Raw genomic sequence first — 70,755 nt, 5'->3', positions numbered from 1 at the left:
GGACACAGTACTCCAAGTGCGGTCGCACCACTGCTTTATATAAGGGCATGACAATCTTTGCAGTTTTATTCTCAATTCCTTTTCTAATGATCCCCAGCATAGAGTTTGCCTTTTTTCACAGCTGCCATGCATTGAGTTGACATTCCCATGGAACTATCAACTAAGACGCCTAAATCCCTTTCCTGGTCTGTGACTGATAGCACTGACCCCTGTAGCGTGTATGTGAAGTTTGGATTTTTTGCCCCTATGTGCATCACTTTACATTTTGCTACATTGAACTGCATTTGCCATTTCTGAGCCCACTCACCTAATTTATCAAGGTCCGCTTGGAGCTCTTCGCAATCCTTTGTGGTTCTCACCACCCTACATAATTTGGTATCATCTGCAAACTTGGCCACCACGTTACCCACCCCTACTTCCAGGTCATTTATGAATAGGTTAAAGAGCACTGGTCCCAAAACAGATCCTTGGGACACCACTCCCGACATCTCTCCATTGTGAGAACTTCCCATTTACACCCACTCTTTGTTTCCTGTTTCTCAACCAGTTTTTAATCCATAGGAGGACTTCCCCTCTTATTCCTTCATTGCTGAGTTTTCTCAACAGTCTCTGGTGAGGAACTTTGTCAAAAGCCTTTTGGAAATCCAAGTAGACAATGTCCACCGGTTCACCCCTGTCCACATGCCTGTTTACACCCTCAAAGAACTCTAGTAAGTTTGTAAGACAGGATTTGCCTCTGCAAAAGCCATGCTGACTCTTTCTCAGCAGGTCTTGCTTTTCTACATGTTTTATAATTTTATCTTTAATGATAGATTCTACTAATTTACCAGGAACAGATGTCAAACTGACTGGCCTGTAATTTCCCGGGTCCCCCCTAGATCCTTTCTTAAAGATTGGTGTGACATTGGCCATCTTCCAGTCTTCAGGGATGGAGCCTGATTTCAGGGATAAGTTGCATATTAAAGTGAGAAGATCAGCAACTTCATGCTTGAGCTCTTTAAGAACTCCTGGGTGAATGCAATCTGGGCCAGGGGATTTGGCAACATTCAGTTTATCAATGGCTGCCAGAACTTCTTCCTTGTCTACCACTATCTTCGCTAGTTCCTCGGATTCGCCTCCTAAGAAGCTTGGTTCAGGTGCAGGAATGTTCCTCACCTCCTCTTGGGTGAAGACAGATGCAAAGAATTCATTCAGCTTCTCTGCAATCTCCCTGCCATCTTTTAGCACACCCTTTGTTCCTTTGTCATCTAACGGGCCTACCGCTTCCCTTGCTGGCTTCCTGCTTTTGATGTACTTGAAGAACTGTTTGTTGCTGGTCTTGATGTTCGCAGCCATGCGTTCCTCATAATCCTTTTTTGCCTCCCTTACAGCTAACTTGCTTCTCTTTTGCCACTATTTGTGTTCCCTCTCATATTCTTCATCAGCCAAACTGGACTTCCATTTTCTAAAAGACATTTTCTTTTTTCTGATAATTTCCTCAACCTCTCTTGTTAACCATGGTGGCTTTCTTTTGGACTGGGTGCTGCCTTTTCTAACCTGTGGAACACATTCCAGCTGAGCTTTTATTACTGTGTTTTTAAATAACCTCCAAGCATCCTGGACAGTTTTGACTCTCTTGATTTTCCCTTTCAGCTTCCTGTGCACTATCCCCCTCATCTTTGAGAAATTTCCCTTTCTGAAGGCGAATGTAACTACATTAGTAGTTGCCACTTGTTCGCATGCTGAGATACTGAATCTGACAGCATTGTGGTCGCTGTTCCCTATCGGCTCAACAACACTGACTTCCTGCACCAGGTCCTGGGTCCCACATTGCTACCTTATATGATGTTATACCATATACAATTTTATATAACTTTGATTTCCTTTCTAAAAGGTAACATGAACGTTTGTGAAAATACTTGAATAAGATCCTATCCTTTCACATATTAAAACAAACAATAATGTACTTTCTAAATTAAAACAGATTTGAAATTAGTCTAGTAGGGGGGGGAGGGGAAATGTTTTACTTATCTTGGTCACTGTCCAAGGAGCCTCTACGATGATCACACCTAAACGCTCACGCACCTTTTGTAGCAGAGCAAGTGTTCTTCTGAGGGCTCCTTTTGGAACTGACCCAAGAGTGGAATGAATCTCGCAGGAATCAAAAACTGCCAGATGGCTGCAAGATTGTAAATGAGCCTCCTTTCTGGCCATCAATAAGGTCAGAAATGTTTTTCTTTAAAATGTGTTAACATCACAAGCAAGAGGACGGCTGGAAAGGGCTTCAGGTGAGAAAGGTCAGATTACTCATTAAGTTAGAAGAGACCAGTTTAAAACTAAGGGAGGCTGCATTGGGTCAAACAGACAAAATGTGTGGAAATGCATTTTCAAAACAGTAACAAAAGCCCATGTGGGACCTGATTCAGATGGGGGCCACAGATATAGTTGTTTCCCCCTTGCACTGTTATTAGACCTCAAAGGAAAAAGATCAGCAAAAGACAAAATGCCAGTCTATTTTCTTTTCTTTGGTTCATTCCACACATGCAGAATAATGCACTTTCAAACTGCTTTCAGTGCTCTTAGAAGCTGTGCGGAATGGCAAGATCCACTTGCAAACAGTTGTGAAAGTGGTTTGAAAATGCATTATTTTGAGTGTGCGGAAGGGGCCTTTGAGAGCTAATAACAGTATGGAGGAGCCAGTCCCCACTGACAAAACCACACAGGCAGTGACGTAGGTATAAATGTTTTTTATGGGTGTTAGGTGACTGAGGGCTTTCCGGCTGTTCCATTCCATGCATTGTTTCAAGTAAGCTGGACATGTAATGGGAGGGGTTTGAACTCGAGAAACCCCCCTCCTTACCTACGTCCCTGCATACAGGGAGAAGACAATCTGATTATCCTTTCCTTCCCCCGTGCTGCAAAACACAGCAACCAATATCATTGGCAAGATCTCCCATCTTCTCATCTACTGTGACCCATAATTAATTTTCCCTAGTTTAAGTGGTATGTGTGAATGTGACAAAGTGTTAAGAAAACACTACTTGACTGGAGACCATAGTAGGCCGCAGCAAGGGAATATCAATGAAGGCTCAACTGTGCTCCAAAACTGTGCTGCAAAATTCTACCTGGTCAAAGTTGCCCCAGCCCAAACTGGAAGAGCCACTGTTAAAAACAATCATTTAAACAAAGTAGAGGGAACAAATACGTGTTCAGATTTCTGCCAGGCTTGGAGAGCTCCCTGCCTGCCCTGTGGATTAAGGATGATGGAGGAAAAGAATTAATTCCTTTAGTGTAATTAACAACTGGACCAGTTCTGGAGGATCTTGGGCTGGTAATGAACCATGGCACCACTTTAATTTCTTCCTTGCCCCACCGTCTTGTTATTAAAACCAAGAATAGTTTCCATCAAATATCCCTTAAAGGGGAAAAGGATAGAGAGAGAGGAAGGGCGCCGGATTTGTCTCAATGGAACATGATAAATTAGACTTTGCAGGATAAAGAGAGAAGGGGCGAAGAGGAGGGCACGGACTGTGAATTTTTATATACAATCTATGTAGAGTGTGTGTGTATATATACCCACATATATTCTCTTTTGGAATGACCTCCTTATGCCCCATCCATCAGCCTGGGGTTGGCTTATTCTAACTAGAAGATTCTTTTCTTCTGTCTAACAGGCCCATCAGACACAATCTGCATGCCAATTACTGGAACAGACCCCCTGATACTGAAAAATGGAAATTAGCTGTCAAGGCAAGGCATCAGCTGAGCAGTTCCGATTGCTGGCTCTCGGTCTGTGGCTCATATCCATATGCACTCTGTTCCGTGGGCTGCTCCAACAAGGGAGCCCCCACTGCAAAAAGTAATCTAAATTTTTTTCCCCTCTCAAACACCTACCATACTTTATTGTTATTCGTATTAGTTGCCAACATTGGGGCACAATGTGAAATTCACCAGAGGGCAAGAGCCGTTTGGAGGGGAGAGAAAGGAACTCTGATAATTGCATTTTTGGTGCTAGGCAGATCAAGCAATCCAATAAAAGGGCACTCAAAGGAAATGCTAAAGTGGGAGAAGAGAACAAAATGACTCCCACCCTCTAATCATACTCGGCTTTCCCACATGACATTTACACCTCTCTGGACACATATGTAATATAGTGCATGTGCATGTAAACATGGGTCTGGGTTGTTCTGACAGAAGCACTCAACAGAGAATGATTGGACTGCTCTGGTTCAAAGAGGAGATAAGCAGATGTACCAGTATATTTGCATGTGTTCCTATCCTTGATTTTCTGATTTTGATATTGTACTTTACTATCCTACTGTCCTTAGCTCTTCCTGTTCGATAGTGGAATTCACTGCCTCAGAGGGTGGTGGAGTGTAGTCGACCCACGCGGTCAGCGTAAGAACGAGACGAGACGCGGAGATAACATCTGGTGGAGATCGCCAGCAGCGGGAGACCGGAGGTCCGTGTTCCTAGCGAGTCTCCCGTCTGCCGGTTCCTGGCACCTTTTATTGTTACTCTATCGGGGGCGTGTAGGAGGGAGGACTGGGGGGAGTTCCGGGAGAGCGGGAGGTCGGGAGATCATCAGGTGATGCATGATCTCATCTGGCTACGTGCGGAGAAGAGCGTACGTGTCTGAGCCTAATCCTCACCTGGGGGCAAGACCATTGTCCCTGCGCCCGGTGATTGAGCCAGACAGTTCACGACCTGCTTGACTCATGGGGGATGAGGAGTAGAGTGCGATGCGACCCGGCAAGGCGCCCAGGTCGTTGGCGTCCCAACGTTCTACTACGGCACTGCTGGGTCGGCAGTGCACTACTACATCTCCTCCTTTTTTACATTTTAGAAAACGGGGGGCCGAAACGCTAAGGGGCGATTTAAAGGGACGCTTGTCTCCTCCGCCGTTTGGTCAAGTTAGCTGCTGCTTGTGCAACATTAGAACTTGGTTGCGGGGTAAAGGAAATGCGAGGGTTTCTTACACACGTTACAGGCAATATTAGACACGCATTGAGCGAAACAAGATCCGATAACAAGGCACACAATTAAACCAATGCAGAGCTGTACAATAGCACTCAACCATCCTCCCGGCAGCCAGCTCCAGAGGGCTGACCACCAATGGGCAAAACATCATACTTCAGATTAGATACAACTTCTTGCAGCTCCGCGCTTTCATGTGGATCAACTGGGAATTATCAGAAAGATTAAAACAACACATATTATTTACATTCGCACAGCGTTGGTAGTGCAAGAACAACAAATAATCAATAGCGGCTTACGATTGTCTAGGGTAAGCAGCCCAGTTCCTGCTGCTTTCGGAGGCCAGGGCATCCAGAGCGGTGGAGGTAGAGTTGATGGACCATGCCCAGGGCACAGGCCAGCCCGGCCAATAGTCTTAGCATTGTAGGGAAGGCGAGTCGGGGGACTCCCACTAGGGAAGTTCGCGAGGGAGGCGAACTCGGCCCGGAGGCGACAGCGTCGCTCCGACAGGAGGGAGTCGAAGAGCAGGAAGCTGGGCGGCGTCCGGAGCTCCGGGGGTGGAAGCCTGGGGTAGAGACAATGGTGAGGCGGCTGAGGCAGCAAAGAGTTCCGGCAGGGAGTCGAGGCGGGGATGTAGTTAGCGTCCTCTCCCCGCGGAGTCCAGAACCAGCCCTGGGGAGCAGGATGTTTCGAACACGGGGAATGTCCTCCATGTGTGTGCAGTTCCAACTGGCGAGCACTTAACGGGCCGGGTGCGGTCCCCGTTAAAGCTGCGCCCGGTGATCTCGGGCGCAGGTGTTGGACTTCGTGGTTAGCGACCGTCTTGGTGACAAGGGAAAGAGCGCCAGCGAGAGGGTTTTGGGCAGCGGGTCCCCAGTCGGCGCTCATAGAATATCTGATGGATGAGGCATTCATGAGGGCTCAGCCCAGACTCCGCTAGGAAGTCTCCGGGTGCTTTGCAGACGGGGAGCAGGCAGGAGCTCAGCAGGCTCCCGACTCCTAGAGTACTGGCCCAGGCAGAAGGATGAAGGCGTTGGCAGCGGCAGCAAACTGCTCCCAGATGTTGGTCTGGTGAAAGCTTGCCAGGGGTGGCCGATCATGCCATCGGCAGGAGGCAACAGAGCAGGCAAAGGATGGTGAGTCGCTGAGTTGGTGGTGATGATCTTAAAGAGAGCTGCACTGCAGAGGTTCTCGGGCGTCTCGGGGTGGTCTTGCTGGCGCAGCAGCGCTAGGAGCCTGGCTGGTGGTCGCCTTGACGTCTCAGGTCATTCGGTCTTTGGGCGTTGGCGGCTGGCGTTCCTGCTGGGATCGCTAGGCGCGGGATCCTCTAGGGAGATGCGTTCCATCTCGGGGTGGGAGTTGGTTTCCTCCTGGCGCCAGTCCATGGGGGGGCCTGTGATGGCGCATCGGAGGCCAGGGGAACCTGTAGGAAGAGGGACTGAAACACACACCCTTTCCCAGGTTACTGGGGGGCGAGGTCCCGCCAGGCTCAGTTCTAAGCGGATGGCGGGAGATTGGGATCGAAGTTAGTGTTTAGATTTAATATGGGAAGGAAGAAGGCTTGTTTTGCAGCCTGTGAAGGTTGCTTTTAATGCAACCCTCCTGGGGGCCGCCTACACTCCTCTTTCTTTAGTTGTTTGACAGGGAGGGCAGGAGGTGGCGACCCTGGTGGGAATTGGCTTCAGAAGCGTCATCAGAGATGCGTCAAAGCTGAGGTCCGAGCCTTGAGGGAGGAACAGGCGGGTCCTGGGGGGATTGTGGGTATGCATGCTTAATCAGCAACACAAAGGGGCTTTGGAAGCACCTTTTGGGGGATGGAGTGCATCCGAGGAGCGAAGCAATCAGGCAATTAGAGGCAAATTCTCGCACACACAAAGGAGAAAGAAAGGGGGGTTTCTTTGCAAGGGAGTTGCACTTACCATGACCTTGGTGGCTAATGCAGGAAGCTGGATGGTGCTAAATTTTGGTGATCGAATTATCTTGGGGAATTGCCGCCGGGAACCGCCTCCCTTAAGGGCCGGTTTACGACTGGCCTGGCCTTTAATGTGGTACTGATAAAGTTGCCAGGCGCTGGAGCAGCCATAACCCAAATGGGTTTTGGGTATTAGGCGCATAATGGCGGCCAGCCTTTTTTAAACTGGGGCCTGTCCTGACAGTGCTGCGGTATCAGGGCAGGCCCAGATTTTTAATCCAGGGAGGGCCAGTCAGCCAATTGGCCCTCCCGCCTTTACTGGTCGAAAAACAGAAGGAAAAGAGGAGGGAGAGGGAAACAGATCTAAACTTGCGTCCGCGCCAATGTGGCAGTGTAGGCTCCAGGCGGACGAAGGAAAAGGTTCTCAAGGAGAGGTTTGAAGAAAAGTTTGAAGGTTTAAACTAAGATGGAAGCTGGCTTGAAGCAGGTCCCATCGGTATCCCGGGAGCACGCAGACGAGCTGTGTCCCGTTTAAGGCCCGGATGCTGTAATGGGTGAAGCCTTTCAAGGCATTGGCACACATAATCAGAAGGAAAGAAACTTTAATTGAAGCGCAAGAGCATAGCTTAGAGGCAATGGAAAAATCCCCTATGAGGGGAAAACTTTAGGAGCCTCTTGAAAGGGGGCAAGACATACAGAACATACATAGGCATACAGAGCACATATAAAGTAGCGAGGGGAGGATTACAACTCTGATTACAACTCTGATTTGGAGATCTCTTGCTCTCTCTGAGGTATTGGCGATTTTGCTGCCACTGGGAGCTTTGATCTTAGGGCCCTGCACAGGCGCAGAGGCTATGAGATTTGGTTTGAACCTTACAGCTGGAGAGGGCCAAGGGGCTTCCTCTTCACGAAGGACCTTTGGCTTAAGGCCATTGTGTGAGCATCTTCCCTTTTCCATGCCTCATTGTCCTGTGGATTGGCTATGGGGCATTCTGAGGAGGGTTCAAAACGGCAGTCCTCTTCCGTCAGCATTTCTTTCTGTTGCAATTCAGTGACTGTGGACTCTGCAGAGATTTTGAAATGCGTGCCATTCTGGGGCACTGGCGGAGAGGCATGGTGACTTTGGAAGCAGAAGGGGCTAGCAGAGCAGGAAGTATAGACGTGGGGGGGGGGGCGAGCAACGAGGTTTAGATTAGCTGAACTTAGATTAGACTCAAGTGAGAACATAGAGGCGGGGTGTTCAGGTGAACTTGGCAGTTTCTGCGGGATGTTTGTCCATACTGGGATGTGGATGGCTTCCTGGTGCATGGGGTCGATGACCCCTGGGGCCGATGAACAACCCTGTTCAGCGGCGGAAGCTTTTTGGCAAGACCAGCTGCTAGTGAGATGCTCTGTGGGGATGGGATCACTATACTGGAGCTGGAGCAGCGAAGATCTCATGGGGAGCTCTGGGGGAAGAGGTTTGAGGTGCGGATCTTGGTTCGGGCTGGGAGATACCCGGCCTTGAGGTCTCCCAGCGGGCATTGGGAGGCCGGCCCTGGGCTTTTCTGGGGGTCTTCGCCCTCTGGGAGAGAGACCCTCCTCCGTCAGGGTTGTAGAGCCCCCGCCGGGCAGCCTACAATTCCTCGAGAAATGTCCTGGCTTGCCGCAATTGAAACACTTCGTCTGGGAGGTTGCCCCATGGCAGCGTGAGAGAGGCGGCTGACTAGAAGGCTGGCTTGATGGGCGAAAGACCCGATATCCCTGGCAAGCTTTGAGCATGTCGGCCAGCTCGGGGAGTTCGCTTCCTGGAAGGCCTGTGATCGCTTTTGCGGCACTCAGCGAGGCGTTCTCCTTGGCAAAGCGCTTAAGGAGGTTAGCCCTGGGCCTCCTCGTTGTCCAACCTGCCTCTTTGAGGGCCTCCTGGAGCCTGTTCACAAAGCTTCGGCATAGGGCTCTTGGGGTTTTGCCGGATGGTGGGAAACTCTGGGTTGGCTGGCGGCATTAGGGACTTTGATAAATGCCTTATAGGCGCACTCAGAGGCGACCGTAAGGGTGGCCTCAGGCAGGACAATCTGATCGTTGGGGTTGGCGAAAGCATGAAACCGTAAAGCTGAGCGGCTGTGTAGCCGCCGCCGGAGGCGGCAACCCTGCTAAGGCATTGCTGGCCGGAACTTCAAGCTCTCCCAGATCGCATAAATTAATGCGGGGCTCAGGAGCATCGCGGAAGGCGGTCTTCCAGTCGTCCGGGACCATTAGGTGGCTCCCACCAGCGACCGCCTCGAGCATGCTTCTCACATAGGGGTGGTGACTCCCGCGTCCCGCGCACCGCTTTCGCGAATTTCGGTGAGGATATTATAGCTCAGGGGGGCGGTATTTGACAACCCACCGAACTATGCCATCCTCCCCACCGGTATCTGTGGAGTGGGCGGGGGCACAATGCAAGAATCACCGGCGTCGTCTTCCGTCAGGGTTTCTTTCTTCTGCAGATGTCGTGGCCTAATGCGTTCTCGCGAGAGTTTTGAAACCAGCGCCATTACGATGGCGCTGGCGGAGGTGCTGTGGCCCGGAGAAAATGGAAGCGGAGCAAGGGGAGGAGGGCAGTCGAGGCAGCGGAGAGTTTGAACTGGAAGCGGAAGGAGCGAGGGGCAGAAGGAGGACAGGCGTCCAATTTAGTGGATAGAGAAAATTCCGGGGTTGAAATTGAAGGTGAAAGATCGAAAGGAGGGCTGCCTACAGCAAGGGAGCCGTAGATGGTCTGCAGGCTGATGGCGACAAAACATTGTCTCCCACGTCAGTAGCAGCGACATCGGCGAGGCTCTGTCGCGAAGAATGTCGCCCGATGTTTTCCCCAGTCCTTAAGATTCAATGTCCCCCCTCTCTGGGTACCATGGACACTGAGCTTCAATTTCCTCAACCAATTTGGCGCAGCTCCCTTCTCTTCACGGGGACCCTGCGCATTTAGTTAACGCCTTCAGCTTCGTCAGCGTGCTTGTCATAAGCCCTGCTTTTGCAAGCTCCCCATACTCACCGGTGTTCCGTCCGGACGAGAGTGTCCTAGGGCAGCGTGTCTGGATCTTGCCGATCCAGAGGACGAAGCGATACCAACGGTGGTCCCTGGATGCGCCCGATCCAGCGGACTTGTATCGCCGGCCCTTCCCCAGGCGGCGGTGAGCAGGGTGGAGGTTCGAGGATTCCCGGGTTTTGGCACCAGCTTGTAGTCGACCCACGCGGTCAGCGTAAGAACGAGCGAAGGCAGCGGAGATAACATCTGGTGGAGATCGCCAGCAGCGGGAGACCGGAGGTCCGTGTTCCTAGCGAGTCTCCCGTCTGCCGGTTCCTGGCACCTTTTATTGTTACTCTGCTCGAGTGTAGGAGGAGGGAGGACTGGGGAGTTCCGGGAGAGCCGGGGAGTGGCGGGAGATCATCAGGTGATGCATGATCTCATCTGGCTACGTCTTGAGGAGAAGCGTCACAGCGTCTGAGCCTAATCCTCACCTGGGGGCAAGACCATTGTCCCTGCGCCCGGTGATTGAGCCAGACAGTTCACGCGACCCGTGACTCATGGGGGATGAGGGTGGGGAGTGCGTCGGCAAGGCAGGTCCGTTAGCGTCTGGCCCTAACGTTCTACCTCACGGCACTGCTGGGTCGGCAGTGCACTACTACATCGGAGTCTCCTTCATTGGAGGTTTTTCAACAGAGGCTGGATGAACATATGTTGGGAGTGCTTTGATTGTGTGTTCCTGCATGGCAGGGTGTTGGACTTGATGGCCCTTGTGGTCTCTTCCAACTCTATGATTCTATGATTTTATGTTTCTATGATTCCTGAACATTAACTGGTTTATTGTGATGGTAATGGTGGTTATTAAGGGTTGGTGTAAGGTATCAACATGGCAAAAGTGCCATGGTTTTCATTCCATTCATAGATATAACAGATGGTCTAGAATAAGAGATATGTTTAAGCATGAGTTCTCATGGAGTTACTTAGTTTGTATACCAAGATTCTGGCTACACTTCCTAGAAGAGAAGAATACTTATGTAACTTTGACATGTGATTGTGAGTAAATATAAGCAAATGGGCAGTGGCCAGATCTTCTGCTTGAAAATACATGACAGTTCCAAATTAGCTCCTCGTAGGGCAGAATATAGCACCTTCTCTGCCAGTGAACTGTTCTTTCGCAACCTATCCAAGTGGAAAGGACCATAGGATCTGGACAGTCACACATTTTTGGAGTTGATTATTGATATCCTTTTGCCCAATGATGAAAGTGGAAAAACTCTTTTTTCAGACTTCCTGCAGACAGAAAACCAGCATTCCCCACTCTAGCACCATTGATCCAGTAAACAATAAGGAGCAGAGATGCATTTCGATGCATTTCACTGATGTTCTTTCTAGCCCATGGACCTGGTCAGGAAGTACAGGGCCTAATTCAAAGCACTCCACTACTACCCCCAAACCCAATAAGTGATCCTCCAACTTGTACCAGTCATAGTCCAGACCAGGTAGTGTGGAGTGTTATAGAGAAGGAGTTAATAATAGATGGTGTGGTTGCTAGAGGGTTCCAGGGCACTGAAAGACTCTTCAATACCTGTCTGAGTCAGATCAGACACATTTGATACCTTTATTGCAATAAAAATGAAAAGAAAGGCCGGGCATGCTAAGCAGTCTTCCAGTACTCACTGGTTTTGAATATTTCTCTAAAGGCTAGAAGTTTGCAGTTGGTGTCTGCATACACCATATAGTTGTCTCCCAATATTTTTTAACTATAGCTCTGTTAAAAGTTAGGTTTAACAAAGGATTTTCAGTACTTTTGTAAAACTACAAACACCATCAATATTATAAAAGAAAGGTCACAGGCATGGGATAACCCTGATTCCGCCCACCCTCCCAAACTGAATTGTTGTGGTTAATACTAGAAAATGTACACGTGTCCATCTGCCTCGCTCCCTTTCTTCAGGTGACTGTTGTTCTTTTTAGAAATAAAAATCACTGTATGTACCTTTTATACAGTAAGGGGATTGTGGGAAGATGGCTGTCAGTTGTGTAAGATCCAGGCTGAGCAAAGAACTCTTGGTTCGCAGCCTGTGACCTAGAGGGACCCCCTTGGTGGATACCAAGCTGGTGGATACCAAGCACTAACAATGTGTCAGTGCCATCCTAAAAACACTTTCCTGTGTAAGCCCTGTTGAGTAGACCTGAGTAGGATTCTGAGTAGAACTATTCAGGATTGCTATCTTAGTGTACCTTTGTTGTTTTTTCTAGCTATTCATGCTGGGAAGATTTTGTTTTGTTTGTTTTGTTTTGTAAGTTGCTTTGAGAAGAAATGTAAGAAACAGTGTGAATTGGGTCAATCATTACTTTTTAAACTTTTAGAAGAGGAGGAGCAGGAGGAGGAGAATAACTGCTCTGGGGATTTGGGGGAAGGAGTAATGGGTAATGTCACGGTTGCCAGCCATTCAGCATTGCACCAGCCACTGCAAACATGTAAAACCAACTAGACTGGACATGAATGGGGAATGAAAGCTGGTGCTTCAGGTTCAGTTCCACCTCTCTGTGCATGCTCCATCTGTCTTCTCTGTATGATCGTGGGGGCCTCTAACATTCCCCTCTCAGGCCCTTTCCCAACCCCCACTGCTTCACCCGTTAAAACCACTCGAACCATCATGCTGTATGTCCATTGATCCCTGCCTCTCAAACAAAGCCAAAGCAGAGCTCCTCTTTCTCTCTGACACACATATATCAGGGGCAGGGAGTCTTTCCTGCTGGGCCAGTACCTAATTAATACTGTATTCACAGGGGCTGTATTATTGTAGCTGCTGACAAGCATCGCATACCTTGCATCACTGCTACATAATAACCTCATATATCATACTGGAAGAGATTGTGGGGTCCTTGCTGTGAAAGTACACACTCTATACACCCAGTATCATTATCCTAAGTCCCTCATTCCCTTGCTTGATATGCAAAATATTCTGGGTTCCCTAGAGTACCCAGCAGAGAAAATGCCCAATAAAATGGACATTTGTTATTTCCTAAGACTTGAGGCATAACATAATAGAATGGGGGCGGGGGGAGGGGGGAGTTTACCCAGAGAGTTCTTGAGATTGTGGTAGGCGAGTAGAAAGAAGAGAAATGCTGACACCTGGTGGCCAAGAGAAGAAGTGTGTCTCTTCTAGGCAAAGAATAATCAAAAAATCAGAAAGCAGGAAGGAATAAGGAGTTTTGTTATCCTGCAGGGAATCCACAGAAATTAATCAAGATTAAATGTTACTGATTGCAATAGCAATGGTCAACTTTTTGAAAATTGTACCTGTTTAATTGCAGGCAGGACAAAAAGTGTAGATTTACAAAATTTTAAAAGTGTGTATGTGTGTTGCAGCCAATTTATGATGACCCTGTCGCATTTTCAATACAAGAGACATTCCGAGGTGGTTTGCCATTACCTGCCTCCATGTGGGCTAAGAGAACTCTGAGAGAACTATTATTAGCCCAGGGTCATCCAGCAAGCTTCATGTGGAAGAGTGGGGAACCGAACACAGTCCTCCAGATTTCGGAGTCCAGTGCTCCTAACTATACATCATCTTGATTCTATTAAAAAGAATATTGGACCTCTTTTCCCTGATCCAGAGGGAGTCTGCATTCAACATTTAAATTGATTTTGCATTATTTTAGATGTTATAGCTCCTCCAAAGGAATCTTGAACGGTGTAGATTTGAAGAAAAAACTGCATACCTTTAAAGCTGCTTGCTTTGGAAACTGTTTTGCTTAAGTCTGCAGAAAATCTCTAGAGGAGATAGCTTGAGATTATAGTCAATACTGCAGCAATTGAAAATACAGTGTTATTCCTCTTATTTCCTTGGTCATCCTACAGCAATACACACTGTCCAATAGTTTAAAGCAAAGGCACGAAAGAATTTCCAGACGGCCCTAAGAATTAATTCAAATTCATATGAAGGAAGAGGGCTGATGGGCATCTGTGTGACAAAAAAACCCCAGAGTTTGGAGTGAAGCAGAAGAGGGGGGGAAAGCAGATACACTGCTATGATTTTGCTGAAATACTGATAAACTGTAAGGTCTCCCCCTCTCTCTCTTGGATCTGGGGTGGGGCAGCAGATCTCCTGCTCTGCAGGACTGACCCTTCTGTGCTCTACTAGTACATTTCCATGTAAAGTGAATACTATAGGAACACCATATGTTTCCAGTGTTTTCCTTCGAAGAGGGTCATCTCAGGTAAGCATTGTTCCTGTGCCTTATCATTGTTCAAAGACGTGGGCTCGGGGTACACATATCACACCACCTCAAAATGTACAGGAGGAATCTCTTGTGTGAAACAATTCCTCTCTCTCTTACACACACACACTTTCTTGCATATGGAAAACTAACCAAAGCCCAGAGCATACATGGAAGCACATGAAAACTGCAGATCTGGATCTGGTCAGGGCTTGAGTACAGAGCCAGTGAGAATTACCTCAGCCTCTACCACCCAACAAGGTTCCCTCTGTGACCCCTCTCTCGCCACCAAAACCCACCTTCAATGTAACGAAAACCAATCCCAGGAATTGACTGTTTGTGGGCCCCCAAGATGACCAGAATCCCCCCGCCCCTTTATATCCCCTGTCTTAGCAGTCAGAGCTGGGTGAGAATATGACATATACCTTGGAATCCTACGTACATCACCGTGAGTTGTATAACAAGAGGCACCAAGATTTTGGGGAAAGGAGCTGATGTCTCAGATGACACCTATATCTAGCCCAGTGATGGCACACCTATGGCACGAGTGCCAGAGGTGGCACTCACAGCCCTCTGTGGGCACACACACACACATCTAGGCTGGCCTGGGCCACTGGGCACAGTGCCCCACAGCGAGCAGGGAGGACTCGGCTGGCAGGCCTGGTGCCTGTGTTCCGGGTGGCTGATGCTCGAGGGAAGGGGCAGAGGAAGCGGAGTTGCTAGAGAGGCGCAGAGTGGTGCATGAGGGATTTGCTGGAGGCTAGAGCAGGCTGGCCCCTGCTTGAGTGGGTGGGGCAGAGGGGTGGGGTGGGGTGGAAGCACTGGAGCAGCGCAGGGCAGAGCGGCGTGTGCACACACTACAACCTCAGTATTTAGGTTAAATTGCCGTGTTGGCACTTTGCGATAAATAAGTGGGTTTTGGGTTGCAATTTGGGCACTCGGTCTCAAAAAGGTTCACCATCACTGATCTAGCCAAACCACCGTCTTGTTCTGCTTTTATCTTTCCAGACCGATCTAAAACCTGAAGAAGAATCAGCTTGCAATTACTCAAAGGAATCTGGAATACTAACTAGAAGCGTTCATGGGAAAGTGAATTCAGATCAGATTTGCCTCACGTGCAGGAGGCTTCAAGCTGCAAGTGACCAGTGAGGACTGCGCAGTTCATACAGTTGGGTTCCCACGACACAGGCTGAAAAGGTATCCCACAGAAAAGGACCTCCCCCTTCCCGGAACATTTCTTGGTTGGAAAAAAAAATTGCAAGCTTCCACTTGGACACCCCAAGAAAATTCTAGAGCTTACAGAAAGTGATTCTGCATGTCTTTATTGCTACAGTGTCCTTGTCACAGGGGTATCAGAGAGTAGACACTTCTCTTGAAGAAAAGAGTGAATTGCATTCAGATGCACAAATGCTACAAATAATGACTGACAGCATTAAGCCCTCACATACTTTATTTATGCATCAAGCTAGCTTTCACATTGGTTTCACGTGCCATGCTGTTCATTACTCAACAATACGTCGGAAGGACTGGACCACTGGGGATGTCGCCCCCCACTCGACAGGCTTACTGTACTCTCCTCTCTCCAGAAGGTACTGCCGGCCACGGAAGTTGGGGTGTTCATAGAAAACCCAGGCTCCCTCCACGACTTTGCAGGAATGGATTTCCCGGAAATGAAACTGATCCATGACAGAAGGGCAGTCGTCTGTGAATTCGTGCATCTGGCCACTAAACTCACCCTTCTCAAACAGCTGGATCTGGTATTTTCCTCCACTGGGCTGAAGCAAGGAAAGAGAGTGCACAGGTTACTGAGGAGCCAAGTGGGGGGATGCATTTGCAGCACACAGTTCAGACCCTTTGGCTTCACTTTGCATAGAGTTGGAAAATGGATGTGAAGCATCAAAGAATGCACTGGTTCTGGTGGTTTTTCCGGAATGTGTGGCCATGGTCTGGTGGATCTTGTTCCTAACGTTTCACCTAGATCCGCTAGACCACAGCCACACAGTCTGGAAAACACACCAGAACCAGTTGAATCCGGCTGTGAAAGCCTTTGACAATACAAAGAATGCACTGAGATTGTGGGTGCACCTCCAAGACCAGTTAATACCCTCAAAGGCACCTAAAGCCTGTGTGTGTGTGTGTGTGTGTGTGCGCGCGCATGCGCGCGCGCGCACGTACGTGCATATGTATGCATGCTTATAAGTCTATGCTTCTATCTCTTCTGGCCTTTGTCACCTCCTTGATATGCCAGAAACACCTGTTGTGTTATTGACTGCATTTGTGTGATGGCTGCATGTGGCATGCACCTTCATTAGCATCTTATCATACTCACCAGTTCATGTACCACAGCTCACCAGAGCTTGCTAAATTTTCTGGTTCTGTTCCTCCAAGCAAATGACCCTATCTGGGATGCTTTGTTCTCCACCGTCATCCCAGGCACACAACTCCAGAAGGTTTATCAAGCACTGGCAAGCTGCTAAGCTGCTAAACATGGCTTGTGGGTAGCATGTCAGCCTGGACGTAGGACCCAGATAATTAATTGAATTGGTACCCAGCATCACTGTGAATATACCCAGCCCAGCAAGCTCTGGAGAACCAGAGTTCTGGCTACTGAATGGATTCTGCCTCTGCTTCACAGTATCTCTTATGAAGAGGAGAAAGGAAGATGGCTCTGAAAGAGGAGCCTGGGTGCAAAGCAGATGCGGTATCTGCATGGTAGGAGCCACGACTCCCCCAGTAGTAGAAGAAGAGTTTGGAAGGAGACTCAAAGGGGCTTACAAGCTCTGTTCCCTTCCCCCTTCACAACAAACACTCTGTGAGGTAGGTGGGCCTGAGAGAGCTCCAAAGAACTGTGACTAGCCCAAGGTCACCCAGCTGGAATGTTGGGAGTGGACAAGCTAATCTGATTCACCAGATAAGCCTCCACAGCTCAAGTGGCAGAGCGGGGAATCAACCCCAGTTCTCCAGATTAGAGTGCACCTGCTCTTAACCACTATGCCAGGCTGGCTCTCAGAACCAAAAAGATTTAAGCCCTTTGATTTCAAAGAGACCACCGGCTATAGAGTGGCAAAGCTAACAAAATGAGGACAAAGGGCATCATTGGCTGCAGTGGAATTTGACAAATGAATTTCACACAAATTGGCCTCAAAACCATGAAGGTTTATACTACAATAAATGGGTTCGTCTTTAAGGTGTCGCAAGACTCTTGCGTTGCCATAGACTAATATAGCAAACCACCAGAACAAACACACACACATATCCCATGTCAAAGCTATTCTCATCTGCTCTCAACCCTTAAAGGTACCGTATCAGGACCTTCTGCCATGGATTTTACGAACACCTTTGGGCCTGCAAGAAATATGGCAGGGAGCTGAAAGGCCATTGTCTCCTACGAGCTTTCCCTAACAAGTGTAATTCCTCCCAGTGGTGGCAACCTCTGAGAGCTGAGCACATGTTCCTAAGCTTAAATCGAAATACTACCAATTATTCAATATTTAATTCTTCTTAACTGGGGCTAAACACAGGAGGGGGTGCATTAGGTGAGGAGAGGAGCAATCACAACTGATACTAAAAAAAAAAAAAGAATTCTGCAGCAACTTCAAGACAAGCAAGTTTTATTCTATGATTAAGTGGATTCTAATCCACAAAAGCTTATGCTGGAATGATAGTAGTCTTCAGGGTGCTGCAGCAGGCTATCGTGACTAACACTTTGGAATTGTAAATTTATGCTTGGAGAACAGAAATAAATGTGTGCAAGTTGCTCCAGGTTTATTAACATGAAATAACACTCTGGGGTCCTCTGCATGCACCAAGAAAAGGAGTTACCAAATGTTATCTTGCTGTTCAGGTTTGGCATTATCTTGATTACAAATATCCCAGGTCTTGTGAAAGGTGTCTGAGAACCTATGGCTCACTGGCGAAGCGTCTGCTTTGTATGCAGAAGACTCCAGGTTCAATTCTTGCCATCTCCAGATAAGTCAGAGTAGACTATACTGACCTTCACAGACCAGTGGCCTCAGGGCAAGGCATCTTCATGTGTTCAATGTCAGAAAGGAAAGAAATGGCACACTTACTAACTGAATGGATTTGCATGAACTGATGCGGTCATTAAGGCCCATCCAGCGTTGGTATTCAGGATAATCCCCATGGGTCAGCACATACATGTTCCCTGCAAAGTTTGGTCGCTCATATATAACCCAGGCATATCCATCCACACGGATGGAATTGCAACGGCTCAGGTCACTGTGGAAATCTGAATTGTCCCGATCACACTCGTAGCGGCGCCCCTGGAAATTCTTCCCTTCGTAGAAGGTGATCTGAAACACGAGCAAAGTATTGAGGAAGGCAATACAGTTTCTGCTAGACACGAGCAACTTGGTGGGTTAACTGGCATCCTCTCTTGGGTTGGAGCACAACAAAATTCCACACTTGCAACCACATTTCCGTGTGTTGCAACTGACTGGATGATACACCTGTACAGGGGGAAAAGTGAGGACTTGGTATTGCAGAAGGTGATGTGGATGGATGGTGTTTTATTTTTGCAGCTCTTCTATGTCACATCAATGACTACCTGCCCTTGTATCTGGGCTGACTCTTGTCTATAGCAGTGGTTCTCAACCTGGGGGTCAGGACCCCTTTGAGGGTCAAACAACCCTTTCACAGGGGTTGCCTAAGACTCTCTGCATTAGTGTTCTCCATTTGTAAAATGGATTAATGTTGGGGTTGGGGGTCACCACAACATGAGGAATTGTATTAAAGGGTCATGGCATTAGGAAGTTCGAGAACCACTGGTCTATAGCCCCCTCTTTCCAACTCTCTGAGACTCCGCTGTGTCTCAGCGGAGCAAAGTGGTGCCATTAAATGGCAGCAGCTGCGTAGGATACTCCTACTTCCATTTTCCTGTGCAGGTCCTTCATCCAGAGCTAAAATTTAAGCCCAAGCTCTGCCCACAGGATGCACCAGTTACCAAGGCAAACAATGTTTTTGCTATCAATTCTACCCCCACCCCGAGTCCATCAAGCTCCACCTCCTGACTCCACTTAGGTACCAGCGTTCTCAATATCAGCAGCTAGCAATCAAAGAGACAGATGTTTCCCATTTGATGAACCCACTTCTTCTGGAATCAAAAGCACAACCTTCTGCCCAAAACCTTTGCCACTAGTAAGTGTCTAAAGTCTCCACAGACAGAACATTTCTATGTATTTTAAAGTGTCTAGTGGGGGGAAAGGGAGTAGTGATCTTGGAGCCCTTGACAAAAGGCCTGGGTGGGGGCCTCAGAGTCACTGCCAACACCACTCACCAGGGACAGCTTTTGCCCCACATGAGGCAAACAGGAGCAGCTACCACAACAGGAAGTCAGCTGCCTAGGCCACAAATGTGGGGGCGGGGGGGGGGGGGTTGGTACCACCATGAAACAGGAAGTCAAATCCTCAGGTGAGGTGGGAACAAGTAGCCACCAAGCTTCTTAAGTCCTGGATGGGGCAGACACAAGAGGCTATCACCCCAAGAGGAAGGCCTCAGCCCCAAGCAGCACAGTCATACATATTACTGGAAGCCTGCTATTCTTCTTTACCTCCCCTCTATAGGTTGGGGGGGAGGGGCATGGGCAATCAGCCCCCTGCCCAGAGTGTGTCCTGGGAGACCTTCCCCAGTGGCCTAAGACCACCTCTGGTCCATAGAGGTTTTTTGCAGGGAGACTCACTGGTTGACCTTGGACCAGTAAGTCTGATTATCTCACATGGTGGCTGTTGGGAGGATAAAATGGTGGAGGGGAGGATGATGCTGTAAACTTCGTTGGGTCTATTTGCTGGGGAGAAAAGCAGGGGATGAATATGTAAATAAATAAATAAAACATACACACACACACACACACACACACACACACCCATACACTGTTTCTCAGTGCAGCGTTCCCATCAGCCTCAACTCAGAATCACATTCGTGATATCCCAATCACCAAAGATAAAGAAAAGGTAACCCCCTTCCCTTTTGTGATTTGGGTAGAGGTGTGTACATGGAAAAACTAGCACTCGGAAGACAAAGATAAGGCGAAATGATAAAATCACTGGACCAGAGGAACTCAAAGGACTTGAGATGGAAGCCCATTCAGAAATTGGGCATTTCTGTTCCAGACTGCTCATGCCAACTCCCTGTGTGGACTGCGAACAAATAATATCCAACAGGTACACATGAATCTCATGCAATTTTAATGTATATTAGTCTCAATAGCATCTTGGAAATACATAGAAGTTCCCATGACAGTGCTCAGGGAATGCAAAATCTCTCCCGTGACAGAAGCATAACTTCAAGAGAAATCATCCAGACCACACACAACAAATGAGTAACAAAGGCACTTTTATTGCACTGAAAACTGAACAAGTAAAAAAGCCGTAAGAGATTAAGATAAATGTTCAGGGCAATTTAGAGGAAGCCTTTGCATAAATTACATGACACTACCCTATCAGGTTTGTAACCCATTCAAGATGTAGAGGAGGCTTGAATATTTCTCAAATGTAAACAACTAGCATATCAAGATGAGTGCCAGACTAGCTCCTTTCTTCCTGACTGAGGAATTTTTAATTAAAATAACAACAATAATAGCGCATGGAATAGCACTCCATTTATGGTCCCAGGTAGTACCATCCCAACATGACAGTTACTCAGAAAGTCTAGGTCAACCCAATCTTATGTATATCTAAGTTCACCATTACGTTCAAGCAACTATGCATGAGACTGCAATCTTAGTAAGTCGATGAAGCCAGAGAGGGATAAGCAAAACCTCACATGAGGGGAAATCATGAGCTACCCACAGAGGTACTAATCCTGAATCTGTTGCAGTTGATGGAACAATTGCAACTTCGTTTGTTAGCTTGAAAGTAATCATTGTGCCAATGTGGATTCCAAATTCCACAGTTCCCCTAGTGCAGGGGTAGGGAACCTGCGGCTCTCCAGATGTTCAGGAACTACAATTCCCATCAGCCCCTACCAGCATGGCCAATTGGCCATGCTGACAGAAACTGATAGGGTGTTCCTAGTCTGGAAAGCCTGCGGGAATCCTAAGTAGTGTATCCTTATACTTTGTAAATAAATAGATACAATTGCAGAGACCATTAGAAGGTACTGCCAAAATGAAGGGTCTTTTCATTTTTGCAAGCCTACTGCTCCAGGAACACGAATTAACGTGCAATTAAAAATCACTCCAGTAGCTCAAATTTCATCTTCATCTTGTATTGAACACACACATAAGCAAAAGGAAGATGGCTGTATCTGTCTGAAGTCATTGTTTCCAAATACTAACCTTGATGGAACAGAATTCGGTATTTTCAAAGGCACTGAACCTTCTTACATAAAGTGCAGGTAAATTCGTGAAGGTTAGCCAATTATTTCTAATTTCTTATTCAGAAGTCCAATTCTCGTTTTACAATGGTTCCAGGATACCAGAATCTGGAGCCAATCCTGACCAGGTTTTAGGATTGGCGCTGAGTAAACTGGCTAGGCAAGTTGCTATGAAGGACTCTGGTAAGTCGAGCATCCCTTCCTTCTTCTGTCCTAAATAAAGTTATACTTTGTTATTTCAGAAGACCCCCTCGGCATATTCCTCAGGGGTTACGGCATCTCACACTTGGAAGGGGCCGGCTGCCTCTGGCCGAGAGAGGCAAGCCCCCAAGCTATCTTAATGTCCTTGGCTCCATCCCCTGCTGGTGGCCAGGGGGACCTGGCAACCCAACGCCAAGCTTGCAAACCAATTAAGACTTTTGCCTTTTTCCAGACAGTGGGAAAGAATAGAGGCTAGAAGCATACTTACCCTGCTTCCTGTTTTAGACATGGTCAATACTAGGTGTGATACCTGGGTGGAGGAGAAAATCTAGAAGCAGCTACAAGAGCCAGGAGTGGAAAGCCTCATTTTATAGTGAGCTCATTTTTAGACCAGGCATTTGCTTCGTCATGAGAATGGGATCCAAAAATTGAGTCAGGGATTCTGAGCCTATTCATGAGTTCTAGAAAAGCTAACAGGATTAGAAAATATAGGCAGGCTTCATTGCCTCCTTTATGTTCCTGTGTAGCCTGTTGCATTATTAACTTTTGAATGCTTTGCTGAGTCAGAACACCAAGACTGGGTTGGAAATATTCAAAGTATAAAGACATGCATGCTATCTCAGTGGCGTGGGGCAACATGGTTTCCCAGCCCTGCTTTGAATATTATATAATTTATAAATGATGAGTTCAGCTATAGCCATTTACAGAGGAGCTTGAAAAGAGAAAAAAATCCCTGCCATTACCTGTGGGAGAAGCAGTCTGGGGAACAGAGAGGACCAAAGTGCCTTGCTTACAAAGCAACCAACAAATAACAACACAAGGAACAGGTGGGGGGGGGGGAGGGATGAGACTATTTATCATTGGCTAAAAACAATTTCTCTGTTTTGCATAGTAATAAATTGCAGCTTCCCAGATGTCCATGGAATGGAAGTTTAAACTGGGTGAGGCGTTCTGGCTGTGGTCCTGAGCCAGTCCATCAAAATTATTCTTCAGTGGCTCCATAATTTATTTGTTAACCCCCCCTGGAGCCTCTTCTCTTCTTGCTGGAAACCTGGGTTGGCTAACACATGCACACTTGCCAGGAAATCACCACCAATTCTGATTTTCTGATAAGGGTACCTGGCAGCTAAACTTGTTCTTGGTGTTCTGTAAGCACTTGCTTGTCACATTTATGCTTTTGGATGTTTTTAGATGTCCATTTTAAGAAAGTAAGATGTGAGCTGACAAACTCAGTGATTCCCAACATGGCAGCCGTCAATGGTTCTCCAGTACCCATTTGCTCCTTCAATACAGCAGATCTTCCCCAAACCATAGTCAGTCTTGGCTTTGTTCTGCCTCCATGAAGTCAGAGCCTGGGACCACTGCATCTGAAGGTAGCACCCATGCCGAAACAGTTGTCTGCACCACAGGAAAAAGTTTCACATTCAGCCTCCTAATATCCTGTGACTGCTCCCTGAACCCATGCTATTCATTTTGTAGTGACAACTACTCAGCATTTCAAGAGTGCACACAGACTGAGCAATACTAGGGACCCTGCCTGAAATTAACCACATGTGACATCCTACGGCCTGCTAACAGTATTTTACTAGGATGGTAGGTAGGAATGAAAGTGTAACCTCCTGAAAGTATGAAGAGGCCGAGCTACATGCAGTATCTTCCCCATACTGTTACGGTGCATTTCAGTGTGGTACTCTTAAAGTCAATTTAGTTTATTTATCTTTGAGACCAGTCTTGAGCAGAATCCTATCTAAGTGTACTCAAAGGGTCTCACTCCCCAAAAAGTAATGTTAGAATTGTACTACCGGTATTTGAGGGGTTTTTGTTTTGTGGAAAGATGTACATTAGAATTAGAAAAGCTTTTTAAAAAAAAAACATTTTAAAAAACCCTGCGTTTCAATGAGCTAGTGAAACAGCTACAGGCACTCGAGTCAGGATTTAACAGTGAAATCCCCAAAACGGATATACTTGCAGGAAATATGACAGAAAATACTTCAAAAGGCTCATGACAGCTGAGAAATCTCAAACTCTGATCCAAGGCAATCTAGTTTCAAGTTCAATTCTTGCAGCTTCAATTTCATTTGGGATAGGGAAAATATATCAAAACCTCACAAAGGTTAAGCAATTTGGGAAGGCTGATAGAATGGAAAAGCCTCAGGTCCCCAATTTTTTTCTTCTTATTGAGTGAATTACATATGAAGATGAATTTTATGCAGGCTTACTCAGAATCACTAGTAATTTACTCTTAGGTAAGGGTATTTAAGCCCACAGCCTTTGTCTAAAAAAATTCTGACATTTGTCTTATTGTCTAGAAAATTCATTCTATAAAAAGCTAATTTTTAAACATACGCTGCATGACTTCCTAGGCTTGTAAAAAAAAAAGTCAGATGTACATCATTTTTGAAACTGTGCCAGTGTATAAAAGAAAGAAATGTAAAGCACTGTTTCTAAAGAATGTTCTCCTAATTCTTACTTCACCCACCTTCCATTCAGAACGTACCTACTAGATCAACCCATTCTCTTGTACTGCAAAAGTTTTCATGTCATTTTTCATGTTTCCAAAGATTCCAAAAAGCTGGAACAGGAAAAGTGCTTAAAGAGAAGACTCGGCTTTTAACAGAAGTTCCACCATGTTTGAGCTGCCCACTCTTTCCTGACTTCATGTCCTTACCTAGAACTCAAATCACACACTCCCTTCTGTTCCCTCGAGTGACTGCATAGCTTCAGCCTGTCTTCTTTTTTTTACTATTGCATGTATTGGCTTTCCCACCATGAAGATTCAGTCACACATAATAAATGGATAAATAAAAAATAAGGAGCTCCCATGGTGCAGAGTGGAAGTCAGGAGCAGCAGTGGCATAGTGGCTAAGAGCAGGTATACTCTAAGCTGGAGGAACCAGGTTTGATTCCCTGCTCTGCTGCCTGAGCTGTGGAGGCTTATCTGGAGAATTCAAATTAGCCAGTACACTCCAACACACACCAGCTGGGTTACCTTGGGCTAGTCACAGCTCTTCCGAGCTTTCTCAGCCCCACCTATTTCACAGGGTGTTTGTTGTGAGGGGAGAAGGGAAAGGAAATTGTAAGCCCCTTTGAGTCTCCTACAGGAGAGAAAGGGGGGGATATAAATCCAACTCTTCTTCTTCTTCAGTTTCAGGTATCTGGCTTAATGCTGACTCTGCCTTCCTTCCTTCCAAGGTCAGTAACATGAGAACCCAGCTTGCTGGGGGTAAAGTGTAAACGACTGGGGAAGACAATGGCAAATCGCTCTGTAAACAAAGTCTGCCTAGTAAACATGGGTCAGTAATGACCCTGTGCTTGCCTGAAAAAGGAAAAAGTAGCACAGGGAGCAAACTTTTTGCAAGAGAATGCATTCAGTATTTGTTTCATTTAAGATAGTTACAACCCAATAAATAAATAAAAATAAATCTTAAGACTCCAGGATGGAGCACACCAGACTTCTAAATAAACATCCTATTGGAATTGCCCCATTAATCCGATTCTCATGGAAACAGTTTTGATCTGTAGGTCAGCATGATTATTCTGTACTGTAACTTTGAGTCAATATATTAAAAATAATGAAATTAGCAAAATGGGAGATTTTAAAATTGTGACACTGGCCCCTACATGCCTGTCTTGAACATATTTGGGCTTTCAGGATACAGCCAACATCGCACCGACATAACTCTGCCACAGTTTAGTCCACATATGTGTATGAAGCTGTCTTTCAGAAACGTAACATCAGAATTATGCAAGCAAGAAAGGCTTCATCGCTTTAAATGCCTGTGAACTTGCAAGTGGAAAGTTTTAAGAGAGGTCTTCCAACACCATGAATCCAGAGTATTAATGACAGCTGACAGTTGTAGCATTAGACTAATTAGGCATGCATGCTTTGAAATCAGTATGGATGGAAAACATAACAAGAAAAAGGAACTCTAGTGAGTGGGATTTAGAAGACATCCAGCTTAAAATGATACTTCTATCTACAGGATATTCTTTTTCTCTTTGCAATTGCTGGTGAGAGTTTATTTTTGCTTCTCCTGAATGTGCAGGTACCTTAAAGCCTGTGCTTAGCCAGAGGCGAGGAAACGGATCGGAAGTGGGAGCACCCAGCTGTACCTGAATAAGACCTGGGCTCAGCATCTGCCCCTTCCCCCTTTTGGCCATTAACTTAAAGCCTCAGCTTGGCTAGAGATAGGAGCCAAAAGGCTTTTAAGCCTGGGCTTCGTGAGAACAAGGCCAACAGTATCCGCACCAGACATGCTTGGGGCTCATCATCTGTCTAATGCAGCACAGGTGGATTGTATATTTGTGTTCAGTTTAGAATTAGTTCATGTTTCTTCGATGTTCCAGTGTGGGAGAACGGTGGTACAAAAATATTTAAATCAACATTTTTTCATTAGAAAAAGCAACATAATTGAAAAAAAGTGTTATTTAATTTTCCTTTTATGAAGGAGCCATTCATGTTAGTTTTCAGATTTAGAAAATTCACAAGTCACTTTTTTTGTTTGCATATGAACAGTGAGATTCCAAAGTGTAAACATCCCCAGAAGCAGTAAAATAGAGAGCAATTCCCCATTCACAAGGGGTAATGAGAAGCAAATGTTGTTTGTTGCTGACCTTAGCCCTCCGGGGATGGGCGGGGTAAGCATCTAAAAATAAATTAATAAAATATACCGGTTTGAATCTTATGAAGGATTTCCCACAGATGGCAGGGAAATTCTGTGGAAGTTGCCCACTCCGTACTATTCCTGTGGTCTGCTTGCCCCCAAAAGCAGATTTCAGCTGGTATTTCATGCTACAGCAGGAGATGGAGAAGTCATGCTGTACAGATGGAAATTACTTCTGTTTATTTAAGGTACTGTGAACACACTAGCATTATAATCATCAAGACTGCAGAGTTTCCAAAGATAAGCTAGAGAGATGTTGCTTCGTTTCCTTCGCAAGAGATACAGAATCCTTACTAGGACCAGTACACTGGCTACCTGGGTGGCTCTTCAGAGAAAAGTGAGACAAGACAAGTGAACTATGGACAAGATAAGCATATATCCATCAGGAAAGATTAGTTTTTAGCCCTGTAACGCTGCTCTCTATAATATCTGTATGATGCTTTTAAGGGGATGAGGGACTGGACATAAATTGAAAAGGAGAGACAGAGAAATGTCTATGTACTGTAAGAGCATTTTCTTGAAGTGCAAAGAGGGTGCTGATTTTTAGACAACAGTCCTAGAATTGTCTTAGAACTTCCAAAAATCTAAAAGACGACATGAAACAAAATCATACCCATTTAAATAATTAAATTACTTAGTTAGTGCTAAATAACTGGTATAAAAATACATCTATTTTTATACATCTATACACAGGCAACACAATGCTAGGCTAGATGCACTGCTGGTGTATCCAACGTGGCAATTATGGTCTTATTGTAAACAAACATGAAGTCTTTCTGTATGATGAAGGAGAAAAGATGCAATCATTCAACCCACCTAGCCATAATGAGGCTTCAGAAGTTTTGCTATCCTGCTGCCTGTTTGGAACCTGCAGAAGGAGGCACCAGACTGTCCAGCTGCTGACGGCTACCAGTGTGCACGAGCCATTCGTAGAACTTGTTTTCCACCAACAACTGGAATGTCTTCTTTTGATCCCTGAAATGAATCACAACAGTGGCCCTGGAGTATGTGGAACACAGTTATAAACATATTCTTACCATTTGAGTCCAATACTTAACAGGGAACTTTCCATCCACAGTGAATACAAGACCAAGCAGTGAAGATATTTGCTCACAAATAAACATACTTTCACCTAGTACATGTGGATTAAATGAGACAATTATCCACTTTAACCTCAGGCCAAACCTTCAGGGTACCTTACAATGATTAAAAAGAAAAAAGAAATACTATGAAATGCCTAACAGATAGATGTTGAACAAAAAGGAAATTAAAAGAGACAAGTCCTGCTTCCAAGCTAAAATGTTAAGAAAATAACACAAGGACAGGTATTTTAAAGTGAAATGGCAACAAGCCAATACAAAACTAAGCAGTGAGTATCCTTCTCTGATAAAAAGAAATCCATTCACCATCCCCAAACAAAAGGAAAAGCCTATTCTAAAATATACAACAGAGCAAACCTGACAATCTTCTGTGGGAAAGCCATTCCAAAAGAGTTTTTATCAAGAATCCTGAACAGGAAAATGGGTGCCTACTCTAAAGAAAACTGATATCCTCCATCGTTGAGAGAAACATCACCAATAAGAACCCTCTCCAATCTTGTTCAGGTTACTTCTATCAGCAGGGGGTTGCTCAGATTTGTAAAAAGAAAAGTTCCACAGAGCCTTCAATTCTAGTTTTAACTGAAGATCTCCATATACCGGGCCAGAGTGGTGGAAATACATAAGTAAAAGGCAGGGTTAGAAACTCCCTTTGATTGCAGTTCTTTGAAATCAGCCATGTCCTCTACTCAAAAGTGTTATTTTGCTCACTTTTGCTTCCTTATCAGCTGTTTGGTTAGGACTTCGGAGGTTTTTTTTTCTTAAAGTAGTTAAGCAATTGGTGAAGAATGGAACAGAACAGAGAAATCATGTTCTTGTTTATATAAACTAAAAAGAATGTGAGATTTGGAAACTTGGTTGAGCTTCTTCTTTATCCAAATGCTACTATTCACCTGGCACAAAGTAACAGCTAACTCCATATTGAATTTATAAAGTAGTGCCTGAGGCAGGAGAAAAATGAAACTTAGTAGTTAGAACAAATAGCAAAAACAGAAATACTCGTGACGGGATATGTGCAGAGAGAAGCCCATGTTACAAGTTAATACTTGGGGTTTGGGGTTTTTTTTTTACACAAACCAAGTATAGATGAATGAATGAATGAATGAATGAATGAATGAATGAATGAATGAATGAATGAATGAATGAATGAATGAATGAATGTGTCTAGGTTATACTCTTGTGCCCTTGATACCAACTTCAGCTGTTGAAGCTTCACAGCTGCATCACAATTGAATTTCCACTTACAGGAAGCATTCATACACAGGAACCTTGTAAGCCAGTGGTTCTCAACCTGGGGGTTGGGACCACTTTGAGGGTCGAACGACCCTTTCACATGGGTCGCCTAAGACTCTCTGCATCAGTGTTCTCCATCTGTAAAATGGATAAATGTTAGGGTTGGGGGTCACCACAACATGAGGAACTGTATTAAAGGGCCGCAGTATTAGGAAGGTTGAGAACCACTGTTGTAAGCAGAATAGATGTCAATCTTGGAGAGAAAACATCAACGTTATCTATAGGAAATAATTATTTCATAGCACTGTAATGAAAGGAAACCTCTAACCCTCCATTTTTACATTCATTCCTGTGTATTAGTTGACATATTAAGGGCTCTACTAATAGCTGCTAGGAATCAGAAGTTCTACTACAGAACAATAAGGTTTTAGCCCCTTAATGACATCTTCTCAAAGACTTTTCCCGGTATAGCATTTGTAAGCAGCATATTCCCCATATGAGTTCACTAATTTTGATGCTCCAATAAGAAAAAGATGGGGAAAATATAATCACTACAGAAGGCGCACAATCAATCTCAGTGTCACACTGTGACATTCTGATTTGAAAACAGTAAATGCGCACTAATCCTTTGTTGTGCCTTCACACATGCTGTCATATTACCTCAACTGGATCCAAATCTTCGTGCAGCAGGTTATGTGTGTTTTAAGAGAAATTTAAGACTGTGTGCATGTTAAGTGCAATCAAGTAATTTCCAACTCGTGGTGACCATGTGAATCAATGTCCTCCAAAACTACCTATTGTTATCAGTCTCACTCAGGTCTTGTACGCTGAGGGCCGTGGCTTTCTTTACAGAGCCAACCACCTCATTTTGGTTCTTCCTCTTTTCCTGCCATCTTCAACTTTTCCTAGCATTATTGTTTTTCCCAGTTACTCTTGTCTTCTAATGTGTTCAACGTATGATAGCTTCAGTTTAATCATTCTAGCTCCTACGGATAGTTCTGGCTTGATTCGATCTAAAACCCATGTATTTGTTTTTTGGTGGTAACGCTCTCTTTCAACACCACATTGGAAAGGATCAGATTTTTTTTTAAAGAAAGAAATCTATAGATATCATAAGGCTTATATGACATATTAAATGGGCAAAATCAACCACTTCTCATACACGCACATTCTCTGTTGTGGGCTCCACTTTGTGGAATGGTCTGCCTAACAAGGTCAGGAAGGTGCCTACCTTTCTAGTTTTCTATAAGGTATGTAAAACTGAATTACTTAAGAGAGCTTTTTGCACAGGTAATAGAGCTAAACGGTAACACTGCGCTTCAGAGAAAGGCCTAGCATGGATGGAGGGATAGGGATTGTGGACTACACCATTGTGTACAGTCCATATTGTCTGTTGCTGTCATTTTTGCATTCATTTTAACGGTGTGAAAATACTGTGGTTCACCTCTAGTTGGTTTTTGAGATCTCCACAAGTCAAATCCTATTGCATTATCTTTTGGAAGTGCCACTTAGTTGACTGTACTGATTCATTCCGTGTAATCAGCCTTGTGCCACTGAGAAAGACAGACTATAAACATATATACAAAGGTGTAAGGGGGGAAATGGCGCCCAGAGCAAAATGGGGCCCTGGCTGGTGGGGCAGGGCTGAGCAGGGGCATCCAGCGAGGTCTGGTGAGGCGGGGCGAGGGGGGAAGGGGGCAATTTTCCACCCCCCATGTGACCCAACGGCACGCACCGGGGAACGGCGCCCCCCCCTCCCTGGGGCAGTTAAGTGACTGCATATATACATACACAAAATAAATGCTTCATGAGAAAACACTGTTAAAGTAGAAAGGGGGAAATGGTGCCTTTCCTCTTAGACTAAGGAAAGTTATCTGGTATCCAGCTGTCACTACTCAGACCTCCTGAGAACAACCAGCCTGACCCGTTGAGAAGGCAGTCTTCCAGCACAATACTGGAGAAACAATAAAATAGCTTTCTTCAATCCCATGCAAATCCTCATATCTAATGTCAGACCTACCTTTACCAATCAGAGCCTCATACAATATAGCTCCACCTCCCTCAAGCACCTGGGCATGACTCTGAACTTCCATGACAAATTGATTGTGTGGTGCAAACCAGATTGTCCTCTGTCTAAAAGAGATTAACAGTGCAATCCTGAGAGATGGCACAATCCCAATGTTAACATAAATGCCACCTGAGCCAGTGTAGGGTGCATTTACATTGCTGCAGAGGCACTTAGGTTGGCTGTGGGGAGCCATATGGCAGCATGACCCTTGGGCACCAGCGCCACCATGGTGCCAGTACTCCTCCAGCACAGGGGTCCATGCCAGCACCAAAGGGGGCCAGCACAGACCTATGCTGGCAAAAAAGATAGCCACAGCATAAAGCAGTTCCAGGGGGTTCGGGGGAATGTCCGTCAGCTTGCTGACCGTGGCGCAACTATCCTATCCTATCTAGAGGCAGTGTAGCTGCACAGCACCCAGCCAGGGCAAAATTCCCTCACCACTTAGGATTGCACTGTTAGTCAGCCAGCATGGTCCAATATGGAATGTGCTCCCAATGTACTATAAGCAAATAGCTCATTCTAAAGGAATCTCTAGGGGTCCAAGATCCCAGATGCTCTAGGTGGCACTCTTGAGCCTAGTATGTTTTAGGGTTTCTATCACACACATTAAGTCACAGAGTTCTTCATTCTAATGTTCTAAAGTCACAATGTTGGTTTTCCAATGATATTTTCAATTTCAGAAAATAGCTCAGTGCAACAGCTTGTGACATTTAAGTGGCCCTGTCTTCTACCACTCTGCACAACAAAACAGAGTCTCTGGCCGATATCATGCCTGCCCAACAAAGTCCACTTTTAGCTCATTCATTCAGATCAAATTAAAACATGATAAAAGGCCAAAGGAAGAAAATAAAGCTGTAAATAATTTCCAAAATAAGTTTGCTCCAAGCAGCACAATAAAAATAAACCAAATATTATTTTGGGGAGCAAAGTGTCAAGTCCCTTCGACTTGGGCCCTGTGGCACCTTGATCCGTTGTCCTTATGGGCTCGTCATGGGGTCTCAGAGAAGGCAGTCCTTGAGTCTCTCCTTTCCTAAGATGCCTGGCCAGCTTTCTTCCCCAGCCCTTAAAACCCTCGTCCTTATATCCCTCCCCCATTCCCCTGAAGCCCCGCCCCAACCCCAGTCTCCTTGGCTGAGTGCTGCCTGGGCCTTTAAATATGGCTACCCAGCCCCATCACACTTCTGTCCCTGTGGCAGTTGGGCCAGGCTTGTTCTGGGACTGGGAGGCTGCCTTGAGCCTTCCAGGGCTCTTCTCATCCCAGGGTTGGTTCTGCAGCAGGCCATCCCTGGGATTGGCTGCGAGGCTGTGGAGTGTGTGGGGAAGGGGAACTGGAGGCCAGAGGCTCCATCTCCAGACACAAAGTACCCCACATGCTTCAGAAACAGTGACAGGCTCTACAGTATGTTGTTGTATTCACCGACTAGATATTTCTCTGTATTTTGTAGGTTGGCTCTTAAAAACCATTAACAGACAAGAATACGGTTTAGATAAGCTAACTAACAAAGCAGTGAATAGATGTTCATGCAGAATAATCAAAATTGGGGACACAAGTACAATTCATTCCACAATGATGAACTAATAGTATCTATGAACACAACTACACTGTGCTCCCAATGTACTATAAGCAGCAAAATCTTCTCTCTTGAAATAAGTTGGTACTTACTTCGTCAGCTTAGCCTCCTTCACAGTCTTCTGCCAGATCTGTATCCTCTGCTCTCGTTGGCTCAATGCCTTCTGGTATGCTGGTGGCAGCCCACCGGGTGTTTCTGTTGTGTCACCTTCCATTTCAAATGGAATGACAAAGGGGTAAAACTCTGCGGGTGAAAGGAATCTGAAGACCTTCCAGTCACAGTTGTCTTGGGACACCAACATTGGATTGTCCCAATAGTTAGGCACTGTGGCCAAGCCACTCCTGCCCATGTGGTCCTCAAGCATTGGGTAGTGGGTGTGGAAGGGAGCAAAAGTTATGGCTTGGTTGCCTAACAGGATGAGTGGTCTAGTAGGAGTGAGAATGTGCAAAGTACAACTGGTTGTAGATGACAGAGACAGGCGGCGGCAGACGGCAATCACTTTGACATTTTCACAGCTATAGAGGTGAACAACAGTCTGCACTGGGCCCAGAACAAACGTGCTGTTCCTGCACTTCTCTATGCTCACAGATCTAAAAGAGAGAGGAAAAAATGATGGACTTGAGCACGGGGAAATATGACTTGGAAATACGTTCCAAAGGTGGATCAGAGAAAGTGAACTCACCTCAGTGGAGACAGCAAATAAATAAAGGATTCACAGCAGCGATGAATCTTCACGTGACTGTCTTCTAGGGTATCTGAGCTCTTTGCCAGTGTTTGCTTGTAGACCTGACTCATCACAACCATGCGGTGCGCAGAAGGGATCATGCGAGAATTGCAAGCTATCTTGGCTTGCTTGGTTGCTCCTTCAACTATAAGAATCAAGTCAAACATTGCTTTTAAAAAAGAAAGTAGTTCAGATTAATCCCGTATACCTAGGGAATCTACACGTGCGTCTCACAATTACAGCAGACTAGAACAAATAATCAAAGATCTTCCCTTCACTGGTTAAAAATTATCTGGAAGTCCATTCAACTCATTAACATGTTACTCTTTTATACTAAAATATGAAAAACCAAATCGAGGAAATGTTACGTCAAACTAACAGAAACAGCATACACCATTTCATAAAGAACACACCCGTGCTTCCACATTATATACTCATTCACCATTAAAAAAAAGTTTCCACATCTTTAACTCTTTTTACTTAGAACAGTAAAAACACAGGCTAGAGTGTTTTCCACACAGAAACCTGCCCATTTCATTGCATCTGAAATAAGGCATATGAAATAAGTCACTATAGACTCCTTGTGAATATCTGCCCCTAGTTTAGACATATTTACAGATAGCTATTTTATAACCTTCCATCTGCTCCATACTCTGTCTCTAATGTTAGACAAAGCTTTAACATTCACCACTTACGAAATGAGACTGGTACAAGGTTTACATTTTTGTATGTACTCAGTGAGAACAGTGACAAGATGCATAACTAGAATTGAGAAAACTTGTTAACTTATTGCAGCTAACACGGAATATAGCAACCTGGGCTACTTTAGCAATGTCAGAAAGAGACAGTCGCATATGATATATGGTACAAATACAACAACGTTCTAGTGAATGAAGTATGGGAGACTTTGGTTTAGCCTTTACCTTGTCAACCTTTTTAATAAGGGTATTCATTCAGCTACAAAAATGAGGATGCATGTTAGAGGACTGGAATATTCCAAAAATGAAACAAACTAATTTCGCTGCCCAGGGGAAGCAAATGTCATGAATATAGTATTATCTTACAGCATAGGAAGTCTCTGGTGTTTTATAAATAAGATAAAAAGGAATAAGATGTTGCATTATGTGTCAGGGCTAAAATAACCAGAGATAAAGAAAATTTAACTGTACCTTGCTGTGCCCAGGCAAGCTTCTTCCCAGATTTGAGGCAGGCTGATGTTCCAAAAGGGTTCACAGTCAGGCAAGCCCTCAGCCAGGACTCCAGCTTGGGGAAAGAGAAAGCTTTGGAGATCTTTGAGAAACCACTGCTTGCGTGGAATGGCTGCCAGAGTGCAAGCTCATGCAGAGGATGGACAGTCCTGTTGTTGTTCACAGACCCTTCAATCAGAAAGCTGAGAGCTCGAACTGCTTCAGGAGTTACCAGGCTATTGTGGGTGGAGTGAGAGGAGGCAGAGAGCTGGTCTGGATCAAGTAAGAGTTCTAGAAGATCCTGAAGGTGATTTTGGATGAAGACTTGATGGTAGCTATCATTCCAGTTCTTATATCAAACAAAGAGCGATTGTAAGATACAAGATGCGTTTGTACATAGCCAAGTGACAGTTCATCCCCATTCCACTGCAAATATTTACCCAGTATAAAAAGAACCAGAAAATAGTAATTCATACTGTACTTCCTTAAAGTGAAAGCCTATACCAGAGGGGCATATACTGTTGCTTTACTCAGACAGCATAGTCTATCGTCTTAAATACACTAATTTGTACACAGAAAAAAGGTACAGAAAAGTGGTGAGGAACATCACACATGTAATCCATAAACACAGAAACACACCCTCTCTTCATAACTTAATTTGCATTTTACTAGCTTTTTGGTAGACACTCAACAATTAGTATTAAAAAGGAATTAATCTCTTTTTTTAACAAATAGAATATTTTTAACAAAAATAATTTGGTTTTGTACTGCTTTTTAAAGAATACAATGAAACTGGCATTGAATGGATTCTCAAAATGCACAACATATTTAAGAGGTATACTCTACATATGCCAAGTTCTTGTCCTCAAACAAAAGATGGAAGCTACTTCAAAAGGAAAATAAGCTTTGCAAGAAAAACAGTTCAAAATACCTTGATCTGACTGGTAGATTCTCCAGTTAGGCTGTAAGACTTGGATTTAAGATTTGGCCACTCTTCTCCAATCAGAGATGTCCTTAAGGAAACTTTATTTAGTTGTTGTATATACAGGAACAGCAGGAATTGCAGAGTGTTTACAGATAACTAAGTGAAAAGACAAGGGGAAAGTTTAAACTTTAAAAACAATATGTTATTTTTAAGAACCACATTATTTAGCAGATATGAGCCATTTTATGTTCAGTAGTAGATCAGCATGGAGGAGGGAAGGAGACACAGATAGACCATTACTTCAAAAAAGCTAGAGGCAATTTCAGTGGCTAAACACTCCTACCTCATCTAGATTATGGTCCACATGCACCTGAAGTGTATCTCATATCCCAAGTTAAAGAAATAAACTATTAGGTATTTTCAACATTGCATGTATGAAGACATTGGTATGAAGAACAGTAACAAACTAATGTAGGTCTTGTAAGTAACCTAAGAACATCTACATTTTGTAGACAGCTATCTCCCTTTCTCCTGCCTCTTCCTGTGTACTTTGTCAGTTTATGGAACTGTAGGTACAGAAAGGCCTTCACCAAGGCATGTTTACTTTACTGCTCCGGGAAGACTGTTTATGAGATTCAACATACATATTCCTGTGATCAAACGTTGACTGAGAATCTATTTCTTGTTACATTTCAATGTCCACGAGAGGAGGCTAAACATAATACATTTTCGCAGACCATAATATCCCATTTCCCTAACATGTCAGATCAGGAGAAATTAGAAGAAGAAGAGTTTGGATTTATATCCCCCCTTTCTCTCCTGCAGGAGACTCAAAGGGGCTTACAATCTCCTTGCCCTTCCCCCCTGGCAACAAACACCCTGTGAGGTGGGTGGGGCTGAGAGAGCTCCGAGAAGCTGTGACTAGCCCAAGGTCACCCAACTGGCGTGTGTGGGAGTGTACAGGCTAATCTGAATTCCCCAGATAAGCCTCCACAGCTCAGGTGGCCAAGCTGGGAATCAAACTAGGTTCCTCCAGATTAGATACACGAGCTCTTAACATCCTACGCCACTGCTGCTCATATTACTGGCAGGTAAGGGCAAATTCATTACTTTCCAATTGGCAAGATCTGCTGTCATCATTGTGAAGGATAAAAAGATGATGGGGAATGCTAACCAAAGGGTCATTTGTCTCTAATTTATCTTTGGACTGTTTGGTGTTTTTAAAATTATATAAAGATCGATAAAGATAGATATATATGATGAATTTGTACAATATTTTCTTTCTAAAATTTTATCCTGGAGTAATTTTAATTTATTTTATATTATTGCAACGGCTTTCCTTTGTTAATGCTTCAAAAGACTGCCATGAAGACATAACCAGGATTTCATTACATTAAAAAGTACAAGATGGCATTCCATGCCTTGCTCCGTTGCTTCTCTGCTTCCTCCTCAGTTGCACAGTTCGACATCACCTCTGCCCATTCCAGCCGCTTCTCTGCAGTCCGTTCAACAAGACTGTCAAACAGTTCAAAATATAGCCAAGCCAGGTCCTTCTCTAGCTGCAGCTTCCCACAGGCAATGTGTCGCCACATAGGCCAGAAAAGGTGAGGATGATAGCCCTCGCTAGAATGCATCCGGACATAAGTAGACATCTTTCGTAGATAATGCAGACTGAACTTGGAGGGAGGTGGGATCTGCAGAGCTCCCACTACGAATGGTTCCATCTTCACCCACAGATTAACTTTAGGGGGATCCATTTTAACAAGTCAGAAGAATCTCACATCTATATTTTCTCTAGAAAGTGAAAACAAAAATTGTATTTATATTTATTTAACAAAATTTCTCTCCTGCCTTTCTGACCTTGGAAGGGCCACCAAGTTGGCTAATAATTTTAAACATACATGATAAAATCACAGTTTAAAACCATTAAAATTAAAATCAACTTGTTAAAATGGTTTTGCAGATCGTAATTGGTTTTATATTGTGTGATATTGTGGCTGAATCTCTTATCATTATTAAAAAACAAAGAAAACAAGGACTTTATTGAGAACTGGGCTCCGTTTTTGAAATATATGAATACCAGAAAAGAATGTAAAGATATTATAAGTTACTGTATTATTTGAAGCTTAAAGTGTGAAGGACTAAGTTTGTTTAGGTCTTTCCTTTTTTCTTAATATATAATTATAAATTTATAAGTCTGAGTTGGATTATATGCAGAAACATGTATAAGAAAGTTAAAAAAAGATTTGAGTAGAATACTTTAGTTGTTTAAGAATAAAAAGCTAGTAGGAAGTCAAGAAATAAGGTGTTGTTAAAATAACATTAAGAAGTAGGAAAAAAACCAATTAGAAAAGATTAGTAAGATAGCATGTTATATAAGATAAAGAGGTAATGATGTTAGATGTTAGATAGTGGAACTGCAAATAGGTTAAGTAAGTAAGTAATATGATTATTTGTAGTGTATGTATAGTATGTCAACGATATTTAAATAATGTATGTTAGTTTTATGTTGGTTATTTAATAAAATTTATTTTTTTAAAAAAGGGGAAAAAAAGATATTGTGTTGTTAACCACCCCAAACCCGCAAGGAAGAGGGCAGTCTAGAAACTGAATAAATGAAATGAAATCTCCCTCCACACACATCATCAAAACAATTAAACAACAGAGTTAAAATACATATGAAGACATAAAAACAGAAATTAAAACACTGGGTAGGAAGCAGGAATCGTTGAAGGAATGCCAAAAGAAACAAAAATAGTCTTCATCTACTGGCAGAAGACAGCCACAGGGCAGGCAGGGAGAGTTCTAGTGCCACAACCGTGAAGGCTCTCTCCCAAGTTGCCACCTGCCTAATCTCAGAAGGCAGGAGCACCTGAAGCAGGGCCTCCATAGGGATCAGGCAAGTTCATAAAGGATTAGGCGGTCCTTCTGGTATGTTAGACCCAAGACTTTGCATTGTAACTGAAAACAAACTGGAAGCTAGTATAGGTAGGCTGAGACTTGAGCGATATGATCCCTAGGATCCACTTTAGAAAACATTCACGATGAAATATTCTGCACCAACTGAAGTTTCTGAACACTTCTGAAAGGTAGATCCACATAGAGCACATTGCAGTAATGTAATCTAGATGTTGCCAAGGCATGCACCATAGTGGCCAGATCTTTTCTGCCCAGGAAATGCTGCAGTCAACCAATCAGTCAAAGTTGGAAAAAATGCACTCCTGGCCACAGCTGTCACTTGCTGATCCACTAGTAGGCCAGGGTCTAAGAGCAATACCAGTAACAGTCTTATCAAGATTAAGCTGAAGTTTATTAGCCTGAATTTACTCCAAAAACTGCCTCCAGGCATCAGTCCAAGGTTCTACAACCCACCTGGGGTCAGCTGAAAGGAAAAGATAAAGCTGAGCATCATCTGTATATCGGTGGCAGCACAGTCTAAATCTCTGGATGACCTCATGCAAAAGTTTCATGTAGATGTTAAAGAGCATAGGGGACAAGATGGAATCGCATGGGACCCCACAGGCCAAAGGCCAAAGGGCTGAACAGAAGTCTCCTAGCATCACCTTCTGAAATCTGCCCTCCAGGCACCTCCCAATTTCAGACTAGATAGGCAGTCCAGAAGGATACCATGATTGATGATATCAAAAGCCACTGAGACATTCAGCAGAATCAACACAGTCATATTCCCTTGGTCCATCTTCAGGGCCAAGTCAATCATAAGGGCAACCAAGGCTATTCAGTCTCATAACCAAGTCTAAACCAGATTAGAAGGGATCTAAACAATTTGCCTCATGAAGGAAAGCTTGGAGTTGTCCAGCCACCACCTGCTCCAGCTCCTTGCTCAAGAATGGAACATTTGAAAATGGCCAACAATTACCGGGATCTCCTGGGTCAAGCGTAGTCTTCTTTGGAAGTGGATGCACCACAGTATGTCTCAAGGCTGCGGTGAACATCCCCTCCCTTAAGGAACTACTAACTACCTCTCGAACCCAGTCAGCCATCTCCCTTGTCTTTTCATCACCCACTGCCTCTCAGTAAACCAAGGGGCAACCTGGGCTCTAACCATCAATACCTGGGCTCTAACCATCGATCAGTTGAGAGAGGGTCCTTGGAAGTGATTATGGGCCATTTTCTCATTCCAAAGATCATCCACAACCACACCAACCATATCAACAGTAAAATCCACTACAGCCATCAGAAAGCCATTTAGGTTCATCTGGCTCCAGAGACAGATCTTCTTAATTCCTCAAGTATCTTGATATCCTTGCAAGTCTAATTCTTTTATAAAATACAGTGCAAGAAGCAGAAGTACATGAATGGAAAGGTTGTTAGAATCAATGGTCATGCAGCTGGTCATATTTGGCCCTGAGTTCTCCAGCTTCCTCACATTGCTGTAGCTTCTGCTCACCATTACAGGCTATTCGGTCTCTTCTGACAATTTTCATCTGACAAGTGATAGAGGTAGAAAAATCTAGCATATAGACCAGCTCTAGAATTAGGCTGAATAGCTTTCTGCATCTACAAACAATTAAGAGTAAAAATTAAATTTGGCAGAAAGGAAAGGCAGATAATATTACCATTTTCTTAGACTTCCTGTTTTTAAGAGCCATAAAGGAATAGATTTTCCCCATCAAGGAAGATGAAACATAATGAGACTGTACCTTTTAAAAACAAAAATTGGGTCTTGCACACTTTAAGGACCAACAGATTTATTATTGCATAAAGCTCGTGGACCAATCTATTGGACACTTAAAACCTTATCTTCAATTAGCAGATACTTAGGGGAAAAAGACAAAACGTCAAGAAATGCAACAGGTACAGCCTGTTATATTTCTATAAACACATGTCTATGTGAAACCACAAAAGCTTATGCTAGAATAAAAACTTTAATATTCAAAGTGCAAGGTTTCTACTTATGTTTGCTGCAATAGACTAATATGGCTGCTCCTTTTAGAATTATCAGCATGGGCGTTATATTTATAGAAAATCCAAACAAACACGACAGAAACAAGAGATTCTTCACAGCAGTCGTCCTTACACCGGTTTGTAGTGCATAAGCTAAAGACTGCCAGGTCTCCATGAAAGGCACCCTCTGTTATGAACAGACTGTTAATAAACGTGAGGGCAGGGCAGGCTAGGGAGGGGGCAAAAAGCAAAGCTGCTTGGCGCCAGGTTGAGGCGTTGGACTCTATGCGGGAAGCGAAGTTCGCCAGAATCCCAATTGAGACCACCGCCACTCGCTGCCCCCGGGACTGTGTCCCAAAACCCAACCCCATCACGTCCCCACGTTAAGGGGCGCCACTTTAAGACAGGAGAGGAGAACATCTATCCGCACCGCTCCCCGTTACCTGCGCGCCTCAATCGGCGTCTCTCGCGACAGGCAAGTTGGTTTGGAACCACGCCCTCCGCTCCACTGCGCCTGCGCAAAAGCTAAAGCCAGAACTTAGATAAAAGCTGTTCTGTACCAAAGAGATGCTCGCCTAGAGCGATGCTTTTGAAAAAGCGTGAAGCCGCCCGACTGTCCTATTGGCTCAAACCTTTTTCTGATCTCTGTCTTGGTTTTTCTTGGGGAAATCGCCATGGAGGGGACGCGCCGTCCGTTGAGGAAGAGTGCGGGGGAAAGGGTGGTTTGTTTTTTTGGCAGTTGTCACAGCTGAGTTATGGCAACCTTGAATATAAGGTTTTCAAGGCAAAAAACGTTCGGAGGTGGTTTGTCTGCTTCTGTGTCACGCCCCTGGTATTCCTAGGATGGCCCCTGTGAGGTTTCACTAAATTGCTTGGATGCATTATTAGAGAGCGGTCTATATACCACTGTGCATTGCTTTCTGAAGCTAGGATCCTACTATGTAATTGTTGCTTCATTTAATTGGTCATACTATGCTTTGCTTCATTTCTGTTTTTAGACTTTGGGTGGGTTGTACAACCCTCATTCCAACTGCATTGTTCATGGAATGTCTTATCCTGTTGATTGTGTTGACTAACTCTGTGTAATCCACCTTGAGTCCAAGTGAGAAAGGCAGACTATAAATAATGAAAATAAAACTAAATAAATAAATGTCTTTTGTTGCTGTTCCCATATTATAGGAGAGAGTGTGTGAGAGAGAAGCTGCAGCTTTACTACAAGTCTGCAGTGTATTCAGGAAGATACATCATAGTCACCCTCAGTAGTTTAAAATGCTGCATTGCAAGTTATAACATCTGCAACAGTCACATCCAGATTATACTGTAACTCACTCTACACAGTGATTCCCTTGAAGTTGCTCCAGAAACTTCAGTTGGTCCAAAATGTGGGTCATTACAAGGACCCCTTGATAAGTGCATAGTCAACCAGTGCTCTGCCAACTGCACTCTGGATCAGAGTCAAGGTTTTGGTGCTGACCTTTCAATCCTTAAATAGAATGGGGCCATCATATCTATAAGACTTCTTTCCCGCTATACCTCCCAGAGAGCACTGTCCTCTTTCGATACCAATTTACTGGTAATCCCCAGCCCCAAAACTATCCAGCTGTCCTTGAACAGGGCCATAGTCTTTTCTGTTCTGGCTCCAGCCTGATGGAACTCTCTGTCACATGAGATTCAGACCCTGCAGGATCTGACTCTGTTCTGCAGGACCTGCAAGACAATGCTATCCACTAGGCCTATGGGTGATGATCGTTCCACTCTAGCTATCTGCCCTGCCCTGCCCTGTATTCCATCCATTTCCTGTACCTTTTTCACTCCTCTTTTGCTGATCTCCAGTTACTAGCAGGAATGCAACTTGGAATTTTTTAATGTTACCATTGGAAATTATTTTAAGATTTGATTTAATGTATTCAGCATATCTATTTAAATAGTAATTTATTGGTTGTTAGCTGCCTCAAGATGCCCTTGGTTGGGGAAAGATAAGGTTGAGGTCAAATAATAATAAGTAATTATTTTGCATTTCCAGCAAAAATACCTCATACAAAGCATAGTTTTATTTGCAGCAAAGGTAATTCTAGTGGAATGGTTGTCTTCACTTACCCCTCATTTTTAACCAGTTGTTTCTATACTGGATCCAATAGTCAATTAAATGCAAGCTTTTAAAAATCAATAACTAAAGTGTGAGACATTGGAATTAGAGTTACATGCTGGCTTTTTTTGTATTGAGAACCATCAGAGTTACTCCTACATTTAATAATGTACTTCGAGATTTGTGTCATGTTATAATTTCAAAAAATGGAAAAATGTTAGTATTTTGTGGTAGCAATAGTTAGAAAAAGTGGCTTTTTACATGTATTTGAAGGCTGGAAAATGGGTCTAGCTCTTAAATTTCCAGGTTGACTTGCACAGCCAAAGAAAATTTGTGAAAGTCTGGAGGATATGATTATCAGTGGCTATTAGCCCTGGTTAGTAAGGGGAACATTCATATATGGAGGCACTTGGCTGCTAGGATCTTTTGTTCGAAACAGTTTTGCCACTGGTCTCATTTAGCAGTCTCCCTGTTATGATCTTTTATGTAGCCTTTTTGCCCCCTTTTATAAGCAGTTGCACAGTACATGGCAGACTACTGTGCATATCTGAATTCACGCCACAGCCAAACCACAAATCTATCTATTTATGCTCAAGTATACCATAACCTCTCACTTTCTCCACAGAACCATAGATTAGCACCAGAAAGGTTTCTGCTCCTGTATACCGTTGACAAATGCTGCTGAAATAGATCATTAATTTGAATGGATTCAGCATCCTGTCAGGTTATTATTCATTCAGACATATACCGTGTTTCCCCGAAAATAAGACAGTGTCTTATATTAATTTTTGCTCCCAAAGATGCACTATGTCTTATTTTCAGGGGATGTCTTATTTTTCTGTGTTCTGTTCGTCGGGCATGCTTCCAAACAAAAACTTTGCTACATCTTACTTTCGGGGGATACCTTATATTTCACACTTCAGTAAAACCTCCACATCTTATTTTCAGGGGATGTCTTATATTTGGGGAAACAGGGTACACTAATGAGTTCGATGGACCTTACTTCCATATCAGTGCCTTCCATACCAGTGCACTAAGGATTGCAGCTTCAATCAATAATGGACTACTGTCATAAAAGAATTGTTGCTTTTGTCACAATTACTAAAATGCAAGCATTGTATCTTAGCTAATGTGCGTGTCTTCCAGTCCGTCTTTACATAATAAGATGTGCATATTTGCCAATCATCTTTGCACGGGACTCCGACTGTTCCATGAGATTATTCTAACTAAAGCACGACAAAGGCGGTCAGATTCAATGGAGCCATAAACACTGCTGATTCTGCTGGAACTTGTGAGCAGCCCAGGGAGAGAGATTTTTACAGCGAAGGAAAAGTGAAAATCCCACGCGTTTAGTTCTGATGCTCCAATGGCAAAGAACTAAACGAGTGACGAGTTTGATAACCATTCAACCAGACAGCCCCAAATTCAACCAGACAGCCCCAAATTCAACCCCAAATTCAACCAGACAGCTTACTAGAAGTTTCAACCACAAACCTTTCAAATGGGAACCTCCTAATAAAGGGTGTCTGTGTGCCTGTCACGACTTTATAGCGTTCCGTCCTATGATTGGGTAAGAGTTTTTTTTTAAAAAATGAACGCTCTTTTCCGCGTCCCAATTTGTTGACGTCTTATAATTTTATTGGTCACGCCTAGCCGGTAGCGGGTGAAGTGTGTGCTTATGATTGGCCGGTTCGGGGAAAGGGTGCCTGCGGTGCCGTGTTCGGATTGGTCAGTTTTGTTCACCGGGTCCTGTCTCGCTTTCGCTCTTCTGTCTATGGTTACCGGGGGGGGGTAAGTACCGTGGGGGCGCGGAAGCTGCTGGAAGATTCCCCCGCCATGTCCCCTCGCTTCCTTGGTGGTCTCCTATTGCTGCTGTGCATGCTTGGGGCCGCCATTGCTGGGTAAGTGTGAGTTTCAGTTCTCCCCTGGCTAGTTTGTGCTGTTTGTTGGTCAGAGATGGGTCCCCCAGGCGTGACCAAAGCTCTACTGCTTCTCCACTCCTCCCTTTTCAGTTTCTGGGACCATAATAGTCGTTGGCACTGTTTTTCTCCCAAGTGGTGATCCGGGCAGTTAATTACGGGCAGCCTCATTCATATAGGGTTGCCAACCTCCAGGGATCCCCTGGAATTACCACTGATCTTCAGCTGAGAGACGTAAATTCCCCTGTAGATAATGGTTGGTTTTGAGGGTGGTCTCTATGGCTTTGTAGCCTACGGAGATCCCTCTCCTTCTGAAACCGACTCCTCCCCAGGGTTTTGCCCACAAAACCAGAGTTGGAAAACCTAGGTTCAAATTTTCCCTCTGCTATAAAGCTTGCTGGGTCACCTTGGGCTTGCCATCTTCTTTCAGCCTAACTTACCGTACCGGACTGTTGTGAAGATAAAATGGAGGAAGAGAGAAGCAAGTATGCTGTCTCATGTTCCTTAGAGGAAGGTCTACTCTAGGGTATTAAATTTTGTTCTCTTACAGTGATGAGATTCAGCCCTCCTGCATTTGTAGTAAATGGTAGAATTTCTGTAAATGCTAAATGCCATGTCATGGTTCAGAGTAGGTGTATGTGTATGTTAGAAAAGCTTCACATTCTGGTTGTTATCTGTGGCAACTTATTTCCTACGCCATGTGTGTACACACAAACACACACAGTCAGTCATTCATCAAGCACAACTGAATCATACAATCATAAAGCTGGAAGAGACCCCAAGGGTCAACAAGTCCAACCCCCTGTCATGCAGGAACACACAATCAAAGCACTCCTGACATATGATTATCCAGCCTCTGTTTAAAAATCTCCAAAGATGGAGACTCCACCACTCTCCTAGGTAGTGCATTCCACTGTCGAACAGCCCTGACAGTCAGAAAGTTCTTCCTAATGTTTAGGTGGAATCTGTTTTCCTGCACCTTGAATCCATTACTCCGTGTCCTAGTCTCTGAGGCAGCAGAAAACAAGCTTGTTCCCTCTGAGATGTGGCCGGGAAGATAAACAGTAACCAACTGTGTTTATTATATAGAAAGTTTTGATTGCCCTTCTGTACAATGTTGGGAGAAAGGTGGTTGTGTGATTGTTCTTAGGATTGTGAGAAATAAATGCATTTTCCCAGTTCTGATTGGTCAGTTTTACTCACCGGGTTATTGTGGTTGGTATGCATATAGTAACACCTGCTATTCACTGCATGTTTAGTGTGATTGGTTGTGCATATGACTTTGCTGTATAGTGTTAACATAATACTTAAGTTTATGGGCCCTGCTTATTGAGTTTGATGCTGCCATAGAGATACCATGCATACCATCCCCTAGATGAAATGCTTCCAGTCTCTGTGTTGTATTTGTTATGGTTTGGTAGCAGTAATACAAGGGCACCATATTTTCATACCCTCTTCCTATATGTAGTCTGAATGTTGTTAAAGGGTTCAGTGCATTATTATTATTTTTAGGAGGGATTTCTACAAAATCTTGGGAGTGTCTCGCAGTGCATCTGTTAAAGATATTAAGAAGGCATACAGAAAATTAGCTCTGCACCTGCATCCAGATCGTAACCCTGATGATCCACGTGCACAGGAAAAGTTTCAGGATCTTGGGGCTGCCTATGAGGTCAGTAAAGAAGCAAAAAGGCTGTCCAAGCTCTGAATGTTGATTTAGAATTGCTGTCTTTGCTGTGGTATAGCGTGACAGATTTAGCATTATTTGAACAATGCTGGAGAGTCATGAATATTTTGTTACAAAAACTGTTGGGAAACACTTCCCCTGAAAATTCCTCTTTGAAAGGGATGTCTGGATGGTCTGAAGTATAGTAAACAGACAAATAGTTATTGCATATTGTTCTGTCTTCCATTATTATGTGCAAACAAAATCTATTTAGAAAGGTTGCAGTTTATTGATAAGGTTGCTGTGTGATCTATTTCTGGAACCTTTGGTTATTGTGATAAGGGGCAAGAGTAACCTATCTGGATTTTACTTGGAGGTTTTGTTTTTAAAACAGACTTATGCAAATGATATGTCTCTGATCTTATCCAATCCAGATCAGTCCTTTTGAGAAATGATAAGCATTGTTAGATTAATTTTCAAACATCACTGAATATAAAATGTTTTATTAAGTTGGAGTGGATCAGCTTAAATATGAAAAAGAGGAAAAAGCATTCTCTATTTAATGGCGTCATAAGGAATTTTTCCTCAGTAAGATTTGAGGAGTTTAAGTTCTAGAGTTAAAGTTGGTACAGCAACAAAAAAACTATTTAAGGAAGCAGAAAAAAATCTAAGCAAATGAGTAGTTTTGAAATTATGGTGAGAAGGGAGCATTTCAGCTATAAAAACGAATGCCCTTCCTAGGCTAATTTTCTTATTCATTAATATTTCATCAGATGTTAGTAGTTCAGTGCTTAACTTACGGCAAAAATCTATATTGAATTTAATTAGACATAATAAACCTCAGAGTGAATACTAAAATGATATTTATTTAGCTATTTATGTCATGATTTTCTCCCATAGCAGCTTACATGGTTCTTCCCTCTTCTGTTTTATCTTCACAACGTGAGGTAAGATAGGCTTAGACAGTGTGACTGGTCAAGGTCATCGAGTGAAGTTCCATGGCAGAGTGGAGCTTTGAGCCTGGATTTCTCAATCTTGGTCTGGCATTTTAACCACAGTTCTATTCTAGAAGAAGAGTTTGGATTTATATCCCACCTTTCTCTCCTGTAAGGAGACTCAAGGTGGCTTACAAGTTCTTTTCCCTTCCTCTCCGCGCAACAGACGCCTTGTGAGGTTGGTGGGGCTGAGAGAGTTCCAAAGAACTATGACTAGCCCAAGGTCACCCAGCAGGAATGTAGGAGTGTGGAAGCACATCTGATTCACCAGATAAGCCTCTGCCACTCAGGTGGAGGAGTGGGGAATCAAACCTGGTTCTCCAGATTATAATACACTTGCTCTTAACCACTAAACCACGCCTGCTCTCTAGATGTGTGCAAATTCAATTCAGAGGGGACAGATATTCCCAATATTAGGAAGTATTATCAAGCTATTAAATTTGCTTCTGTGGAACTGGACAAATTGAGAAAAGTTTTTGGATGTGCAACAGGCAGCTGTTTGTAGTTTCATGAGAAAAGCAGGAAAAATATGTACAATTTTCTATGTTCCATTTCTGAATACTGCTAACAACTTGTATTGGGTCCATGGTTACCACCAATATTTTTACTTTTATATAATTGTGAGTTGTGTTTATGGTTAGGTTAGTCATTGATGGTAAATAAAGATTACTTACTAGGTTAGTCATGTGCATTTAAATTTCTAGAAATATTTTGGGTTATTGACATTGGGAAATGATTTGGTATTAATTTATGATCTATTGATGGCCCAAATTGGGGGGGGGGGGGCACAGTACCATGCTACTTTCCCCTTAACAATAACAGCTTGGGAATGTTGTCTTCCTTATTATAAGGCATAAGTCTATATAGAATGAATTCTCATTTGAAGAAGCCTTGGAAACCAGTATTTCAAAGGAAATAATAAATAGAATGTATGCTTTTGTTAAAAATGTGTCTAAAACTTTGGAAAAAATTGTGAAAGAATGGGAGAAAAATTGGGTTACAGTTCTTAGGGAACTTTGGAATTGTGTCTCATCTGGAATTGTGTATGTTAATATCTGCTGATTGAAGAGCAAGTAATTTAAAAATTCAGTGTCATTGGTATTTGGTTCCCTCTGAGCTAGGACAATTCATGGTAATGCACCAGGGAATTGTTGGCATGTGTTTGGGCTTCATCCTAGACTAAAAAAAATTAGATACAATCAGAAATATAGCATTAATTCTATTTTTCAAATCCTAAAATTATCTTGTATGATTATTTAATACATGCAGTAAATATATTTGTTTTGAGTTAGTGGTAACTACTGCTAAAATGTGAATTGCTTCATTTAAATCTGGATCCTTCTTTAATATGTTGCTTTGGAAGGGTTTTGTCAACAGTTTTTATCACTAAATCAACATTTTTTAAAAGAATGGGGAAAACAAATTGGCTGGTAAGTTTGTAAAGAAATTATTATTGAATGTTGTCCCAAAAGTTGCTGTTTCAATAATCAACAACTTTTAAGAATTTGCCATTTTTAAGAATTTGCTATAAAGAATGTTATACAATTTTAAAAAACAACGTTTAGATTGTTGTTTGGCTCTTGCACTTGCTGATAGCTCCTAGGAACCTAAAAGCAAGTTCTTTGTATGATGCCATTCTTCCTTTTTTCCACTGCATTGAGGAATGATTATCACATTGTATTCTGGATATGCAAATCCAAACTCATGTCAATGTGTGCATGTTTAATATTGGGGTAGTCACAATGTTATGTATGTATTCTCCATCTAAGTGATTGATTTGTTTTCTTCTTCATATCTGAATAAAAACATGTACTGTGCCAGCAATTTATATACAGTGAAAACAAATCCCTCGAGCAACATTAAAAGAATGAGGAAAAAACAGTAAATAAAGTTAAACTCATTTATTATGTAAGAATTTAGGAACAGATGATGAACGAACAAAGACATGCCAGACTAGTTGTTGAGAACTATATAGGAATTTATCTTTATTAAAGTTTTGTGTAAAATACATAGCTATGTATAATGGCCTACTCATTCCAGGTGCTGTCCTGAGTTGAGGAAGCGAGAAAGCTTCAGTACTCGATGCATATGGATGGAGAAGGTTTAAAGAAGAGGTCCTTGGGTTCCCATGGAGATATTTTTTCACAGTAAGACCATCCTATTTCTCCAATTTGTTGTTTTGCATGAATTGGAACAAAGCCTTATCCGAAGCCACAATTACAGCCCGAAGATCCAAAGATTTGGGGCGAGCAATCAATGCTTAGTGTGGGCACTGGGAGTTGCAACCTTCTTTGAAAACTCTAACTTCCTCCCTCAGGGAAGGAAGATTTCACTTAGACAGACACACAAGACTTTCGCCACACTTTTTGGTGGTGTAAGTCTGTGCCACTGAAGGGGGCATTCCCAGGCCGAAAGTCTTTTGGGAGTCAACTCGGCCCTCCAGGAGTTGGAGGCACTCCCCTTGATGTTGATGCGCCTTTCGGGTTCCTGTGCTGCACTTCGCTGCTGCCAAAGTAAGTCCCACTGTGCCAACGCTGGTAGCACAGGAGTTGGCAATATAACGGGAATGAGATTGAGGGGTTAGTCGCATTACCCAAAGGATTGTCTTAGGCTGTTTCCGCACGGGCATTAAATGGCGACCTGGAGACGGCAAAGCATGCATCTCCGGAGCGCCGGCGCCGATGCGAGCGCGCAGCAGCTGGCCCACGCCGCCGTCCTTTACGCGCCATACGACCGCCCGACCACTGAAGGCCCCAGCGTTTTCCCCAGCTGGCGCTGGGAAGCTCTTTGGGGAAAGCAGCAGCCCGTGGAAGCCGCTGCCCGGCGAGCGGCGGCGGCTTCACGCGGCGCCTCCACCAGCACTTACCTTGTCCCGGGCCTCCGGTGCGTTGCCGAGGCCTGGGGACCGCCATCACCCTGCGCCCGCTGGAGCAGGTGCGCGCCCAGAACCAGAGGCGTGTCCCCAAGCCTCGGCTGACAGCGCCGGAGGCCAGCGGGAGGACATCTGCCCAGGTTAACCGAGGCGCCCACGGTATCACGATCGGCGGAGGGCGGAGTCCCAAAGCGTCAGTCGGGTGGCGAGCGGAAACCAGCCGTCTGGAAGCTTGACCTTAGCCAACTAGGAAAAAAATCCTTTTGCAATGCTCAGCTTTGCGCAACAAGGGGCAGAGTTAGAAATTTAGTAATCCATGAAAGTTGACAAGATATACTTGAGTTGGCAAGATCTACATGAGCGTTTTAATATGAATCCACTCGTTCACATCTAAAGTGGGTGAGATGGCTCTATTTTTTTAAAATGAAAACAGAGTATGCAGATGGAGTGATTGAAACTCCCCTGTCCCCGCACTGCTGGCCCCTTTTTTTCTCCCAGCCCATCTTTGTCAGAAATGAGCCAGGCTATGAGAGCAATGCTAGCGCCAGTGCAAACAGAGTGGGTAGAAATTTAGGGAGGCATCAGGGAACAAGATTTTACTCCCCTTTCTCACATGTTTGTTTTGTTTAAAAAGAACTGCCAGCGCAGTACTCACTGATAGCAAGATCTCTGTGTAACTCAGGTTAAATAGTGCTGTTCAATCCTTTCCTACCCCCAGGGAATTGGTTGCTTTGGCTGCATGGAATCTGAGGAAACTGTTCGTGTTCAGCACAATTTCAAAGATGATTTGTCTGGAACAGCTATGAAAAATAGGGCAACCCTGTATGCAGGGTGCCTCCTGCCAGAAAAGTGGGAGGGTTAGCCAAATATTTAACATACATACATAAGGTGTTTTCACAGATGCTGTCTTGCACCATATTCTTCCTGCTGGAGCATGTTGCAACAACTCAAACCCATTCTGGGATTAGGAACAGTTTTTGAGCTTCCTTTCCTCCTGTTTTCTCCTCATTGAGAATGGGAAGTTGGACTTAAAACGTGAAGTTCTGGTTCCCTCTGTTAAAGCAAGCCAACCACCCTAGTGAAAATCAGACACAATTTGCTGGTTCATGTTGTGTAACTTCCCTCTAGCATAAGGTGGTGCATCTGAAACCTTCTGAAGTTGTTTTTGCTTATTTCTGTCTGTAACCCATTGTTCTTCCATTCTTGAAACCTCATGCTGACTGCTGTCTTTGCAAATTTTCCCCATTTCGGGGTTTGCCCTTTCAGGCAGGTTCTGTTCCTGTTTTCATTACGGTTGTATCACAAATTAATGTCTCTGTAAACATTGGATGGGGACATCTCTCAGGAAAGGAGTGTGAGTTTGGTTGATCCTACTTTCACAGCTGACAGAACTAAAGCTGTCTTGAATGTTGTCCTGCCACTTGAGCCAAAAGTAATCTCTTGATGTCCAGCTCCCTTTTCTTTCTGAAGTAATGGTGGCTTCTTTTGTAGCTTCTTTGGGGACTTTGGCTTCATGTTTGGAGGCAGTCCTCGCCAGCAAGACAGAAACATTCCAAGAGGAAGTGACATCATTGTGGATCTAGAAGTTACACTGGAAGAAGTGTATTCAGGAAACTTTGTGGAAGTAATGAGTGTACACCATCCTGCTATGAAGGGATCACTTACTGATTTTTTTTTGAGGAATTAATGATGCCAGGGTTTTTTAAAAATGGCATATTTAAAAAATGTAACAGTTGTGAGGAGTGGTGACAATGATGTGCTGTTGTTTGAACAGAGGACTTGTCAATATCCTTCTTGATTGATTAATTCAAGTGTCTGAGGGAGCAGGTCAAGAGTGTTGCTGTTTTGGTTTATATGACCTCTGTGTAGAGCATATCAAATTTACAAAGGGACTAAGAAGCATTATTTAGGGCTAGAACGCTCTACATAGTATAAATTTTCAGAGATTCTGTATGCGGTTTCAGGTTACTTTCGAGAACAAACCTGTTTGCCAAGACAAGCTTACCGGCAAAGAAATGCAATTTACTTACCGGCAAAGAGATAGGGACAACACGCTTTAAGCTAGGCCCAGGGCGTTTCCAGATGACCCAAGAAGTCGTCTGTGATGAGTGTCCCAATGTTAAGTGAGTCTGATGTTTTCTTGGTTATGTTCATCATTTATAATAATGCATGACTGCCAAAAGTAGCAGGAGAAGTGGTTACATCTCCAATGTAAGCTACATGGTGGTGAACATTACTGCTTTGCTTTGTGAATTTAAGTTGTCAATGGGAAATCCCTCTGGGTTACCTTCTCAATTGGAATGTGAATGATTTCCCTGTCAGTGCAGCCTTTTGTTGCTCTGGAACCTTAGTAGTTGATGAAGGAGATCACATCCATTTTGACCCTATTAACTAGCAAGAGTTATTCCGCACTTACTGTAGCCTTGGTCTTAATGTCTCAGCTGGATGATTTGTTCTCTAGTTAACGCAGCAGGATTCTAAATAAGAATTAAACAATGGCTTACAGTCCTGGTTTGCAGGCTAGCAAATAAACCAGTTTGTTTTGTCTGATTTAGCTATCAAAACAAACTGCTTTTAGCAATATTGGGGTTCATTAATCTCTGGTATACATAAAAGGAAAGGAGGGAGGGACAGTAAAGCTTGTTTTACAGGTTTGTTATGGTTTTTTTAATACAGTCCACTATGGACTGTAGAAGTGTTTGAGATATAACTTAGCCGAATGATTCACCTTCTGACCAGCATCTTCATAGAAAGAGAATTGAGAAGAGGTGCCTGAAGAATCAAAACTTCTCAACTAGATCAACGACTAATTTTAGGGCAATAGTTATATTTCATGTTGTCTTGCCCCAAATGTACTTTTGAATAGCACAATTACATAAGCCTTTTGGATTCCTCACAACTGAAACAAATAGAATAATGTCTCCTTAAACATTATCCTTGGCTAAAGAAAACCTTGATTATAATAGGCAATAAATCTTGTACACGTAATCAAAGCTCCCTAAGTCAGTATCCTGTATGCCTTTCTGACAGGCAAACCCCAAATCCCAGGTTTTAGGTCAAACATGAGGCATCTACGGTAAGAAATTGTAGGCTTTTAATACCAAATATAAATGTAAATCCAGATCCATACTCCTACAATCACCTGCTTTTTTATTCCATGTCTGTTGCTTATCCCACAGGGGTCCTGCTGTTAAAAACCCCTAGGCTTATTCTGGGGGGCATTTGGGTTTCCTGTGATTGCCTTACATTTTACCGGGGAAATTATTGACATTATAGTACTGTGCAGCACAGTGGTATTCCAGTGTAGATCAATATCACAGAAAGAGACAGGGACATGTGGAGATTGCTGCAGGTGGAACGTGGCTTCCTGAGGATCCCTCTCTCCCCACACATGCATGCCTTCCCTTCAGCTCTGGATTGCTTTAACTGGCTGCCACCTGTCTGGTTCCAGGGCTATGCTGGAGAGCTCTCAGAGCACTGGTTCTGTCCCCAGGCAATTGCCTTTTCAATCAAAGCATGCCCTGATATATGGCAAAATAGGAGGCATGAAAGCCTCAGGCAGAAAAGAAACGGTCTATTAGATAAATACTTTAGCAACTAAGTAAAAGAACCATTATGACAGTGAGAGACTAAAATTAATATAGGACCCTGCACACAGAATTACCTGATTTTGGAACTGAACAGCCTATTGGTATCTTTTTTGGTTTGCTTACTTGTGAAATAAATGGAGAAAATGATGGACATATAAATGTCCAATATTTTCTAATTAAGTCTTCTAAGTAACTAAGGGGTTGAGGTTTGCAGGAGTAATAAGGGCTGTCAATGGCTGGCTCAACGGTGGACAAATGGTGATGAGGGAGAGGAACACTCTGCCAGCCAGCCCTCTAGACCCAGAATACAAATACGGGTGGCAGGAATTCGAAGGGCAGCAAGGGCTTTCTCGTCATGCAAACAACGCTTGCACTGGATGAAGGGCATGGGCATGGGACGTGGCTTGAAGCCAAGGGCAGAACAAGGGGCAGAGCAGGCATCATTGCTCTACTGCCTGCAGGTGTGGTGTGGCCCACCACCTCACAGTTGTCTGTGATACCCACTTCCTACTCCCCACCACCACCACCACACATACACACCTTATCTTGGTTCAACCTGCACAGTATCTTCCCTGATTTGCTGCTTTCCCGGTGGGAGGTTTCCCCCTGTGCAGGCTGAGGATCTTGGTAAAATGCCTGGGCAGGCTAGTCTGGAGACAGTGGTGGGAATGCCAGGCGAGAAGTGCACAGAGCCAAGACTTGAGTTCTTCTTGCTTGTATGGCTGCAGGCGTGGGGTGTGGCTAGTATAGCTTATGGGTTTCCTGTGAGGGTTTTTTTCCTTCTTTGCCAGTAGGAATGGGTTTCCTGTGATTGTCTCAAGTGTGGCAGGCTTTAGCGTATATATCTAGATTAAAACATTTAGGGTGCAGGAGAGATGGAGACAATGGCACCAATACTTGCTACCCTATCTGAAATCAGAGAGCTAAAAAAAAAGTGCTTGAACTCCAGCACTTCCCTCAAAGGAACCAAGAAGAGGAGATTGAAGCAAAGCAGTTATACCACATTACAAATCCGGAAATTTCAAAAACACTGACAAAAAACAGCAAATAACCCACTCTCCCTAAATATGCCAATAGTCCCTGACCCATTTCTGCTCTTCTCCCTCCAGAGCAAAAGACCTGGTGCTGTAGGCAACCATGCTAGACTGATGATGCTTGGGGTTAGGTAGGGAAGGCACCCTGGAAGGATACATTGTGTGTGTTGGGAGAGAAGTGAATCTCCCAGCTTACTGAGTCTACCCGGCTCTGCTGGCAGTTCTTTGTGGTAGCTTCCCAAAGCTTATAGATCGGGAAGTGAGTTGTGAGATCCACTTTTCACTTACTGGATTTCAAAGCAGAAGGCCTGCAGGAAACAGGCAGATTTCCCCCTATTGTAAAAGTTTCTTGTTTGGTGCCTCAGAACATTTCCTCATTTCCTCAGAAAAGGCTTACAGTTTCTTCATAGCTCTAAGGAAAGTTGGTAAGGCAGAGTCTAATGTAAAATATAAGATGTACTGTAGGTTGTCATGCATACACTTCCTGTGTTGTGTGTGTGTCAACAAATCATTATCTAGTATGTCCAGTACTTTTGTTGAAACTGTCTGTTAGTCTTAAGATCATGGCAGTCACTCCCGCCAGTTATAAAGGAGAGATATAAAAAATGCTAGTATTGCAGCTGGTCCCTTGGGTAGTGAACCAAATCAGCAGATGTGAGCTTCTTCACAAGCCTTCTTTCAGAACTGAAGTTCCGGGTGACCATCTGCTGTGGCTGTCAATTCCAAGTTGTGAAACGGTACAGTGGAAATCAGACAGTGCTTCTGCTAGGAGTTTATTTCTGCATTTAAAACAAAATTGGGAAGTGGGTACCTTTTGTAGCCAGTTGCAGCTAACAAGCAGAAACAGTTATGTGAAATGAGACTTGCAGTTGCACCCTGTAGCATTCTTGTAAGTGATTTCTCGAGTCATCAGGAAATGCCTAGATCAGGGGTAGGGAACCTGCGGCTCTCCAGATGTTCAGGAACTACAATTCCCATCAGCCCCTACCAGCATGGCCAATTGGCCATGCTAGAGAGCTGATGGGATCCTAATGACCCTACTTTTATATTATTCCTCTACCAGACTCAGCAGCATTATTCTACACTAGTGGGGAAAGAAAGCCCCCACCCCCACCCCAAAAAGCGCCCCACTGAATAGTGAATTCTGTTTGGTAGAAGTATGCTTTCCTGTGCTTACTGCCTCTTTTGTTTCTCAGGCTGGTGAATGAAGAGCGGACCCTAGAGGTGGAGATAGAGCCCGGTGTGAGGGACGGCATGGAATATCCCTTTATTGGGGAAGGTATAATGTTCATTTCTGTTTTTTTAAAAAAACAAAACCTTCACTAGTACTGGTTTGACCAGGGGCAGTAAAGGTTTTTCTCAAATTTCCTGGTACCTAGGTTAGGTATTAAAAGAGGACATGGCTCCAGTAGTCATTGTTGGAGGCTTTAAAATGTCTTGTTTGTTATTTTAATGCTGTGACACAGAATAAGTTCCTGAGAAACTCAGGTTTTATTTTTTTTTATAGACACTTTTTGTTTCCAAATACAAACCTCTGGTCCTTGGGGTTGTAGAAAAACTGCAACAATGTACAGGTAGCATATAGGCAAGACTTCCTGTAATGCTGGAATTGGAAATTTGCCTTTCACCTTTCCTTCTCTCATTTCCCCTTGACTCTGTGTCCTTCCCATGAGGCTCTGTAATTCTTTTGCCAAAGATTCCAAAATACAAGTAAACCGTTCTATTGGTCCAGTAAAAGTAGATACTGTATATACTTGTGTATAAGTTGATCCAAATATAAGTCAATTGTACCACAAAAAAACTGGGAAAACTTATTGACTCAAGTATAAGTCTAGGGTGGGAAATTCAGCATCTACCAGTAAATTTCAAAAATAAAAATAGATACAGTCGGAACTATTTGGGATCTCTGCCACTGACCCCCATCTCACCAGTCCCAAGGTCTCTGCCACCGACCTCTCCATCCCACAGCTTGTCCAGCACATCCAGGTCGACTGGCTGTCACCCACTGAGAGCCAGGAGCCGGCCACCGCCGAGAAGGAGGCAGAGAAGGCGGCTGAAAGGGGGGAGGCAGAGAAGAAGGCAGAGGAGAGTGAAGCAGAGAAGGAGGCTGAGAAAGCGACTGAAAGGGGGAAGGCAGAGAAGAAGGCAGGAGAGAGCGAAGACGGGAGAGGAGGAATGCTACAAAAGAATTAAGTGGGACCCTCACTCGCGTATAATTCAAGGGGGGCTTTTTCAGCACAAAAAATGTGCTGAAAAAGTAGACTTATACGTGAGTATATATGGTATATGCAAAATTTCATTTAGTTAAATTTAAAACACGAACACATGCTTTTTGCAGCATGATGTATCTGCCTCTTCTACCCACCTTCCACTTCTTTGTGTTATTTGGTCATGGGTGTGTGAATCATATTTTTATGAACATATTGCCTGCAGGCTAGCAGATGGAATTAATTACCCTTGCACACTGAAGCAAGCAAATTGTTTCCTTACGTAGACAGCTTGTAGGATTCTCTCAAATCTTAGTATGCCTGAATAATTTGTGCTGGTGTCCTGTATGACTTCTAGTGAACAAGTCTAATCCCTTTTTCAATCTTCCTAGGTGAACCACATGTTGATGGGGAGCCAGGTGACTTGCGCTTCCGAATAAAAGTTCTCAAGTAAGTTAGGATTCAATGTGATTTTATTTGTCTTGTTTACAGGGGAAGATGACTTGTAAATGTCCTGTGTTGACCCATGAAACAGAGCAATTACTTCCTTGACAGGTGCTGAAAAATACTGATTTCATTATGTCATGCAACCCCATCCAAATCCAGAGGCAGCAGGACTCTAAGAGGGTTTTCTGGAGGTGTGGGTAGCCAAAAAAAGCTTCAAAACACCTCATAGGGCTTACAGAACCTTCATAAGTCCGAGGTTCAGGGCACACCGCTCCCATCCCAAAACACTGGGAGGGAGGCAACTAACAATGGTTCCACCCCTCCCACATGCAGCACTGCCACAGCCCAGTCTTACAGGTTTCCCCACAGTGAGAAGTCTGCCTCCTCCACCAGGGCAAGTCTCCTGAGGAGGCTACACTCGCAGACACAAGGCTGTGACACTCCCTCAAGACCTTTTAACCATTCCGTCCCGCCGCCCCCCGCCCCCCGCCTTGTCTTTGGATGGGGCTCTTATTGTCTGTGTCAATGAATGTCCTTCATGAAGGAGCAATACCATAATTTTAAATCATTCACACGCACACTATTGTCTTGAGAAACACAGGACATCTGAAAGGGAGGGGGACCTTCCTCTCCCTACTAGCCATGATCTGTGTGGATGGAATCCCCTGGCAAAGGGAGGGTGACTGCATCCCCCATCATTTCTACCCTATTCAAGAAGAAGGGAGCCCAGGAAGAGGTGGTTCTTCTGATTGTGTTGCTCTTTTCTGTTGGCTGCAGGCATCCAGTCTTTGAACGAAGAGGGGATGATTTATATACAAATGTGACTATCTCGCTGGTCGAGGCGTTAGTGGGCTTTGAGATGGATATTTCCCATTTAGATGGGCATAAGGTGAGAGAAGACTGTTTCTATTTTGTGTCCTGTTTTGGGCATCAAAGCGTGCAAAGTAGATACTTTAGGCTCCCACACTATTTCCATGGTGCTTTTACATTTGTTCACACTTACTTTATTGTGAAGTCCACCCCCTCTTTGCTTCTGCCTTTTTCAGGTCCACATTGCCCGAGATAAAATCACAAAGCCTGGAGCAAAGCTGTGGAAGAAAGGAGAAGGTCTTCCCAACTTTGACAACAACAACATTAAAGGCTCTCTAATAATAACATTTGATGTGGATTTTCCCAAAGAGCAACTGACTACTGAAGAGAGGGAAGGTTTGTATTTTGCATAGCTGAAAATTGTACGTTACAGTGGACTTCCAAACATTTTGTACAGTAATTGCATTCTCCTCTTGCTGTTATTTTACCTACCCTGCAGGTATCTTCAAAAGCATATAAGAGCAGCACCCATAAATTATTTCTATTATATGCACTTTTGCTGTTTTATTGAGAATTAGCCAGGGATTTTAAAATCTAGCTTGCTGTAGCCTATCAGTGGAAAAGACCTCCTTATTTATGAGTCTCTAGAGAAGTTGTTTCACTGACCAACTAAAACATCCCAGTTAGTTACTACTACAAAGATTGTGAGGAATGTGCCTTGATCTCTCCTGGGCCTTCTTCATAATCATTAACAAGACTGACTGGACAGGGGACCAAAATCTGTGATCCTTCTAGGTTCCTTGCTTATTCCCAATCTGCTGTGTAGAGACAGTAACCAAGATAATGTCAGTGCACTTGTGGCACAGCTGTTTTTTTCTATTCACTGGCAGCTTTTCCCCATTTCACTTTGTGTTAAACGATGTCCCATTCTCTCAAACCTCTTTTGAGAGTCAGAATGTGAATGTTCTTGCAGAGAATCAGAACAGTATGAGTAGGGTTGGTTTTCCTTTGACACTGTAGGTTGAGATGAGATGAGTGTTCTGTTCTTTATGTAATTAGTCTTTTTTTCCCCCTAGGCCTAAAACAACTGCTAAGACAGGCATCAGTTCAGAAGGTGTACAATGGTCTGCAAGGATATTAAGACCAGGAGAAAAATGGACTTTGTTGCAAACAAGTGAAATCAGTGCTGTAAACTGCAGTCTTTTCTTCTGGTCATTGTAGAACACGTCTGAGGGATGGTGAAGCGGCTATTAAGATCTCTGTTGGTACAAATAATGGGGGCGTATCTGGGATAGACCGGAAGAGATAAAAGAAAATTCCTGGTTCAGGACACCATTGGTGCTGCCTATTGGAGCCGTCAAGCTCCAGAAGTGAAAGGAATGAGGCATTTTAACACAAGTACCAAGTTGAACTTCTGGTTTTAAAATATATTTTGATGTTACTTTTTCTTGCCCCTTTGAATGACTTTTCATAATTAACTTTTGCTTCCCATCTCCTTCTCGAGCTCGTGTTACATTTGTTTCAGGCAATGTCCCTCCTGGGTTCTGTGCTGGTGGTAATTTGGGTTTTTAAGGCCCAGTTTTGAGGCTGTTAAAAATGCTTTCTTGATGTTCTGTTTTTTATTATTTAAAAAATAGCTAGTCTTTGAGTGATGACTGAGCACTGACACCGCGTTTCACTCATCTCATCTTTTTAGGGTTCTTTATAAATGTCCACATGATTCCAGTTTACACCTTGGAAGGTTACTTTTCGTTTTTGCCATTACCCCAAGGACAGTGGTTTGTCCTGAGCAATGTGCTCTGTGGTTTGTGCCTTCCGTAAGAGATTGGCATCTTTCTATGCATCTACAGGACTGGCAACAGCACTTACATGTTTACTGTTTAGACTGTAGTGAAAGGAAAATAATGTGTGATCCATAGTATCTTTAAAATAATACATCAAACAAAGGCTACGTAGTCGCTTTGGTCAAGCAAGTGACTGATAGTTAGGTGAAGAAGAGTTTTTACCCTTTGATCTATGGCATCCACACAGAAGATTCTCCATTGTTCGAAGGCATACATACCCTTTATAGGCAGTTACTTCTGTATGCACAGAACAAAAATATCTCTTCCTGCCTTATCTTTGTCTTTGGGCAACTACTGCCATTAATTCCTCATTTTTTTTGCAAACAACGTGTGCTTGGAAAACTGGAAGAAAGATTATGATTCAACAGAACTCGTTACATATTTATCCCACTGATCAATCCAGGATAGTGGCCTGTTGTTCTGTTAGCAATTTTAGAGCTAACTTGTGTTTTACATTACAATTATGTTCACAGGAGCAAACTCCCCATAATATGGTGATACGCTAGGGCAGTAGTGGCAAACCTATGGCACTCCAGATGTTCACAGAGTACAATTCCCATCAGCCCCTGCCAGCATAGCTGATTGGCCATGATGGTAGGGGCTGATGGGAATTGTAGTCCATGAACATCTGGAGTGCCACAGGTTTGCCACCACAGCGCTAGGGCAGTGGTTCTCAACCTTCCTAATGCCGCGACCCTTTAGTACAGTTCCTCATGTTGTGGTGACCCCCAACCCTAACATTTATCCATTTTACAGATGGAGAACACTGATGCAGAGAGTCTTAGGTGACCCCTGTGAAAGGGTCATTCGACCCCCAAAGGGGTCCCGACCCCCAGGTTGAGAACCACTGCGCTAGGGTACAGCAGCCATTCATCTTTCCAATCATTTCAGATTTAAACTCGTGGTATTTTACTGCTGCAAACACCAGGCATGTGAAAAGCATACACTTCTGTGCATAAATGTGAATGGGCTCTTAGATATTTCCAGCTGCTTAGGAACGTTGTCTTTAGTATCTTGGGGGTCTTGGAGATCATGATTGCAAAACTAGGAAAGGTATTCATTTTTGTTTCCTTTCTCAACTAGACAGTCCCTTGTTGTCATTCCCAGAAGTTTTGTCAGCACACTGCCTCTTAAATTTATCTGTCATGCAGTCAGCTTCATGTTGTTCAGTAGTGTCTGTCTGTGTATTTCCTCCTTTGTGGGAAAGTTAACTGGATTTTTTCTTTTCGGCTCAGCTCCCTGCACTAAACATTGACTTGAGGGCTGAAAACAGGAGTGCATGCAGACCTTCAAATAGTTTCTGAAGTAATAGCTAGTAAAGTTACCATAGTATTGTGATATAAACACTTTCCCTTTGAGGCAGAAAAAGATTCTCCCATTATGTATGTGGAGGTAGTCTTTAAGTTGAAAGGATGTATCCCAAGAAAAATACAGCATTTGAAATAATCATTTATCTCCCCCTTCTCCTCCCCAATACTTACATGTACTTATATGTGAGAACTGAATACATAAATAGAAATCACTCAAAAGAGAGATACAGAAGCAGTAGTTTGGATTTTTATCCTGCCTTTCTCTCCTACAAGGAGTCTCAAGGCAGCTTACAAACTCCTTTTCCCTTCTCTCAACAGACACCTTGCAAGGTAGGTGGGGCTGAGAGAGTTCCGAAGAACTGTGACTAGCCCAAGGGCACCCAGCAGGTTTCATGTGTGGAGGAGCAGGGAAACAAATCCAGTTCACCCAATAAGAGTTTGCTGCTCATGTGGAGGAGTGGAGAATCAAACTCGGTTCTTCAGATTAGAGTCCACCTGCTCTTAACCATTACACCATGATGGAGTTTCAGTGATGACTTTCAGAGGTTCTGCAACCTCACAGATGATTTTGTACTGTTCTGTAGAACATATTTTGGTGCATATACCATGGGGGCCTTGACTGTTTGAACAGCTATGAAAGGTTCTCTGGAGTGGATGGAGTTGGTTTCTTTCCCAAGCCATTCGTGCATTTAAAATGCATTAAGGTTACGTCCTAAGCAACCATTCTGTTAGTAGGGCAATTATTTCTGTTGCCCTCCCCTTCAAACTGCACCTGCTATCTTCGCACACATGTTGCTGAGCAGAATTTCATTTGGGGGGGCACTGTAGACTGCAATAGGAGTGGGGAAGTCACACTTATGAGGCTTTACTCTACCAGCAGTAGTTGTGAATAAATAACAGTGAGTGGTTAGGCTCAAGATCTTCAGATAATTAAATAACCATGATGTGCTGTACAGTAAAAATTAAACTTGAAGGAGGGCGGTTCAATCATGGCTTCTGCAAAACAAACCATTTGTTCGAACTATTTGTTCGTAGCCTTCCATTTAAGCAAAATGCTCCTGGTCCAATTTTTGAGTAGTTCCTACTTGCCCAAAGTTCCTGAGTTGTTGGGTGGCCCTTGTTAAAATCTGACACTTTATAAGAATAATATGTAGTGAATTATGTCACTCACAGATCAGCTGAGGTGTACTTAGTTGCTCCATTTCTTTGCTTATCACTTGGAGATGATAGTGTGGTGCCCATCTTTGGATCAAGGAACCCTGTACCTCTCTATCCATTTAGAAAATATCAATCAAATCTATCTCACTGTATGCTGCTGAAATGGGGGAAAAAAGTTAAATGCTAGCAGTAGTGATTCAAAGTAAATTGGGGGGGGGGGGGGACTTGAGAACGACGAAGTAGTCCAGGGGTATTAATTTTTATACACTGCTATGTGACTGCTCTCAGTTGATGGTCAGGGCATGCAAAAGGCAAGATTGCAGAGCCTTCCAGGGGGTATATAGAAAAGTCTGTATGATGACAGTTGCCTTGCTGTGCTGAAGCTCACCTCACAGGAAGATCTTTGGTCCCTCCATGAAAGGATTAAATGCAAATACAAAGGTTGCAATGTTTCCTTCAGTTGAGCTTGACTCATGTTATGGTGCTCGATGTTATCTGTTCCCACCTGTGCACAGGAAAATGCAAACAGCTAGACCCAGCAGAGCAAAGGCACCCACAATGATGCCCAGCACCAGTGGGGTATGTGAGCGTCCTTGATGTTTTCCTGTAAGGCAAGAAAAGAAAAGGCTGTGATAACTGTTCTGCCTGTTTATGGGTGGGCAGCTCAGTACATGTAAGTGACTCCTCTTCAGAGTCATAAGTAGAATGTAACTCATAGGACAACACTGTGAAAAGCTGAGGCCTTTTGGATCCAAGACATCTCTGTTTGACTTAGCAGCTTCACAACAGGTGCATTTTTGACCTGCTCGTAAAGAAGAAGAGTTTGGATTTATATACCCCCTTTCTCTCCTGCAAGGAGACCCAAAGGGGCTGACAATCTCCTTTCCCTTCCACCCCCCATAACAAACACCCTGTGATTTGGGTGAGGCTGAGAGAGCGCCAAAGAGCTGTGACTATCCCAAGATCACCCAGCTGGCGTGTGTTGGAGTGCACAGACTAATCTAGTTCCCCAGATAAACCTCTGCAGCTCAAGTGGCAGAGCAGGGAATCAAACCCAGTTCTCCAGATTAGAGTGCACCTGCTCTTAACCACTATGCCACTGCTGCTCTCAAGGCTTGTGACTGGTGGTACATGAAGCAGCTTCCCATGCAACAGGACCACCTTCATTACAGGGAATCATCTGATGAGGATCTCATATGGCACGGAATAGTAAAAGTCTCTGTCTGAGCCTGTGCAGTCATGTTTTTTCTGTACTGAGGACAGAATACTGGATCAGGAAAAACTAGCAAACTCTTATTTGCCAACGTGCAGAATTATTCCTGCTGCTGGTAAGCAGGGGAAGGAAAGAGGTGGGTCTCTGGAAAGCCTGTTCAGTTTCCCCATGCTGCATACTGGGATACCCAGACAATTCACACCCCAGATTTCATCATGTCTTTTTGGTCTTATTTTTACCATCTCAAAAGCTAGGTGCTTAATTCCTGTTTTAAGAATGAAAGGTGGGATTCTCACCTGAACTCGTTTGTACCTTCTGTCTTTGTGTGGTGATTTTATGGAGTTGCAGGAAGTATGAGGAAGACTATGGGATTGCATGGAAATATGTGCATTCTTTCCTTTTGGACTTTGTGGCTAGGAACCTTTTGATTTTGGCTCAAATAATGGATTGTTTGGCTGCACTTTGGATAGCTAAGCATCACCCCAGCTATTGAGAAGGTTTTGTTTCCGAGACATGTAAAAGTGGTCTGACGTACCAGTCAAGAGTTGGTTTACATCACTGTGCTCCATCACAAACTTAATGCATGTGTCTTGTAGGAAAAACTGCAGGCTTTTGGTGGTCTCTTCGTACGTGTTGAGCTGGCTGCTGGCATACCAGGCCACAGAAGAGGTCTCCAAAGGCATCCACGTAATATTGGCAGTGTAGAATTTCAGGAAAGCAACTCCATTCAGTGCAATATCGTAGAAGCTGTGGCTGCTGCCGTTGTGGAAGATCAGGCAGCCTTGGGAGCACTGCACATGAAAGGGATCTGCAACACAGTAGGGGTGTGAGGAACACATTGATCATGCACAGCCCCTTTTCACAGCTATCTCCGCCTTACTACTAGCCTTTACATTTCTGATCAAAGCTGCAGTCAGTTGTGTGTAGACTTTAGGTTCTCATGTCAAGCTAGGCAGGATTTGTTCAGATAACAGAACAATAAAGACTGAAATCTATTGTTTGGCTCTAAGGTACAGCAATGAATGGGCATATACATTAATTAAAATACACTACTTGGCTTTAATTTGTCATAGGTCAGGTAGCAAAGACAATGGATTTATAGCTTGCTAAAGTGTGTTTTAAAGAAGGTCTCAGGTGCAGTCCAGATGAAGGGCAGGGCCACCTGCCCCATCTGGAAGTTTATGGGGGTCTAAGTGGTGATAATATCTTTCATGTCTATATTTAGAGCACTCTTTGCAACATAAAGGTTTGTTTCTTTGGGGCTTTTTTGCCAGAAAAGTAATGATTAGTACCCCTTCAAAAATAGGATAGCTGCTGACTATCCTCATGAACTGTCTTGTTTTTCCCTTGCTGAGTTTCTTTTGAACTTGAATTTTACACAGTTGCCGAGAAGTGCTGCTCTTTTAAAAATCCTTTTAAAAGCATGCTAGTATGTTTGAAAGGGTCATTTGAAGGAAAATGTTCCTTATTAGAAGGCAAAAGTTTCTTTAATTCTTGATGCTTATTCTTCATAGATGCTGAAACACATGTGGACAGTTTGAGTGATTATAGCGTTATTGCAGGTTTTGTTTCCCTGAAGCTGTGTGGGGAGTCCTGCCAAACAAGGAAGGTTGGTTACAGTTCTGCATCTAGCATTTCCAGTAAAAAGGATTTCCCAAGGTCTGTGAGAAGACTTTCTCTACCTGCATCTTTAGAAAAATCCTATTATAAGAGTAGCCAGAAGTGGACTAGATAATAAACCAAGTCAACCATATAAAGTTTCAGGTAGCTACACTGATCTAAAGGAAAATCCAAATATCTTTTCATTAAAACCAACCAAAACGATAGAAAACAGTTTTACAAGCTGTCACATTTTCCAGAAAGCAAGAAAGAATGGGGTTTGGGGCACCTGGTTTCTCTCTCGGCAGTCTGCAGCTACACTCACAGGCACAAAGGAGGCAAAGGAGCCAACCTCACCAAATATCTCCATCAGAGATGTCTGGAATCTCTTCCCTGCAGGAGACCTGGAAGCCAGAGCACCAGAGGTGGACACAGAAGGCCTCCTTTCTTGGAGTCCACCCCAACAACCTCTCTTTTTCACTGGAGAAGCATTGCCTGGTAGTGCTTCTTCAAATGGTTCCTGAGGTTGGTAATAAAGACATGATCAAGATCTTTCCCTTAATGAAACTAGGCCCGACACAGCTGTCCCTATACAAAACAGGGACCCTCCATCTCTGGAAGTGCTTCCAGACTATGGAGGTTTTAGGGGCACCCATGCTGACTAGCAGTGCAGGCGCAGCCAGAGCAGCCTCCTGTGAGGGGGAGAGGCAAGTACACTGTGTCCAGGGGAGCAGAAAGAAGAGATTGAGATGGCTGCACTAGGGGTGCCCCTCCATCTTTTTCTCTTGTAACAACTGCCTCCTCTCGGAAGACCTCTTGCACTCTGGAAGAATCAGAGGAGAGGCATTCATCTCTTTTTTAGTTCCTTCAGCAGCTTCTGGATCGCTGGGGTGAGCTCCAGAGCCAGAATACTTTTATCCCTCAAATTCCCCCCAAAAGAGAGGCCTCTTCATTGCACCACCCCAGCCAGCAGTTCTCCACACAGGTGGGGGGGAAACCTGAAGGCCTCCCACTTCTCTCCACCCTAGCAAGACCTGCTGAGGAAGAGTCAGCATGGCTTTTGTAGAGGCAAGTCCTGTCTTACAAACTTACTAGAGTTCTTTGAGGGTGTAAACAGACATGTGGATAAGGGGGAACCAGTGGACGTTGTCTACTTGGATTTCCAAAAGGCTTTTGACAAAGTTCCTCACCAGAGACTGTTGAGAAAACTCAGCAATGAAGGAATAAGAGGGGAAGTCCTCCTATGGATTAAAAACTGGTTGAGGAACAGGAAACAAAGAGTGGGTGTAAATGGGAAGTTCTCACAATGGAGAGATGTCGGGAGTGGTGTCCCCCAAGGATCCTTATTGGGACCAGTGCTCTTTAACTTTCATAAAATGACCACAAGGTAGGGGTGGGTAGTGTGGTGGCCAAGTTTGCAGATGATACCAAATTTATGCTTAGGGTGGGTGAGAACCACAAAGGGAGTTACAAAAAAAAAAAAAAGAGCTCCATGCGGACCTTGATAAAGTAGGTGAGTGGGCTAAGAAATGGCAAATGCAGTTCAGTAGTAGCAAAATGTAAAGTGATGCACATAGGGGCAAAAAATCCAAACTTCACATACACGCTACAGGGGTCAGTGCTATCAGTCACAGACCAGGAAGAGGAGTTTGAAGCGTCTTCCAGCTTCTTCACATAGCGATGTGATTGAATTGTTTGGAATATGCTGCCACAGGGAGGTGGTGATGGCCACTAACCTGGATAGCTTTAAAAAGGACTTGGACAAATTTAAGGAGGAGAAGTAGATCTATGGCTACCAGAGCCAGTCCTCCCTTGATCTCAGATTGCAAATGCCTTAACAGACCAGGTGCTCAGGAGCAGCAGCAGCAGAAGGCCATTGCTTTCACATCCTGCATGTGAGCTCCCAAAGGCACCTGGTGGGCCACTGCGAGTAGCAGAATGCTGGACTAGATGGACTCTGGTCTGATCCAGCAGGCTAGTTCTTATGTTCTTATGTTCTTACTCCACATTTTTCCCAGAGCCCCATTGGACTCCCCTCCTGCCACTCATTCTGTCTTCCTGGAGTTTGACTATGTTGTCAAAGTAAAGTAGCTGTATTACAACCTACTTGAGTCACTTTATCTGCTTGCCTTTTTTCCATTTCATTCACATACACAAAACTTTTTCCTTTGTAAAGCTGCACCAAGCCTTGCTTCAACTAATTTTTTAAATCACAGTTCTTTCTAACCTAAAATCTGACTATTTTTTTGTAACTAACCTGGAGATGGAAGTATGAACTCATTTTAAAAGCCTTACCTTTTTTTAAGTTTCCTACTTGGCCTACAAGCAAAGTCTATTTTTCCCCAAAATTAAGCAGATCCCTTCTGAAAACCTGAAAGACTAAAAAAATTAGACTAAAATATTGTTTGTTTGTGACTGGCTGGCTTCAATTGTTTTGAAACCCAGAGCAAGGTCAGCCTAATACATTTTTAAAAAGTCAATCTGTGCTCCAATTATTGTTTAAAAAACAACCTGGTCTCATCTTAATTGCCCAGCACAATCTATTAAGGGAGAAACTCTGAGCCCTATGCTGATATCCGTTTTATGTTTTTTAATATCTAAATTCTCACCTACGTTAACCATTTTTAAACCCAACCAGAAGTTTCCCTTAGATCGGTTATATTGCCCAAAACCAATGGGAACACCCAAGCCTCCACTGTACTATTTTCCTAAGAAACACAACACGGTAAGTGAAACCAGACTCTGCATTGGACTGTAATACAATAGCCCAAGGGACTATTTGCAAATTTGCCTTCAAATCTCTAAACTACATTAAATAGTGCTCAACTCTATCAGGCTCCCAAGCTATGGGACAACAATACATTATTATTCGACAATACATATGGGACAACAGCTAGTTATGGTGGCATCTCCCACCAGCACTGCCTTGCTCTCTACTTCATTACTCACATGCAACATTCCTCTCACGAGCTGTCACTTTGACCATGTCTTGGAACTGCTGTAGGTACAGGAGCAGGTTGCTCTTCCTCTGGTTCCAAAGCTGGGAAGGCTCCAGTGGGAGCAGCTGGCTCACGTTGAACTGTTCATTGTGCCCCTCCAAAGTATGGGTAAGCTGTCCATCCAGAGTGGCATTGCCTACAACTTCCACTGCACTGATGTCTGAGAAGTAGGACAGATGGAGCATGTTGATAGCATGAAAGTCTGAGAGAGAAAACAAGACATGTTTAAATCAAATCTTGGCTAACTGCAAGAACAAACTGTCTGCCCACCTTCTGTCCCTGATGAGTTGGCAGTGGCCTTTCCTAAGGTCAGTTTAACAGCACCTTTCCTTTTGTTCAAGTGTAGGAAAATCAGCAAAACATGAGGTGAACCTGCCAATTCCTCCACTGCAGAAGTAATAAACCATTATGGGTGAACCAGAAAATACTGCAAACGGGACCCCTTAGTTGTGTTAAAGATTATGCTTCATGCTTATAACGCCAATGCAAATGTGAAGCAAGATAAAGCTGCTTTAGGAAGCAAAAATGAGGGGAAGCCCAAATTTTGCTTCCATAATGAGAGCCATTAGTCAGTGTGCACTGAAACTGAATTATCAGTCTGTATATATTCCTTATTTTACGATATTATGCTTTATTTCGTATGAACAAACTGCGCTGACCAAGGGGCTATCTAGACCAGCATCTTTTTTCTCACAGTAGCCAACCAGCTGCCCCAAAACACCCGCAAGCAATGCAAAAGGCAAAGCCTTCCTCTAGTTGTTGCCCTCAGCACTGGCATTCAGAGGGCTGCTGACTCCGAACATTTAGTTATGACTAATAGCCATCAAGTTGTCTGTTTCCCTGTAAAAGCCAAGTGAACTAACAGTCATCACTACATCCCGTGGAAGAGAATACTTCAAGTTAATTACTCTTACAGTGAAAAAGTACTTCCTTTCAGGAATGCTTGAACTTCTGCCATTCAGCTCATTGGAAGCCATTTTTTGTGACAGTTCATTGACCCATATGTGGCTGTTTGGCAGGTTCAGGCTACTATGTGGTATAGACCTTAGCAACATTAATGGCTGCCCATGTAGTTAAAAAAAAGCGATGTAAAGCTATTCAGCAGGCACTGACTAGAATCACTGAGTGCTGAACTGAATAGACACAGTGATTAGTACAAAGCAGATTGTTGTAGTCAAACAGGGTAAGTTCATCTGTCAGAAATGTTTACAGTGAAATTCAAAACATCAATGCTTCCTTTTGTCTTTCCTGAATCTATTGTCCATTAACATCATTGGGTGACCATGAGTTCTAGTTTTGCAGGATTGGGGAAAATGTTCCCCCATTCACTTTCTTCACCTCTTGCATAATTTTGTAAAGCTCCAACTTGTTCTGTCCCTATCCGCCCATGGCGTTGTCTCTAAACAAGAAAGGCTGAAGCATTGTAGCTTTCCCTTGCATGAAAGGTATGCCAACCCCTTGGCCATTTTGGTTTCCTTCATTCAAACCCTTTCCAGTCTATGGTATCTATTTTGAGAAACAGTAATCCGAATGGTACACAATATTCCAAATGCAGCCACACCATAAATTTATATGAAGTCATCACTATACTGGCCATTCAATTGTCAGTCTCTTTCTTTACCTTTTTCACCACTATTTGCCTTTTTCACCACTCTTGCAGATTGACTCACAATTCATTGAGCAACCCTACCTACCACAATCTCAAGGTTTTCTTGACCAGTCATTGCCAGTTCAGGTCTCAATAGTATATACTGGTATTCAAAATTTTTTGAACCAGGGTTTACTACTTTACACTTACATTTGCCAAGTTGTTGAACACTCACATAGTTTGGAGAGGTCCTTTTGGAGCTCTTCACACTTGGCTTTGTTTCTCACCATCTTAAATAATGTCATGTTATCCACAAGCATGGCCATCTCACCAAATCCATCAACCCCAACTGCAGAAAGCCACGGGACACTGTGAATCTCTAATAGAATGGTGAAAGTTTTGGGTTGTTTTCACGTCAAATTGTGATCAGCGGGTCTTCTCTGGTTAGGTACATAGAAGTTATTCCAATGCAGGATAGCTTGCACACTACCTATCACTGGATGTGTCCTAATAAAGATCTTATATGGGTTGCATTTTTGGCTTCTTGCACATCCAATGTTTCCAGTTCTCTCCATCAACCTCACAGTTTCAATCCAGCACAAAACTACCAAAACTACCAAAACATAGCTTATATTTACAAATAAACATAATTTTAAAAGTTTTTTGGTGGGTTTTAAAAATTAGAATCCCACAGTTCATAGAATCAGATAATTAATTATGAGGCTCTAAACAATATGCATCCTACTTCCAAGATGTACACAATAAGTACACACTACTCCCAGTCTTAAAGATTTTCTTGGAGCAGATAAGTGAACCCCCAAAGTCTTAGAGAGCCATGGATTTTCACTTACCTGCACTGTATGCCCAGTGGCAGAGAAACCAAGGTAGAAGAGGTAATAGCAGGATTAACATATTCTCTTGTCTGTAGAAACCTGGAGTACTCAGAGATGAAGATGCTATTGTGGGTTACAAGGGATACCAAGTTTTTTATACTTCAAACCATGGGACAGGAGAGAAATGTAAGCACCACGGAGAATCTTGCTCTCCACTCTGCCCAGTCAGAACTGGAGGAGGGAAGCCAAGATTTGCAAGGAGTGAGAGGGTGGAGCGTGTTATTCTGTTGCCTTTCCCATTTCCTCAGAGGAATCCACACCTCTTCCTTGCCAAACCTTTTCTCTGTTATAACTGCTGTATTTGAAAAATCATTTTTAAAAGACAAAGAACTTCCCTATCCTTGTTAAGATTATCTAAATAAATGGGGAGAGTGAAAGGAAAAACAATACATGAGCAAAAGATTTTTGTGGTGTGGGTACATTTATTGACTGAGATGAAAGAAAGGGAAGACAGCGTGTTCATGCATGTGGTGGAATTTCTGCAGAGGCGTTCCTCCCATAGGGCAAAGTGGGCAGTTGCCCTGGGCGCAGCCCTGTGGG

The 70,755-nt window shown here is 43.7% G+C and overlaps 4 protein-coding genes across 4 annotated transcripts; 1 reads left to right on the top strand and 3 right to left on the bottom strand.

The window, feature by feature from the left end:
• Positions 1-15,387: 15,387 nt before the first annotated feature.
• CRYGS (crystallin gamma S) lies at positions 15,388-21,996 on the bottom strand. Its single transcript, XM_048506845.1, has 3 exons — positions 21,883-21,996; positions 18,152-18,394; positions 15,388-15,856 (listed from the first exon to the last, which is right to left on the bottom strand). Exons 1-3 carry the CDS (start codon positions 21,901-21,903, stop codon positions 15,584-15,586), a joined length of 537 nt encoding a protein of 178 aa, XP_048362802.1. The 5' UTR covers positions 21,904-21,996; the 3' UTR covers positions 15,388-15,583.
• TBCCD1 (TBCC domain containing 1) lies at positions 18,339-39,561 on the bottom strand. The gene is made up of 10 exons (XM_048506844.1): positions 39,492-39,561; positions 36,505-36,877; positions 35,090-35,239; positions 34,141-34,507; positions 32,930-33,116; positions 32,340-32,837; positions 27,095-27,253; positions 21,883-23,012; positions 21,376-21,626; positions 18,339-18,394 (listed from the first exon to the last, which is right to left on the bottom strand). Exons 2-7 carry the CDS (start codon positions 36,838-36,840, stop codon positions 27,124-27,126), a joined length of 1,668 nt encoding a protein of 555 aa, XP_048362801.1. The 5' UTR covers positions 36,841-36,877; positions 39,492-39,561; the 3' UTR covers positions 18,339-18,394; positions 21,376-21,626; positions 21,883-23,012; positions 27,095-27,123.
• A 4,250-nt stretch (positions 39,562-43,811) lies between these two features.
• Positions 43,812-59,279, top strand: DNAJB11 (DnaJ heat shock protein family (Hsp40) member B11). Its single transcript, XM_048506846.1, is given in 11 exon segments — positions 43,812-43,975; positions 45,506-45,662; positions 48,692-48,798; positions 51,015-51,156; positions 51,500-51,511; positions 51,513-51,646; positions 55,344-55,426; positions 56,747-56,804; positions 57,579-57,690; positions 57,848-58,007; positions 58,688-59,279. Coding segments are annotated over 11 exon segments (1,095 nt in total). The 5' UTR covers positions 43,812-43,910; the 3' UTR covers positions 58,753-59,279.
• Positions 59,280-61,165: 1,886 nt separating this feature from the next.
• Positions 61,166-70,403, bottom strand: PROCR (protein C receptor). The gene is made up of 4 exons (XM_048505925.1): positions 70,174-70,403; positions 67,685-67,936; positions 63,672-63,944; positions 61,166-62,527 (listed from the first exon to the last, which is right to left on the bottom strand). The coding sequence occupies exons 1-4, from the start codon at positions 70,232-70,234 to the stop codon at positions 62,415-62,417; spliced, it is 699 nt and encodes a 232-aa protein (XP_048361882.1). The 5' UTR covers positions 70,235-70,403; the 3' UTR covers positions 61,166-62,414.
• Between the last annotated feature and the right edge of the window lie 352 nt (positions 70,404-70,755).

This window comes from Sphaerodactylus townsendi, linkage group LG08 (genome assembly GCF_021028975.2).
Source record: "Sphaerodactylus townsendi isolate TG3544 linkage group LG08, MPM_Stown_v2.3, whole genome shotgun sequence".
Taxonomy (NCBI): Eukaryota; Metazoa; Chordata; class Lepidosauria; order Squamata; family Sphaerodactylidae; genus Sphaerodactylus; species Sphaerodactylus townsendi.
The sequence above is the reverse complement of the archived record's forward strand: the minus strand, read 5'-3'. Positions and strand labels throughout refer to the sequence as shown.

Bases quoted from the DNA above. Each gene is read 5' to 3' on its own strand.
- CRYGS (XM_048506845.1), bottom strand. From the start codon at position 21,903: ATGTCTAAAACAGGAAGCAGG. The intron at 18,395-21,882 runs GTAAGTATGCTT...CTCGTGTTTCAG, and splicing joins TGTCTAAAACAGGAAGCAGG to ATCACCTTCTACGAAGGGAA. The intron at 15,857-18,151 runs GTAAGTGTGCCA...TCCTTGCTTCAG, and splicing joins CATGCAAATCCATTCAGTTA to CCCAGTGGAGGAAAATACCA.
- TBCCD1 (XM_048506844.1), bottom strand. From the start codon at position 36,840: ATGGATCCCCCTAAAGTTAATCTGTGGGTGAAGATGGAACCATTCGTA. The intron at 35,240-36,504 runs GCATGGAATGCC...CTTTTCACTTAG, and splicing joins CAGAGAAGCAACGGAGCAAG to TTATCTGTAAACACTCTGCA. The intron at 33,117-34,140 runs GTACAGTTAAAT...TGATTCTTATAG, and splicing joins GCTTGCCTGGGCACAGCAAG to TTGAAGGAGCAACCAAGCAA.
- PROCR (XM_048505925.1), bottom strand. From the start codon at position 70,234: ATGTTAATCCTGCTATTACCTCTTCTACCTTGGTTTCTCTGCCACTGG. The intron at 63,945-67,684 runs GTGAGTAATGAA...ACTGTGTTGCAG, and splicing joins TCGTGAGAGGAATGTTGCAT to ATCCCTTTCATGTGCAGTGC. The intron at 62,528-63,671 runs GTACGTCAGACC...CTTGCCTTACAG, and splicing joins TGTAAACCAACTCTTGACTG to GAAAACATCAAGGACGCTCA.